This window comes from Haplochromis burtoni, unplaced genomic scaffold (assembly GCF_018398535.1).
Source record: "Haplochromis burtoni strain Fernald_Lab_line unplaced genomic scaffold, NCSU_Asbu1 Contig_100, whole genome shotgun sequence".
Taxonomy (NCBI): Eukaryota; Metazoa; Chordata; class Actinopteri; order Cichliformes; family Cichlidae; genus Haplochromis; species Haplochromis burtoni.
In genome coordinates, this window is record NW_024582461.1 from 869432 (window position 1) to 931568 (window position 62137).

The window sequence follows — 62137 nt, forward strand, 5'->3', positions numbered from 1 at the left end:
CTTACAACAACAGAATCAATCAAGAGGAAAATATGCTGCAAAACCAATTTCACATATACAAACTCAGCCATGAGTTCTGCACTGAGTGAAACAGGAACATAGTATGTTGGATTAAATACCCGTATGTAGATGTAGCTGCAGGTTTTAATCTGTTGATGAAACACAGTGATATACTTCTAGCATTGTATCTACTGAGAGGGAATATTAAATATCAGCATGATGTTACACACCTAGAAAAGCCATTTTTAGGCCACATGAAAAGATAGCAAATATGAAATGTTTGTGGATATAATAACTCGCATTACAGAGAATAATAATCTATTTTGTTTGTAGCTGGTCAGCAGTTTTATAGTGGTGATTTATGAGGAAATGGGCCACAAGATGTTTTTGTTGAGTGGCAAGTGAAACAAACTGATAGCAAAGCTGAGCAATAAAAAAAAGCCAGAAATAATGAAACTTTATTTTTCTGTTGTAGTTCTGCAACTCTAAACTGGCTAGAGTGAAAGATGCACATTGCATTTGACTATAACTTTACTGTAGGACCCGATTTACACACGTCCTTTAAAAGCACTTCAGAAATCAAAAGTTTAAAGCTATTCAAGTGACTCAAAAATTGCAGTTTTTGGTAGTGCCTCAGCAGCCACACGCCTTCCTGTTGTTGTTTTTGTCTCTCATTTGTTGCAGATTGTAAAGTCATTTTGAAACCTTGCTCTCTCTCTTTCTGTCTTAAGTTACCTGAATGACCTGGAGAGGATAGCTAAAACAGATTACATTCCGACCCAGCAAGATGTGCTACGAACTCGGGTTAAGACAACCGGCATTGTTGAGACTCACTTCACTTTCAAGGAACTCCACTTCAAGTAAGGTTCAATATCAATAACCTGTCAATTAAAAGTGACATATTTTTTAAATAAAATAAATATATAGATGAAAAAAATATATTATAATTTCACTTTGTCACAATTGTTGTTGTTTTTTTCACCTTTAAACTTCTTTAGCCATTTGCATTGTTTTGTGAGAGTTCTGGGACCCTCACTTGAAAGTTGAGCCCCCTCCCCATAGGCTAGAGGCAGGGTACCATAGGTCATAGGTCACCAATCTGACACACATATTTGACTTTTAGTGGGATGCCGAACATAATTTGGGAAAAGCAGTAAGGCAAAAATGTCACTTGAATATTAGATATGGGCATGTTGTCATTTAATTAGTGTAGACAGCGGCATATCAAGATACCTGTTCTAGAGTCGTATGACCTTCCTTGTGTGAAGACAGGCGAAAGATGTGAACTGCAGCCCTGAACCTTTCTCGACCACACCTTGCAAAGCTGTGGAAACTGTACTGCTCAGTCTGATCAAACATGAAAACTGTCTTTAACCTGCCAGCTCCACAGTAGTTCATGTCTGATATCTGCACATCTAAGAATAGAGCAGTATCAATCTGTAGAGTTCACTGTCAGTGCCTTCTGCACAGGATTATTTTCAACCATGAAAACATGCCTAAAGGAAACTATTTCTTGCTCTGTTTTACGTGTTTGGTGTCTCATCAGCAGTTCATGGGGATTTATGAGGGAAATGAACCATGTTGACTGTGAAAAGGGCAAGAGAGGACCTGATTTTCTCTACATTTTCCAGAGTTCATGGGTTAACGTGGTTCTAGTTTACCACAAAAAATCTACACTTGATTTTGATCTCAATCTTTATAGCGTTAAGAGGCAAGTGACCCTCCTGGCTTGAAATATGTTAAAACATCAGAAGACAAATTATACCAGCAATTAAAAGCTTAATTACTGTGATTGCGCTAAGAGCTGACTAATAAATTAGATCCTTCCCACAGTGCTCCTCCTTAATAAAACCGGAGCATTATTTAGTAATAAAACATGTTTGTCTGACATGGCACAGAACTAGTACTGTTGGTCTTACATAAAATGTGCTCTAACCCAGCCCAAGCACTTATGTGTGGGATAGTAATGCATGCATAGATATGTAAAGTGAATATGTAAAGTATGTTATATAAATGTGCAAAGGGTATAAATGGAGAAAGAGAGTGGCAGGTAGAGAAAAAAGATGAGCTATATTTTTGGTTTTTTTTGCAGATTTCTTTGTCTTTTTGGGTCTCAACACATTTTAATGCACTTTTCAATACATATTAAGAGGTTATGGGTAATAAAAAGGCAACTGTATCCACTTGGCTTTGGTGTGACCTGCTTTCTGATAATCTCTGATATTTGCTTTGTGTTACAGCCTCAGTATTTGAGCTAAATAATGCATGAAGGCGATCAATACAAAAAAAGCCACATTTGTGCTGTTTCTGCTCTATTCACCTTAATGAAGCCGATGCTGTCACCATTGACAGTGGCTGGCTTTAGATCACGTTGTGTCTGGTCGAAACTTCATTTTGGGTTCCAGTATTATATATGTATACAGTAGTTGTCCTGGTGAACTGTTTTCATCTTTCCGTAGGCTTTTCTCACACCTCTCTTCTGCGAGTTTTAATCAAGTCTCAGCATCTCCATTAACTGAAGCTTTACTCTGAATATGGACCCTGTCTGCCTCTTCTATCCTGCACTGACCCTGCAGTCTTTTATCAGATAAATTATGTGACAGACGTCTCTCCACCTCCTCACCATTTTTGGTCCCCAAACAACTACATGAAAGCCAATTTATTTCCTGACATTGAATGTCACTCTAAGTTTGCCCTTCCTTCATTCACAGCACTTTTCCTGAAATAGCAGTTTTTTCCCCTGTTAGGTTCACATTACTCCTTTTTTTTTATTATGACCTCCTTCCCCAAATATAGACACACAAACACACAATTTACCTCCTTTGTTTGATCTCTCTGGCAGAATGTTTGATGTGGGAGGCCAGCGCTCAGAGAGAAAGAAGTGGATTCATTGTTTTGAAGGAGTAACAGCCATTATCTTTTGTGTTGCACTGAGTGCTTATGACCTGGTGCTGGCAGAGGACGAGGAGATGGTAAGGAAAAGTCCACCCTCTTATGCTTGTGTGTATGTGTACTTGTATGTGAGCCTCTTTCTGTATGGATGATATCACTTTACTAGCTTCATAAATCTGCTTTCAGGCTCATTTTCAGTATGTGATACATTACATTATATTGCACTGCAAGGAATGTACCATTTCCCATCCCTCCTTATAATGGCTGAATGATAGTCAGCTCCATGTTGTAAAATTAGCTCATTGAGCTTCACTGTGAAGTGTAATTATGCAATAAAAGACGTAATAGCTATTTGTTCAAGTTATAGCACATGAACTATTTAACCCCAATTTCTTGAATTGCTTAAAGAAAGTGCTCAGGAGACATTTGGCCAAGAGATGCTGTGAAGTACCTGCAATATTTGTCCTCACTTTTATAATATAGAAGAACATTGTCCCCTGGTGGCAGCGCTGATGAACTGTTACACTGTAGTGAAAGTCATGAGCCATGACCAGTTTTGATTCTCTTTAGAACCGAATGCATGAGAGCATGAAGCTTTTTGACTCCATCTGCAACAACAAATGGTTCACCGAAACCTCCATCATCCTCTTCCTCAACAAGAAGGATCTTTTTGAGGAGAAGATTACCCGCAGCCCTCTTACCATCTGCTTCCCCGAGTACGGAGGTACACAGCGGAGCATCAGGAGTGATACTGCATCTGTGATCATTCTCTGCAGAAAGTTCAACTTGATAATAAACTGCTTCCTTGTCTCCTAAATCATATTTTACAGGCGCCAACAAGTTTGATGAGGCTGCCAGCTATATCCAGACCAAGTTTGAGGACCTGAACAAGAAAAAGGACACCAAGGAGATCTACACCCACTTCACCTGTGCCACTGACACCAAGAACGTGCAGTTTGTCTTCGATGCTGTCACTGACGTTATTATTAAGAACAACCTAAAAGACTGTGGTCTTTTCTAAAGGTATGCTTCAGAGTGGGTAGAAATGTTACCGTAAAGCCGAATGGGCTGTTATTCATTGTATTTTCATTTGGGTTGTCATTTAGGTGGCCTATTAATGATCTCATCAGCTATGTATTGTCTGTACTGGCACAACTTAATATTCAGTCTAGAGCTGTAATAATTTATCACTGTGAAGAAATAAATTGGCAACATTTTAATTTAATGCTTCATCGCTTAAGTAATGTGTAAGAAAAGCTGGCAAAAATCATTTAGCTTGAGCGCATCAAGTGGGTTGCCTTGTTGTTCGGCAATAGTAAACAGTGGATTATCCAGAGTAAGACAAATGTCATTGCTGTGATACAAAATTAATTTCATGTCTGCTGAAAAGAAAATTAAAGGGAAGACAGAACTTGGGAACTTTGAGTTTTTCAGCATGAATTTGTATAGTGACTTATTTGAATGTGATTTAAATTGAGTGAAATTACTTTTTACAATGCATTTTTTTAACTTCTCAAGATCTGTGCAATTTTTTCACTAAAAATTAAATTTGCAATCAACACTAGAAATCAGAAAGTCAAACGTGAAACAAGAGCTTCTTTTTCTTCATTTTATTTTATGTACATTTACTTGTCTAAAGAATGTATACTTGTTTGTCTTTTCATGCAGGACAAAACCCGACGCACACAGACTGCATGAGTGACTGCAATAGCCATGAATGATTACTGCTTTTCATAATGAAAACCATAAGAGAACTGATTCCTAGAGGGGGAACCTGAAAGAACTTTAACAATCACTGTTTTGCAACCATCACGTTATCTGTCTGATCTGTTGTTATTGTTTTTATATACTGTATAGCTTACTGCTCCTTATCAGGGGTTACTTGTACACATATATGACCGAGAACTTTCTAATTTGACAAAAGCAATCAAATAACAATTAAGGCACTTACATGAAAAGATCTGCTTTTTTAATTGCATTTGGAAACTGTGTAACTGTATGTTGGCCAACTGGCCTTCAATAAATGATTGTTGTAAGAGTAAAGTTTGACACAATTAAGACCTGCAATCTCATTATACCAAACGACTAAATCAAAACACTGGGGAAAAAAAACAAACAAAAAACATGTTTTCCATTTTCGTGGACCAGTTGGGGAACCTCTTGGTATTTATTTGACTTATTGAGCGTTCTTTTATATTTGGATCTCTTATTGTGTTTTCCTTTTAGGTTTACATTTTACTTTGCCTTTTACTTTTGCATTTTAATAAGAGGATAAAGTCAAATAAACCTTTTTTTATAAAAATTCTATTAACTTATGTTAACTGGCATTTTATGAACCTTTTGACTGTAAACAGAACTTATTTTTTAGAAGAAAACCAACAAGCATGGAGAATGAAAATGGATGAAGGGAAAATGTTTTTTGTACAATGTTTACACAGAATCAATATTCACTCTTGTACTATAGTGCATTGTTCTGCATGACTTGTCCATAGATTAGCTTGTATTCCCCACAAACTGATTAACATTCCTTAAGTAACTTCTTAAAAGAAACAAAACATAAATGGTTATGTGTCACTTTTAAGATATCTGCAAGATTTTTAAGTGGTTATGTCTGTTCCTAACATGGATCGTTCTGTACTTTTTATTTCAATCCAAGTCTTTTTACATATGTTTGTGCCTTGATATCTGTTTACACTTGTTCTTTAGAGACATGCTATCTTCATAGTGTGAACTAGGGCTATTTCTACTCCACTTCAGTTCACAAAATCTGTCATTTAGGATGCACCACAATACCGAGACAAATGGATGATAGTTGTTTGTTAACATTAAAAGTCATTCACTTGTTAAACGTAAATAAAGGTTTGGTCACATGATCTTTTATTCTGCTGTGTGATGTGTTAAGGGAAAATTCAGAATACTTTATTTTGTTTCTTCATTTTTTTAACCAGTTCACTAGCAGAAGGACACTAAAGACAATGAATTGAGCAACTTTAAAATATAGAATAAGCACTTTGCTGATTAAAAAGACACCAACAAAAAACTGAGAAGAAAAGGACAATCATACAACTAAACTAAAAAGTATTTTGGTAAAACAAGACTATGTAAATACCATTCGGACAAACTGCAGCTATAAGCCAAACTTGTTTTCTTTTATTTTAATACATCCTTTACACGTTAGTTCTTGCAACTGAGCATGTAATAGGTACTTAAAGCAAAGAAATGAGTGCGACTGCAACCTAAACTTTGCTGAATTACAATACAGAGTGCTGTCAGCATATAAAGAGGTGAGATAATGACGCGCGGTAGTCATGCCAGAAGGTATTTTGCGTTTCAAAAGGACCATTAGAATAGAATAGTGAATACGCATTGCTGAAGAAGCTTTGTGGAAAAGATCCACAAGGTGGCGACATGTAGATTTATTTCTATCAATACATACCTGGGACTTTAGGCACAGCGGTTTTCCTGAACGGCTCTGCAGCAGCTGCCTATAGTAGCCTGCACGATTCTGGAGAGAATTAAAAAATGTATTTTAAATGCTGGTTTATCAACTGAAATCACAATTTTTTCATTATTTTTTTATTATATATATTATAACTAAATTAATAACTAAAACTGCACGTGGAAAAAAAACATTTTATTTAACTAAAATAAAAAAATAGACTTTTAGTAAAGGTTTAAACTAACTGAAATTATTTGTAAAATTGGGGGGGGGGGGGATATAGAGGTAATGTCCTTAGTTTTAGTATTTGGTAATCTAATAAACTGTATCATAACTTAGCTCATGAGTATTTAACGGGCATGTTTATTCTAACTTGTCTGAAAACTCAGAGTTATTTTCTGTTGCTAATACTAATCTTCCTAAATCTTGTCTCTGGCATATTTCCTCCATACAATAAAAGACTAATATTAACACTGAAAATAGCAAAAACATTTCCAAACAATAACAACTAAACCGAAACGAGCAGCACTACTCTGGAAACTAAACGGATAAAAAAAAACCCAGTCAAAATCAGATTATAAAAACTATAATAACTCTGCTGGAAATGTATAGTGCTCAAAAAATTCAAAATAGCAATTGGACGACTTGAGTATTCTCAGGTGTCTAATTTAAAGGGCTCCAGATGTGGGGTCCCAACAGTGTGGTGTGAAACGCACAGCAGGAACTACTGAAATGACTCCAGGGGGCATCTTATTTCAGGCGACTCACTATTGGCTGGTTTTTTAATGGACTGTGCTGATTCGCTGCGACAAAAAGCTCAGCATCGACAAAGTCCGCTGACGGAGCTTCATTTGGTTCAGAGGAGAGAGGACCCACAAAGAGCGAACAAACCTCCGATCAGCTGTTCGTCTGAGGAGTTGTTGTTGATTGTGCTGCGATTCATTTGGAGCCACATACAGAGGTGAGTATTGGCAAACCGCTGTGTTTTTAGGAAGGGTGGTAGTTGCCACACGCTCAAAACTTAATCCACTACTCTCTTTTCTTTTGCAGAAAAAAAACACAGGCTTTGAACTTCACTTTCTCAGAAGCAATGGTAAGTTTATTTTTTCTTTAGTTTACTTGTGTTTTAGGTGCTGCATTAGTTTCATTAAGAGTACAAATGCCCCAAACCCCTTGGTAAACCCACTATGTGAAGCTTTCTTAAGACACTGGCTTATCCTAGTTTTTTGGCATTTATTTTCTGTTTTGTTTTTATTTTATTTCTTGACCAACTTCTCTTTATAGTGCTTTAATCCACCAAGTCACTGTTAATTCAAACCAGAATTGCCTTTGCCAAAAGCACACAGCTGGGTGAATCACTTCTAGCCCATTGTGTGAAAGCAGCCAAGAAGAACAGGGCATTTTAAAAGTGGCAGACTGACCACAGAATCTCACAGTGGATGTCTCTGCATGTCAGATGAAGTCTCCCCCAGAGGCCAAATGGTTCAGCACCCACAGCTGTGATAACATCATGGCATTGTGGCACCTTTAGTACTCCAAGACAAACAGTGACAGGAGTTAGAAGCTCAGCAAGCCAAATATTGTAAGAACCTGAAAACTAAACAATAGCATTACGGATTAGACTGGAGGCATTTTTGCAACTCCCTGACCCAGAAACTCTTAGTAAATTGTAGTTTTTTCTTCATTTTTGTAATGATCAAAGTGCAGATTAAAATTTAAAGGATTTTTTTCATCAATATAATTATACTGCCTACTCGAAGATGGTTTAATTAACACTGAGCACATGATCTTTGTGCAATTCCAAAATGTTGCTGTCACTTCCTGTTTTATAATACATGCCAGTCCACATCCTGTGAACTAGGGGAATCCAGAGAGGATATGTGAGCCTTCACACTCCACTCCAGACTAAGCTCTACTTTGTTCAACTTCCGCTCTAAATTTAGGAGGCAGGGAGAGTTTTCCCCAGTATGAAATGTGCATCCTGTGCTTTTAATTCATTTTCTGGACTTATATTGCATGGGATGGTCTCCATAAAGCTGAGGTTTTTCAGGAATGCTTGAGTTCTTATAAGGCCAGAGAGCACAGTGATCTCAGCTGGTAAAAATCTTACTGGCCGAGTCCTGGAAATAACACACTGAACTGTTCAAGATATAGCTAGAATGGCCAGGGGATGATGGGATATGTTGGAAGGCGGCCTAGGAGCTCTCTTGGCTGTTGCAACGAATGAACATAGCTTGTCTTTACTTAAGTAGTTTTGGTGGACATGTCAATTTTGAATAGACTTTATTTAAAATCTCCTTGCACCACTAACTGTTTGTCTGCCTCTCCTGTTGTGCAGCTGTGTTTAGGAGATTCTTCTGACTGCCTCCGGGACCACATGCAGTACATGAGGAGATCCCTGCAGGATTTGAAGCAGATAAGCAGGCCGAGGCCACTTAGCGAACCATGTGTTCAGTCTTTCGCTGTCACTCGGTTATACAAACAGAGGGCACAGCAAGAGCGACTCACTCGACTGCGTGCTTCTGATGCCAGTGAAGCCAGCACCTATGACTCTGCCTGCTGCCTGGCCAGCCCACTGGAAGAGGAGGAAGAGCAACAGGAGCATGAAAGGCTGAAACAGGGCTCTCCCAGCAGTGAGAAGAGTGTGGACTTTGACTCAGGTTACTCTGAAGCTTCTTGGCCTGATGAAGGCGTGGTGCTGAGGAGGACCAGAAACATACGAGTTTCTTCTTCTGCCTGTCTCCGCACAAACAGAGGACCTTCTGGTCGTATCCGACCCAAATCAACATCAGACGCCTGTCTGGAGCGCTGGACATCATTCGAGGCCAGTGAGCAACAGGACTGGACGACAATGCTGCTGAGCCGCAGCAGGAACAGACAGCCCTTGGTTCTGGGTGACAACAGTTTTGCTGACCTAATAAAGAATTGGATGGACCTACCGGAGCTTCCTGAGCCAGCAGAACAAAAACCAAATGCAGGCCGACGTCTTGCCAAAGACATTCTGGTTAACATGCGCCGAAAACTTGCAGGGGTGTCCAAAGGTGTGGAGATGAGGCAGAGGCCAGGAGACTCCACCAAGGGCTGCAGGAGTGCAGAGGCTTCTAAACGAATGTCCTGTCCCGTGGGACTCCAAGGACTCAAACCTTTCTTTCACCAGTCCCACACAGGTCTACATACACTGGACACCGATTTTTACCAGTTCACCGCTCTCATGAAGACAGGGAGCCGGCAGCCCATCATATGCAATGACATCATTGGCTACATCTGAAGACTGTACCTACAGACACCCGTTTCAAAAGAACTATTGTTTTTTCAGTGTTTATATTTTTGGAATAAAAGCTGATTATTATTATTTTTATTATTAGTATTATTATTTAATGCAAATTTGTCTGTCCCTGTTTGTCTGAGCAGTGCTAAATGCTACAAGAATATTAAAAATGTGCAAAAAACAATCAATGTTTTGCATTCAAATAATTTTAATCATCCTAAAGCTTCATCATCACAGCAGTATTTTGTGTCAACTTTTAGCAGACATAAAACGACTGAAATGCGTTGATATAATTATTGTATCACGCCAATTAGTTAAAAACAAACAGAAAACAAATACAAAACAAGGTTTAGGAGCTGTGTAAAGGGCACAGAGTTTGTACCAGATTAAGAAAAGGGAGTGGTGTGCATCAAAACTTGCATAGTGTAGTTCAAAAGTCTTGATCCTCTTCTCATTTCTTTATGTTTTCCTAGGAAAGCCTAAACTAGATCCAGTTTATTGAAACACGTGCATATGGAAATACATTATATAAGGCAACTGTGGAGAGGCAGGTTCGTGACTGCTGGATTATGTGTGTTTCTATCCAGGTATGCTTTTACTGGCAGTGTGTTTGGCATCACTCTCATGGTAAAAAATAAACAAAAAGAATCTATAGCCAATCGGATGCTTTTCAGATGGTATTGCATGGTGGATCAACTTCTGACGATCCATTTCTGGGTTCATAATTCCATCACTTTTGACCACTCTCTGAAATCCAGTCTCAAACCATGACAGTTCATTAAACCTGTTTCCAATAACTATAAGTCCAGTTCTTGTGTAATTTAGCATACCTTAGCATTTTCTGCCTGTTTCTCTTTCTTAAGAAGGCTTCTTCACAGCAAACAGAAGGTAGATCAACTGAAGAGCCAGACATGTCTCAGGTATTGTGTCAAGTTATTGCTGGACTTTCAGATGTTGTTCATCTGCTGTAGATAGTTTTCGTACGTCTGTCACTTCTTCTTTTGTCCTCCACTTGTCCAATTTCCTTTGAAGCCCACACTGCACATCCTGCAGAGATATGCCACATTTCAGCTAATTTCTCTTCAGGAATCTCCAAAAGGTGATTCTGTTCATCTGGACGTAGCGTTTTCAGTGGGAGAAACATTTCGTCACTCATCCAAGTGACTTAGATGAGTGACGAAATGTTTCTCCCACTGAAAACGCTACGTCCAGATGAACAGAATCAACTTTTGAGTTACTTACCTGGATGACTGAGAATGCATCAAGACGCTCTTCAGGAATCTTCTTGCTGGGGCAAAATTTCATTAATGTCAAATGAATGATTGTTGGCATTGTTTCACAGATTCAAAAAACACCAAAATGTTTTTTGTGTTTGCAACAATCTGCTAGTATCTAAAGTGTCTAAAGATACAATTGAAATTGTTTCTTTGCTAAGTTGTCAGTTATATGTAGGCACTACACTAGTTTATCCATTGAGTTAGGTGCCTTTTTATGCTGAAATAGGTCATATATTAGTGTAATGTGGATTAAAACAGTCAAGGACAAAATTAAAAATGAGTTAAAGGCATCCAATGTCCAATTAAAAACTCTTCAGAAAGCCTGAAGAACTATTACTCAAGGCAACTTTGAAAATTTGAAGAACATCTGGCTCCTCGGAAACAATATATATAAAGAAATGCGAGGTGGCTCAAGAGACTTGCACAGTACTGCATGCACAATACCAGCAGAGAAAGAACATTTTAAATGATGGGGAACTGAAGTCTGTTCATGAAATACACAGAAATAACTTGTTCCTCAAAGAGGCATTTTATTGTTCCAACTGAATGTAATCGCAAATTGCATCATCATGCAAATTACAAGGTAAAGTTGAAGACATATATTAAGTAGTTGCAGAGAAAATTACAGAGCTGATTCACTTTATATAAATCAAATTCAGACAAGAGCATCAAGAGCGTGCTAATAATGTCAGCCTGTTAATGTGAGGGTGTGGAGTGAAACTGCAGAAATCTGCAGAAAGGGGCGGGGAATGTACAGAAGCATGCTGAGGACAGATGAAATCCTGCTAAATGACTTTGGCTTCTCCACTCTGAACATATGGCAGTATATCTTCCGTATCCACAAACACTGTGCACAGCATGACCTTAACTTAAGCCAAATTACCAACACTGGCCCAGTAGTGCGAGATCTATCATGTATGTCTTTGCAACTTCACAACTTCTCAAAACTTTAGGTAAAAGAGTGCAGTTTGCCAAGATTCCTCATTTTCGGTAAAATGATTTATAAATCGATATATCAGTGTTTTTTAAACATAGATCATTAACACAACAAAGAATGCAGTCTAACAAAAATCATGCCATTTCAATAATTTAAAAACACGAGGAATAAAAACGCAGAAGAAAATCATTCAAATATCAAGCTCGGGTAATAAAATCTGTTCATTTTTAAATGTTAGATCCTGAGAATTCCCCTTGTTACACAGCAGCAGATCCATGAAACTCATATGTACTGAAACTGTGCCGATGGTATCACAAGTAAAGGTATCTGATCGTTGGGACTGACTCGCAGTCCTCGTCTTCAGAAAATGACGGGATTAATTCCAGCATCTTCTTATGTGGAGGGATGTCTTCCTTTGTTACCTCCTTCACTACATCAGACACCCTGCAAAAAAATAAAATAAATAAATCATAAGCTATTCTAAATAATAATGTGGAAATCAAAGTTTGTGTTGAACAACAGCATATTCTCACTATTAATCAGGTGCTCCTACTAATACCTCTTTTGTAGTATATATCTCCATATGGCTTTACATTGCATGAAAAATCTTAAACATAACTAATAACTAGCAGATAGAAGAAAATTAACCCCAATAACAAATGCATTGTCCAAGGTTTTATGTTCCCTTTTCACTGGTCCAAGCTCTGGACAGGGTGACTGCACAGGAAGTGAATACTCCAGAGGACATTTATCTTGTATGGTCTGCTGTCCACATGGCCCGCAGTCTGCACCTCTCTCTCCCTGTGGGTTAACCTAATCATAACAACAACACCAGCTCCCCAGAGACTTGAGCTTCCAGTACTCACAATATTATTTTGGCAGACGGGACTAATAATCGAATGTTTCAGTTTACCCAGTGAGCCATTGCCTATAAAGTTTGGAGGTGAAAAGTGATTTATTACATTTCCCTCCTACTCTCTTCAAGGAATCGAAAAATCCTGCAGGGTCTTTATTTAACTGATAAGGAGAGTTTGCAGCACGAGTCATCTGATTTATTTCAAACACCCTGGAGCTAATGAAACATGCCTTTAATTTGCTGCAGCATTGAATGGGTCAAATACCATAGCTTCTTCTAAAACGCAGAAAAAGAATGTCACGCTCATTTTATTCTTTAACGTCTTTCCTCAACAAACAGAAGGAAACCCGAGGAGGAGTTTCAGTCATCTGTGTTTAGTGATGCGTGTTAGTGTGTCAACATGCTCTCTCCTCACCGGCTAGGAGGAAACACCTCATTAGGCTCTAAACAAACAGGAGACTGTTGCTTATTGTGACTGTTTATATGTGCAGCAAAGGTCACGTAAAGGTAGTGATGGGCAGTTTGTACTGTATCTGTGTTTTAAGACATACCTCTTCTTCAGCCTCTCTTTGTGTCCATTGAATAAGACAGAATTCCCATAGAAAAGACTGCAGACATTCAAGTTGCACTTTTCCTGCACAAAGACAAATAGTCAAGATTAAATCTGCAGTACAGTATAATAAGCACATTAGCCATGACAGTAAACACAGATAGAGTGCACGCAGTAACAAAGACTGATGTCCTTCTGCAAGGACACCAGTCTGCAGAGCTGTAAGTCTGCAGCAGTTCAGAAAACTCCACAAGCAAACTAAGGAAACCCAGTGGTTAAAAGGTTAAAAGAAACAACTGGAGCACTGAGAAGACGTGCCAATTTATTTTCCCTTTGCTTCCTCAGAAAACATAAATTCAATACCATCAATAAACCAAATGTCTGTTCAGAGCAAGATTGCAAGCACCTAACAAATAGGCTGGGTGTGCTGTGCTCGGATGTTCTGGTTGAAACAAACATATCTCATACGTATGATGAAGACAGTGACTCAGAGATCAAATGTACAGTGTAGAAAAGTAATAAAGATCGCACTAAAAACAGGAAGAGTTACAATGGGATGTTAAGGATGGGTTTTCCATCACTGCATTCTAGGATACGACATTCAGGTCAACAGTCAGCTGTACCACTCTATCTGGGATGGAAGTGACATCCTGAAATTAAACGGCTTGCCATTCCTCACAGTAGAGGACTGAATTCAGTATCATGTGCTGCTCTTGTCTTTTGTTACTGGTGATAAGATGGACAACCCAGACCGTGGTTAAAGTACAACAGTGTCAAAGTTGCCTTCAACCAAAGCACAGCTCTAATCTGAACTGCTGAGAGGACTTAAAAGGTACAAAAACTGTGGCAAAAACAGTGCAGAAACAGGAAAATGCAACAGTTATGACAAGCTTTTCAGTTAAACTGTTCACTGCATGAATTTGTAGATCTTATTTTCAAAAGTATTGTTTTAGTAATAAAAGGAGCAATTACCTGTTTACTTATCAAAGCCAGTCTTTAACCCACTACAAATTTCAATAGCAAGAAGATTTTTATTCTCTAATGCTTATTCACTGTAATTTTTATTTCTCTGAGAGGGTAAGTGTAAAATAGCAAGTCAGGTTATACTGGATATATAATGGACGTTGTGTAGAGGGGTGGAAAGGTTAATAAAAAAAATCATGCAGCAGCACCCGCTGTGAAGAAAGTGTGTTTCCTTGCTGAAAGAAATAAGAAGGCCATACCCTGATACACTGGAACAGATCCTCCAAGGTCATTTCCTGCTGACCACTTCTTCTGCCCTCAACGAGGAAGTCATCCCACAGGCTGAATTTCTTTCCTGCAACCTGATGATAGACATATTACATACAGCAACACTCACACGGACAAAGATGACAGACAAAGTACTGCTTGCTGTGAGGGATGTGCAGAAAATGGTTAAGTCCATAACAAGAGTCCTGCATGCTCAAAGACAGAGAGACTGCATTTTTCATTGGTAGAGCAGCTGAGAACAATCAGCACTCTAGAACCGGCCACACTAAGGTCAAGAAGCTTCTTCCTCATATACGATGAAGGGCACTTTTCTCAAGTTACATCTTTGAAACTTCACAGTTTATGATCTGCACCAGTAGAATCTACATTCATCCATGTGATGTTGTGTGTTTGCATCTTTATAAAAGTAAAAAATAAATCTAAAAAATCTGTGTGAATATAAATGTGTTGCAAGAGAAACAACATGGGAATTTCTCCACAGACTGCTAGATTGTACTTCACTTTGTTGACATTTTAAATCTGAGGGACTATTTTCTTTCTCAATTTCCTGAAGTTTTTGAGTCTAAGTATAAAGACATCCATTGTTTGAACTCTTCTTATTTCCACTGTAAGGACCGTGCCTTAAGGATATTCAAGGTATATTTGCACAATTTGATCGGCAACCTTTCCAAATGTCCTTAAATGGCCACATTAAGGTTGAGTTAATTGGCACTTAAGACAATAAACTAAAACAAATTGGAATTTTAATAGTTTTGCTGGTATTATATCATTATATTGAGCAGTGGCCAAAGTGAAATGATTGATCTGATTTTAATTTTACAGCCTACAATACAACAGAGGCCAAAAACAAAAGGCACTGCCTTCAAACCCCTCGCTTTCTCATGGGATCAGATTGTAAATTAAGTTATTTATAAGGTCAATAGGATTAATCTTTGACTTTGCACATTGAGACAGATTAATTAAACCCTTGTAAGCATAAACAATGCATTTGCCACTGGACCTATTGTTCATCACTTGGCGCTATATGCGTACCCTAAACATGATAATCCACATATGCAAGATCTAAGGGAAAAAAACATCACTTGGTGGAAATGGATCAGAAATCCTCACGTGCAGAAATTAAGTCTAAACATGTCACGTAGTCAGTCGACTCTGCTCACATACAGACGCTGTCTGCTAGGAGAAGTTGTGAAGATCAAAAGTTGGCTCGAGCTGAGAATACCAAAACTCTGGCTGAACCTGGGTCCAATTATCTCTGCTTCAGCAGCCAAGGGGAACTTTTTGACTAGCCCTTACAACTCCCACCACTTATGAGGTTTGAGGCTATGGAGACACACTCGAGACATACTTTTACCCAAGTCTCACTGGACGTGATGTCGATGTCCTTTGTCCCAGTTTTCAGACAAAGCACACTTTTGTAAATGGACTAATAGTTAAATACTTTTCTACTCTATTTGAGCAGTTAAAATGCTTTCTTGCATTTCGTTTGCAAGATGTGCATCATAAGGGTGGACATGTCAGCTTATGTTAACGTGTGACTAGCATCAATTGTTAGTACAATCCTAAACTATCCACGGAAAGAACAAGAACTAGAACCTGAACACATCTAAGAAAAGAGGATTATTTTATGACCTTGCACATGCAACATCACTGTTGGACTGTAAAGTAGATCGTGTGTTTTCAGTGTACCTATGCTTTTGTGTGCAGTTGCTCTTTATACACAATGCAAAGCAGGCATGCAGTCTATTTTCATTCCCACTCCTCCTTTCCTCTCTCGCAAGTCTGTCACCCAACTCTGGGGGGGAACTAAAAGCCAATCAGCTACCATGGTGACGTCAACTATTCACAGTACAACAGGAGTGAAAAAATAAACGAGAATGCTGGAAACTAACAGGCCGCTGGAAACAATTACAAACGGTTTCCCACAAGCACAAATGCAGTATCTTTCTGTCATGGAACTTCCGCAATAAAAACAAAAATGCCCCCACAAAACAGTTCTTTCTAGGGAACCAAACGAAATGTGGATCAGAAAGTAATTGTTTTTGTCTTAAACTGCCAGACTGGGGACACTGTTAAGAGACTTTTACCTGCACTTCTGAAGTGGTTATAATTAAACTGCATGCACTTATAGTGGATAGTGTATATACTATAAAAGCTGGGAAAGGTCATCTTGAGGTTAGAGTTTAGAATTACTGTCTGACAGCCCTCCTGTTATGTTGAGAATAGTGCAAATGACAAATTCCTCCCAAGTGTTGCTTGGTGGTTTATCACAGCTGCACATATTCAGTTGAGACTTGTAGTTGAGTATCAGGTTGTCGAACCTCAAAAACCACTTTATTAAGGATTCAATACTGGCTATAAGTGTGCTTTTAGGTTTACTGCTGTGTGTCTATTGTTGTATGTGGTACAAATTAAGCTGTTGTGTACAGTCTAACTTCAGAAGATGAGAACGAAGCAAATAGCTATTTCATCAGCCTGAGGGACATAAATTCAAATTGATGAAAATATGGTGAAAATACAGTATATAATTTTTTTTCATCTGCTCTATAGTCTTTTTATTATAAAGAGCTTCAAACCTCCCCATAAAACTTGAAAGAAACATTTTTTCCAGAACAAAACCAGACTTGCTTCATGTGTAATATTTCTGGCTCTGATCTGTCCTCCCCCTGCTTTTCATTCTCACTCTACAGAGCCCTTCAAACAGTCTGTGAGGTTGTTTTTGGTTTAATGAAATGAAGCTTTTCTCAAATACTCCATCAGTGTTTGTGACTTCTCCATAATTAACTACAATGCATGATGTAAATTCTCTCTCCGTGCGCGTTCAGATATGAAGTTCCCCAACATCTGACATTAACAGCCAAACGTGCAGGCTGCTTCCTCTTGTTGACAGGAAGCCCAGTGATCCCCCCTTCTCTTCCTGACAGACAGTATTTTATCTATGTGAAAACAGGCCATATACAGTGCCAAAATCATACACACACTGAACGTGGGATTAAAAAACACACACACAATATATAAATCCTCACCCCCTTAATAATATTAAATGTAATCAGCTGATTCCATAAGATATAAATGTGTATTATCACATAAACATAGGTGAGTACTGACATCAATATGGCCTACAGACAAAAATGACCTTTTAGCAATACATGTAAGCAAGTGGGAAATTAAAAGCCATCTCAAAGTGAATGGGAGCTACTTTTCTGTGCGTACACTTTGCAGACTGACATGAAAAGGTCAGAAGGACCTGGCTCACAAAGTGTTATTTCAAGTGAGTCAGCACAGTATTTGACTCTTTAAAAAGGACAAAACCCCCCACAAAAGTAGACCAAGATTTCCAAAATCTGACCCAACAATCAAAGGCTTAATATCACTGGACACAAATGAGTGTTTTCTTTTTCTATTTTGTTTGCTTGTTTTCTAGATTACATGTTTTGGTTTTAGTCACTGTTAACAGGGCTGTTAACAACATATGACATGATACACAATACAGTCTTTTGTGATAACATATGCAATTGATTGATGGAGCCCAAAAATAGATGCCTCCATCTACAGATATGAGAGCAGGAGTGCAGTCTGAGGAAGTTTAGCTCATGAACCTGATAAGGAGGTAAAATGAATCCCAATCTAACTGAAGCCCATTTTTGCTGGTTATTGTGAACAGAACCAAGCATTTGAAGAAATATCATAATGTGTTGTTCATAATGTCTATTTCAATCTTGCCCTTTGAGACAATGAGCACTTTCGGAGACAGGAAGCGACCAGAGACCAGTATGAAAACTTTGATAAGCCCTCCTACTTTCAGCCTGCACAAGAACCACTTCTGCACAGGCACGCTCCTGTCTCAGCTTCACTTGCTGGCAAGAATCCCAACAGTGGAAATATTTTTACAACCCATTGAGGCTTGAGGCCTGTTTCTTCAAAGGCATCTATTTTCCTTTAGAAGCCCTCAAAGAGAGCTTTAGAGGAGGCAGATGGAGGATCTGTGTGGTCTCTTTAGATCACATTTTCATCTTGATCTCTTTAAGCTTCTTGTAGCTTTCCTTTTACAGACATTCTGGTAGCATTTCAATAAGATCCAATGTTCTAGATACATTCTTAAATGAACCTGAAGGTCAAATTGCTCTCCACTGCTGATGATTACTGAATGTGATATTGACTGCAGTTTAAGCATATATTTGTTTTTTTGTTTTTGTCAAGGATGATTTGTGACAAAAGGATAGCAAGAAGGGTGAAGGGTAAGGTTTACAAGATGGTATTGAGGTCTTCTATGATGTATGGTCTGGAGAGGTGGAGGTGAAGATGCTAAGACTTTTATTGGAATTGAATTAGAAATCATAGGATATAGGGATAGCTCAGGCTAAGCAGTTTGGAAAAAGCCTAAAGGGGCAAAACTGAGATGGTTTGGGCATGTGCAGAGGAGGTATAGTGGATATGTTGGACAAAAGATGTTGAAGATGGAGTTGCCAGGCAGGAAGGAAAGAGGAAGATTTCAGAGAAGGTTTATAGATGCAGTGAAGGAAGCAATATAGAGGTTTAGTGTAACATAGGAGGATGCTAGGGATAAAATCTGCTGTGTCCTTAGCTAAAGGGACCAGCTGAAATAAGAAGATTTCAGCTATATGAAATTCATAATAACCATTATTTAGATCATAGGTCATATAGGTCACCTAGGGATGGGTACCGGTATCCGGTGCCATAATGGCACCGGTTCTGACACAAACGGTAGTAACCAGACTGAAAAGCAGCACACATTTCGGTGCTTTATTTCGGTGATTTTTTCCCTGAGATGTCATACACTTTGGATTCTAGCCAATCATTTTACCTTTGCAAGCGTAGTAGGCGGGCCCAGGTACTTACGTTCTTTTAGAGCAGAGCTACAGATTAAAAATGTCCAAGGCGAAGTGGTCAAAAGTCTGGCTGTACTTCACAGCAAAAGATGCAAACTCAGCAGCCTGCAACAAGTGCTTTAAGGTGATACTGTCCAAAAGAGGTAACACCTCGAATCTGATGAAACACCTGGTGACGTATAGCATTTTGTTAAAAGCCGAGAAATGCGCCGTATTTGATAGCTTGCTGCGAGACCTCACACCGAGCACATCTACTGTGGGTGTGGTGCCTGTTATCGGACGTGGAATTAGCAACATCCCCCAAAAACCCGAAAAGGAGAGTCCTGGTCCCTATCCCTGCCAGCGTAGCAGAAATGATGACGGATGCTGATGGCAGCAGCAGCCGTTCTTCTCTGCATGAGTAGCTTCATGTTGTTCGTGTGTAATTTACGTTGAGTAGGCTATCCACGTTATTACATTAATGCACGTAAGGTGAACTAGCAAACGCCGTCGTAGTTACATGCGGCTGTCTTGTTGTTTGATGGCAGATACTCCCTTCACCCTGGCCAAAAAGGCTAAAATGACCAAAGAAAAAGTGGAAACAGTTAAACATGAGAGGTTTTTGGACAAAGTTTGTGTTTTTTCCATTGTTTAAGCACTGCTTCCAGCCAAGAGTGATGCCATAAATCCCCTATAGCTGCAGAAAAGGCTAACATTGTTACCTTTTTTTACAAAAAAACAGCTAAACATGAGAGGTTTTTGGACAAAGTATGTGTTCTCCATTCTTTAAGCACCGGTTCGAGCACCATTTAAGCACCAGCACCGTTTCAAAAGTACCGGTTTGGTACTGGTATCGGATAAAACCTAAACGATACCCATCCCTAGTCATATCATAGGTCTTTTCTGGTAGACTGGAAGTTAAATTTTAAGATTAGGTAAAATGCATTTTCTTGAAAATGTAAAAATCATTCAGTGATGCTAGCTAACACCCAGCTCTACATGCGGGGCTTTGGTGTTAGCTCAGATATATATACTGGTAAATTTACCAGAACAATCCTGACTGTAATAATATAGCAATTTTCTTAAATGTCATATATTGAACAATATAAATATTAATATCATATCAATATATAGTATTTTATTAAAGATCAACTAATATCCAATGTGTTGCTTCATAAACTGTCTCTTGACATGATGATGATCATTCAGACTTCCTTTTCTTATCTCTACATTGTTGTTGTTTGCTCTGCAGCACTTTTTTCTAGACTTTACGTTTTTATAGTGGCCTACTTTGATGATGCTTGAAAATTTTCGCTGACCGTTAAAATACATATCGTATCAAACTAAGAATGTGCACAAACTAAACAAACGGCACTAAATTACTAAATACAAATGCTCAATTGAACTGTCAAATGTACAAATACATGGGACTGTAGTATTTTTTATAAAATATCTGTATACGCCATATAGATGTTGATGCTCACTATAGAAAGTTTCAACGAGATTGGTCCATTCATCCAGGATGAGACACAAACATAAATACAAACATACAGTCATTATTGTATGACCAGTGAGCACGTGTGAGACTTAAAATAGTGAAAATAGGCAGCATCTTTCAGTAGATTATTCTTATAGCACAAAACCAAATGACAAAATGACTGAAATGACACATGACCAATCATATAATAACATTAAAAACTAAAAACTCAGTTGTAAAGTGGAAATTCTTCCACTAAGGCTTGTTTATACAATGTTTCTATGAAACCAGAAAACCAATCTCCTTCAGTCCATTTTAGCATTTAAGACTGAAAGATAAGCCTTTGGTGTGCTATCTAATCAAGGCCAAACAGTCCATGATCACTTTAATGCCACATGGTTCCAGATTTAGTGTAAACTGAAAGAGTAACTTTAAAAAAATGTTACATCAGAAACAGTTTTGTTTGTTTTCCTGTTTTCCTTAGTGGGACAACAGTACTGTTATGTAAAATATGCCCTTTGTTCGATTGGAAGTGTCATCTGCTACTTGACCACTATTGATCACCACTCTTCTTTAGGCTGCAGTGAAGAAGCAGATGGCTGGGACCTCCAACTGTTCTATCCAATCCTCTGCAATTATCATACCCCAGAGAGAAGACAAGGATGCCAGCCTGATGCAATTCCCATGCATATTTTTTAAAGCTCCATTAGTATTAAAGATCCTTTTTATTTTTTAAATTTAGGTCCCTTTTTGACAGCTAACTTGTGAGGTACAAATGGTGAAGGCGGTGAAGGCAGAGCGGGGGTAGGAGCAGCGATCAGACTCTTCTCAGGAGAGTGCAGAGTTTGACACACAGACTAAAAGCAGTGAGAAGCTTTGAAAAGGCTTCCATTGACGTGTAAAACAGCAAACAGAATCTCAATGTGACTGTCTTTCAATGAGAAGATAACAGCACTCCACCTGACTGAAAATGACCTGGGGCAGAAGCACTAAGTCAATAAAACCCTTACAAATGGGCCACTGACGTGCTGGAGCCTGTACACACACTCAAACACCAGATGTTTGATGGATTCCCACTTATAAAGCAATGGATTATAATTAAAATGCCTTACAGGGATGCATCTGATTGTGAGACATGCATATGCATTATAATTTTCTTCCATTTGGAATAAGTGCAAATTTCTTTCTGCACATTTCAGTTTTGCCATTTCTTGATGTCTTGCACTTAATACTGCATTACCTACTATGAACATACAGGCAAAGACACATGTATGAACGTACTCTGTGAATAATATGGTAACTAACACGATGTTTACTATTGGTATGAGGCATGTAATGGGACACAGCTCTCTGCAAATCACAGGGATCAGTTCAATAACAGCATACAGCCCTGGGCTCTGTGATCAACATGCCCTTTGTTGCTACGTATTTATTTGTAACATTGATCTGAGCTTTAGAAATCAAAGGTCATGCTCTTTGGTTACATGATGTGATGCTGTATGTAATGATGCAACGTTTTCATGTATTGGCTACTGGAACAAGGTATTGATATTTATAGATCAATATGACATTCAGCTCTTGATGACATTAAATAAGCGTCTCCCTCTTATCCGATGTTGGAATTGAACCCACGGCACCAGTAATTTCCTTTTAGAATATTGGTAATTTGCTCAATCCTGTAAGCCCCACTGGCTCCAATATCACATGCAATGTCCTTTGAGTCTTAATCCTAATTCTTCTCAAACTGTCAGGTGTTTGTCATGTATGTTTTTAAGTCAAATGCTGGATGGATTTCCTAATTTTTGGTATAGACATTTACTCCTTTGTAGTATGAATTATAACCATTTTGGTAATCCCCGACCAACTGGAAGACTAGGCCATTACAAAGCCTCTTTCATCTATTTTAGTTAGCTTTCAACTGAGTAATCACGATCTGAATCAGTCAGACACTTCTTATTTTCATTAGTAGGTAGTACGTGATATCATTAGTAGGTGAAAATTTGGAAAACCACTTATGTGCCACCTGTGACCTTACTATAACATTTTGTTTATGACGTAATAAGAGGGAATGGCTTAGTAATAAGTACTCAAGACATGCTGTCTGACCATGTTAGGATTCAGATGTGTTTATAGTCGTTCTGAATGGCTACACTGGAAGATGCATGAAAAAGTGGGTTTAAATGTCAAATCACTGGTTTCAAAATGTTACAGATAATGGGCCATGCAGACGCCCACTAATTACGTGGGAAACGTGGGATATGGTCTCATTCAGTGTTATCTAAGTTAAACTTAGCTTTTTCTTGAGGTTTCTTGTGTTCAATTAAGGTAAAGAAAGAAAAAGAAGGATGTGAATTGATGGGTAAATTTTAAAAACTCACAACCTCATGAAAAGTGTAGAAACCTGCACTCATCTTGAGTCATTTCCAACCAGTATTGGTACTTTAAAGAGTTTCCAACAGAAGTTGGAACATGGGAAAAATGGATTACCAAGAAGTATGGGAGAAAGGGATAAAGACAAATACTGTAATATTTTTCTGTTTTCATGATGGATTTTTGTATAAAATAATTTGTGAGAATATATATTAATATTGCTCAAACGTATAAATGAAAACAGTGGGGCGCCTCAGGGATCGATTTTCAGGCTGCTACTTTTTAACATTTACAGTCACGTGAAGTTTTCCAGTTTTCAGAGGACTCAATAGGTGTAGAATCACTTTTAGCAGCACAAGCAACTGTTTTCTATATGACTTTATCGGTCTCACACATTTCGTTGAAGGAATATTAACCCACTCATCTTTACAACATTACTTCAGTTCTTTGAGGTTTGCAGTCATTCATTTATAGATGGCTTTCATGACCCAGTTTCAGCCAAGCTTTAGCTGTCAGACAGATGGTCTCAGATTTGACTCTAGAGCACTTTGTTATATAGAGGAGTTCATGGTTGACTCAATGACAGCAAGGTGCCCACATCCTGTGGCTGCAACACAACCCCAAATCATCACACCTCCACCACCGTGCTTGACATTTGGTTTGAGGTGTTTGTGCTGATATACTTGACAGTTGGTTTGAGGTGTTTGTGCTGATATGCTGTGTTTGGTTCTTGCCAAACATGGGACTGTGCATTATGACCAAGCATATCCACTTTGGTCTTGTCTATCAAAAGTACATTGTTCCAGATGTCTTGGAGTTTGTTCAGATGCAACTTTGCAAACCTTAGTCGTAATGCCATGTTCTTTTAAGAGAGAAGATGCTTTCTTCTGGCAACCCTTCCAAACAAACCATACTGTTTTCATCTTCTTCTAGTTGCACTGTTGTGAAATATAAAAATGACCAAGTGAGGCCTGTAAAGTCTGATATTTAGGTCTTGGTTTTTTTCTTGATGTTTTTTTTGCAGTTTTTCTGAGCATTGCTGCTAAATTACGTCCTTTTCTCTCTCTGAGTGATGCAGAGAAACTGATACACGTTCATACGCTTTCATATCTGGTATGCTTTTATATCTAGTATGCCTGATTACTCTAGTGGTATTTGATCTCTCTATATCAAACAATGTATTGTATACAATACAATGTATTCTAGTATCTGTTATTCAGAACTTGGCAGCCAAACTGCTTACTAGGACCCGAAAGAGAAAGCACATTACACCGTAGTAGTCTTTAAACTGGCTGCCTGTCAGTTTCCATATTTAAAATAATCTTACTTGTTTTAAAAGAACTTCGTGATCTTACCCCAGTATATAAGTCTCACTGTGCATTACCCAATGTAGCCCCTCAGGTCCTCCAGCATGAATCTGCTGATAGTTCTGACATGCAGGACACAAAATGCTTGTAGAGGCAGCTTGACAGATCATCAAATTGTTGAAGGGCTAACACAGAGAGACAGACAAGCACCCATTCTCAAAATCACGCCCAATTTAGAATCTCTAGTTAACCTAACTCATGCATGTTTTGGAACAAGAGCACCTGGACAGAACCCACTAAAGCACAGGGAGAACATGTAAAATCCACACAGAGAGCCCCAAGCCTGGATTTGAACCCAGAAACTTGTTTTATTAAACTGTGTTATGTCTAATTAACAGCTTATCACTCATATGTGAAGGACTTTAAAAATCGTAAGAAGACAATTCTATGCTGCATTTCACGTAGAAAGTCATGCATTCTGTCCTCTACATTTGCAATTTAAAATCCAAAACAATTTAATATTTGCACAGAAGAGTTTGAGTGGACAATGAGCAATTCACAACCTTTTCAAAGATTCTGAGTTTTTGAAATCCTACAGGAAAGGTGGAGATCAAGGCCAGTGACGCAGCAGTTTCGACACACACTTGAACACAATTAGTTGAATTGCAGCTGCCATATTGCCCCTGTATTAAAAATGTATGGAAGAGAAAAATACTACTGAGGATAATTTAGCTAGATCGAGCACTGGTGGCTTATCAGTTTGAATAAATGGAGTTTTGTGAGTTTTGAGCTGTACCGCACACTGTGCTAAATAAAAGATCTGGGTAGCGACTTTTATTACCTCCTACAGTCTGTGTTTAACAATGTTCTGGATCTGCTATATCCAGTCTGATCTGATCTGCGTCTGTTGCTACATAAATAAACAACCAGTGCAAAGACACAATATCGTTGTTGATGACACAAAAGGGAAAGAGAAGATAGACGGGGAACTAACGCACAACAATAACAGTACAATGCAGTAGAGAAAACATCTGACTTAACAGCATTCTACCAAAACAATACTGCCTCCAAATAAACCGTGGAAAACAACAGAAGGCACAAGCCGCATATGTTGATCACAGATTACTCATTATCCCACAAGCACTATTCATGTCTGGGTCTTGAGTTACAAACTGCACAATGGCCTCTGCACTCCTCTGGGAATCCAGAAGGCCTTGGATCATATTCACCCCATTTCTTTACTGGCACAGTCCAAGGAGACCAACACATATTTAACCACATGTGAGGCAAATCTCCTCCTTTGTTGTTCTTGTTCTGTCTTTAAGCCATTCCCTGTTATTTGTGTGACAGATGTGTGACTTTCAATTACGCTCAAATCACAAATCAGTTGGCCGTGGGTTTTCTTTTCTACATTTAAAAAAATAAAAAAATAAACAGACACAATGTCTACTCAGCAAATTTAAACAGTCTTCCTTTTTTCAGATTTTTAAATCCAAACAAAGAAGTAAGTTGTGACTAAAAGGTTTATTAGAAACAGAGACTGGAGCAGATGGACATAAAATCCTTGCCTCCTCCTGATTCTCTGCCGACAGCAAGATTACATAGAGTTCTTTGGGAAATCTGGTTTCAATGCACTGCTTCCTGTGAAGGCAGGAAATAACCATCATTTCTGCAGATAATTAACAAAGAAGCGGTGTGACCATTGACCGACGAGCGCCTCCAGAGTCTTGCCTCCAACTCTGCTAATTCAATTAGAGACTGAAAGGGCAAAGTGGGGAAGTGGGGCACCGAGGAAGCGTGAAAGGGCACAAAGTTAGGAGTAGAGTGTGGAGGATGTGTGCACAGGCATGTAAGACGGAGTATTTCCATGGAACACAACTACCAGGCATCCTAGCAGACAAGTAAAGACAGCGTACTCTGATAGAGCGTTGGCAAGGTGCTACAGGGGTTGAAGATTGAGATATTTAACACACAGCTGAAACATGTCCTCCTCTGCCTGCCTCAGGTGATGTTTCTCTGCATTTTAGTGAGGCTGCAGCTCAGTTACAGCTGCACTCATCAATCTTTGCTGCTCTTGAAATGTCCTTTAATGACTTAGTACCAGAAAATCTCATTTAATGAGTCCAACTAGAAACAAAGAGTACATAGTTTTAATTAGATTTTTTTTTTGTCCCTAGGAAGCAGAATTATTATTACTACTGATTATTCAAATATACTTACTATGTTTGATATGTTTACAAACAATGCATTGGACAACATGATTTTTTTTTAAGTTTTGTTCAAGTAAATCTGTTTTGGCCTCACCAACTATTGAGGGAAGTACTGATCTCTTAATGCTCCACTTGCGAGGCACTGAGTTGGTAGAGTACAGCTAGTTAATCACTGTTGGTTTTTTTGGCCCCTAAAACTCTCCCCACTGTAACCTTGAAGGTGAAATGTAAAGGTGGCTTTGGTTTGTAAAATTAAAAAGAAAAACAGGAACCCCCCCATATAAAGCAGTGGGTTATTCCTTCAAAACGAAAATAACCATGTGCTTTGTACAGCTTGGGAAAGGCGATGAAGATAAAGTCATTGCAAAGGCCAGTCCACTCTAGAGTTATTTCCGTAACGTGGATAGTTACGAGCACTGTGATAATTAGATGAATACGGTGCCAGCAGTTACTATGTATTACTGTCTGACTGACTATAGCGGTGGTAACAACAAGCAACAACAAGCTTTTCATGTCTTTATCGTTTCGTAAATTTTTTGCAAACATTTCCAGGCATTTTAGGCCCTGCATGTTTGAAAATAGTCTGCAGCTGCAGCTGACTGTTCTGTGTGAAGGGCACAGAGAGGACATTGTTGCTGCGGCCTTAAACTTGCAGCTGAGGTAGTCACAGAGCTGATTCAACATTTGACTGAATGAGAGAGCTGGCATGGATTATACTATATGGGACAACTGTCGCTCAGTTGGTGGAAAGGGTTGTGTGAGTATTTGCCCTTCAATCCCTGGCTCCTCTGTGTGCCAAGTGTCCTTGGGTGGAGGACTGAACCTAAAGTGGGACCTTTTTAGTGAGCAACTCTGCCATTTTTGTGGAACTGCAAACATTTTGTGTTTACCAGGCATGTTCACTGCCAGCTTTAGGACCAGAACACAGATGGAAAAACTCATATTTTTTACAGTATAAAAAACATGTTTCTGCTTCTCTAAAAAGAGACTACTTTGGTTGCAAAAATGTCTCCTTGTATGGAAGTCTTTGTGAAAACTACCTTGCTGCTGCTCGTCATGTCTGGTTTAAAAAAAATGTCAATACATTTTGTCGATGCACAAAATGCTTGGCTCGAGGTTTCACAGTGGGACTTATGGGACTAATGGTTGGCTATGTGCACCTTTTAATTACAGTCAGCAGTCTATGGCTGTATTATATTATGATCCTTTAGTAAAAGAGGTTTTAGGAACTTGTTACTCTAGGTCTGCCTTTGATGTCTGGGCCTTGTCTCCCCAACTGAAAAACATAACATAGGGAGGAATGCTACGCAAAAGAGTGTTGAGCAGACAAGGACAAACCTCTTGTTTACATATCTCTACCTCTATACAGAGCACAGCAGCAGGGAAATACCAGGAAATTTTCATATTTCGCCAAACAGCTGCAAGAAATCCTGGAAAATTATTAAGACAATGGGGGCATTGGGAGGCATTTATTTTAGTTTAAGAGCTAAGTTAAAGGGTTATTTAGTGACAGCTGTGTATGACCACATTAAAAACACATTTTCCATAAGGACTTAGGCGATCAGAACTGTGGCACTACAGGTAAAGTTATGATGACTGCCCAGAATCTAGCAATGGAGTAATGTCATTAACCTCACTTTGGAACAACACTGGGTGGCCCACCTGCACAACCAGCAAGATGTGACTGTTGTTACTTGATATTAATGAACTGAGACTGATCTCATAAGGGGAGAGGTCTTAGCCATTGCAAAAGTAAACTGAGACCTTAATACTGCATGTCTGATCAGTGATTTTTAACAGCTGCATGCCTGCAGTTGCTTCAAAGGCTGTCTCCCAAAAACTCTAATCTTAGATTAGAGAGATAAGAGAATATAAAAGAAATGGCTTTGCCTTCTGTGTCGTTGTCTAATTTATAATATCTAAAATCATTTATATGTACACCATTTATGTATATTTCCACACTCATTTATTTCAGCACATCAATGCGTTAATCAAGGATTGCAGGACTCAGAAATCTTATGTTATGTGATCTCTTTAACTAGTCACATGATATCTACACCACATTCATGCATAGGGGATGTTTACAGGGAATCAATTTGTTAAAAAATATCTATATATCAACAAAGGAATAGACACCCTGGACCTTTGACCCCGGGTGATTAAGTTAGTCTCATACTGGATATCTGAGGCCAAAATCTGTTTCAATATTTAGGTTAAATTATTATTGGCTTTTCATGAATCCATAACATAAACAGTTGTGATAAGGATCCCTTAAAAAGGTTAATAAAAACTTTGCCAATTACAATCTCATAAATAAAATTATCCAATTTATTTCCACTAGTCAAAATATATGTTGTTGCTGATATACTCATGATAATGACATGTGCACATTCAAACTATTTTTGCAATAAATAGAGGGATGAGAAACTAGAATTGATGCCATATTGAAAGAGTAAATACAAACAAATAAAGAGAGACTATCAATTACAAAGCTTGGTATAAATTATGAATTTAAAGTAATCACAAAAACCAAAATGTTTTCTTTGGCACTATGTCCCACATTATATGGCTGAAGGTTTGGCAGCTAACCCTCATTCTCTGTTTCTCATATAATTGCATGTGTGTTCCTGATATATGAATGTCTTCCGGTATTACTATAGGATTTATCTTTAACTCTAAAAATGCTGTTCTGGCTGTGGGTGTCCTGTCTCCTTTGGGTCCTCTGTTGAATAAACAAAAGCTTAAAACCCAGAGCCTCAACCCATGAAGAAAGAGCCTGCGTCTGAAAAATTTAATGTCTGCCCATCTGTCCAATTCAGTACTTGAATACTTGAATAAACCTTCTGGCTGGGATAATGTCAGCTACTCTGTCACTGTGACTGATTATTTTAATGACTGACTCTATCCAGTGTCCCGTGCTGCTTTGGAAATGTTAATACATCTAAGAAAATTTCAGAAGGCATGAAAAAATAGAAAAGTATATGCAAACATCAACAAATTTACAGGCAACAACTGTAAGAACGGAGAGAGGAAGAAGGCACGTCTGGAACCTCCAAACCTCCAAAAGTCACAGCTGCTTCTGTCATCATGACAGCGTTTTATGCAGAGGCTGAATTTCCCCCTGTAACCACAGCTGAAACCAGACCCACAATGTCTCAGAGTACCCTCAAGCCCCACAGGACACAGTTACCCCAACTACTGACCCTGTCAGAGGTTTAGTGCCCTGAGTGGGAAAGCTGGAGCATTCCAGTCTAGTATTTGATTACCTCCAGAGATGACCTACAGTGAGATGTAAGAGTGCTGTAAAATTAATTGGCATGATATTCTCTCAAACCTGACCTTAAATGTGTCTAGCATGTGGTACTGAGCCCAGAAGGACACTGGCTTCAGGGAATAGGGTTGCTTTGAATTCACTTAATTTGTCCAAACATGCATGGATCTGTTTTATGTCTTGCCTGCACTGAAATATGCTAAGGATTATACTGAGCTAGTTAAAGAATGGGCTTACAGTATATTCAAGATACTGAGGGTCAAAAGTGGGTTTTTACTCTGAGAGCACTCATTCATGGCTTAATGCTTTCCACTAAAAAAGGAAGGACATGAATCTACAAAGAACCCACCAGATTTATCCTCAAAATAGACAGGTTTAAATTATGAAAGTACGTTACACAGTAAGGGTCTGTCAGACTTTATGAAGTGCCTTACTCAGGTCCTATATGTGACTGAAAGCTTTATTGATCTCTTCCCTAAAACCACTATAACTAAAATAAAGCTGTGGTCATATGGAGCTGTTACTCACTTCAAACTGCTGAGGCCGGCTCGGCTGGGACATGACAAAGTACTGGACGGCCAGGTTGATGTAAGCCGTGCGGTAAGAGCTGATCTTTTGGTGACCCTGAACCAGCTTATACAGCTCCAGGCACATGAGGCCTGCCACCGCGGCTGTCGTGGTGGCTATGGCAGGGATGATCCTTCCGGCAATGCGCTTACTCTGCAAAGGTGACAGTGGAACGTTCACTTTCACATCGCAGTGTCATGTAGTGGCAAGAAAATATTTCAGTTATCTTCAGTCACTTTCAGTACAATCCTAACGTGATCCAACAAATATAAACTCGTGTTTTACAACATTTCACTGGTAGAAAGAAACTTAATTTGTTTACTCTGTTAGTTCTGAAGTACTAGAAGTTGTCTTTTATTTTAGTTACAGGTATGTTTACAAGTAATTTCATGGCTTATCAGTCAATTAAGACCTGTCCCCTTGTTACGTATGGACATATAAATCAGATATAACATCTGAAGTTGATTCAAAGTTCTGAATTCGTATTTTATAGCTTTTCACTTCAACTTTAACCCTGGAGAAACCATGGGGTCAAATTTGACCCCATGGTTTCCCTAGAAAACCAGTGGGGTCGGCTCTGACCCCATGGGTTCTCCAGGGTTAATATGAGGCACTTTATTGCATTATTGTTGGGTCTTTGCCTTACAATATAAAGCGTCTTGAGGCTACTGTTGTTGTGATTTGGTGCTGTATAAATAAAATTGAATTGAATTGAAAATATGAAGAAAGCAAAATACACCAATCACAAATTTTAAAGAAAAACTTTATAATGTACAAGGTTGTACAAGAAACCAGATTAAACTTTGCCAGAAAAATATCTAAAAGAACCTGCACAGTTCTGAAAAAAAAAACATGGACATAAAGATGAACTTGTTCCAGAGTGATGGGAGGGCAAAAGTATAGAGAAGGAGAGAAACAGCTCATGATTCAGAGCATGCCACCTTGTCACACATGATGGAGGCTAGGTTATTTCATGGGTAGGGATGGATGCCAGTGGATCCGGGCCACTATTGATGATTAATGATGTGACTGCTGACAGAAGCAGCAGGATGATTTCTGAAATGTACTGGTCTTTACTCTCTGCTCAGATTTAGTCACATTTTTCCAGAACTGAGTGGACAAAGCAACTAAATCTTAGTCCATCAAAACATGGACCTAGCTGTATATACATACATATACACAATATACTGATGATGTTGCATGATGAGTATTTTTACCTTTGACAGTTACAAATATATTAGAGTCTAGCCCTCATGTGGTCTTGCATTACTGATATACTGTATGTTTATTATGTATTGGTTAAATTGTGACTAAAGGAGAAGTTATTTGCAAACAAGACGCAAAATGTGGAAATGTCTGATTACACAAGGCAAACTCTGTTTTGTCCCCCATCTCCTAGGGGTAACTCCCCCCCCCATCCATGTTCATGTCTTGGCTGTGTATGTCACTGTGGCAGCTGGTACAAGGCCTGGCTCAGGTGTCACCTCCCAGGCGACAGGTAAAGTGCCGTGATTAGTTCTGCTCTGTGAACAATAGGTGAGGGGTCTGTTTTTGTGGCTTTAGGGCAGGTGTGTGCAGCACCTAGGAAAAACATGACCTACAGGGAGGGGGAGCAGTCGGCAGGTCTGTTTTGTCTCATTCGCCCCTCGGCTCAGCTTCATCTCTTAGATCTTTGTCCATATTTTTCTTTTATTTTTACTATGTATACATACAATTACTGACCTTGTGACGATCAGCTGCAGGGATGTCATAGTTTTCTGCTCTCAGGTTAGATGCAGCAACAATGTAGTCCATGTGGAAATTGCTGTCATCATCCTGTATGAGTAGGAACATTAAATATTTTTTAATTAAGATATAACACTATGAAGCTTAATACCCATGAACAGCAATTACATATAATGACAAAAAACAGAAGGGCAGCTTAACAGTATTAACAACATTATAAATTGCTAGTGGGACAGTTCAAAGCCACGTCCACGTCCAGTGACATACTCAGTGATGTCATTCTCTGTGCCCTCTTTGAGCTTTGCCTGCTTTGTTGTTATGTCGCTTCAGTCACTCTGATATATGACTTAGTACCCTGTCAGAAAGCAGTGGAAATCAGATTCCTGTTGTGATCGACGTGGCCAGTGAGGTCATGCCTCTGCTAGTGCGGCTCTACAAAAGCTAGGAGGTGACTGTCACTCCAGGTTTGCTTTAGGGGTTGTGAGGAAGCTCCAAGCTGGCAACCTGATGCCTTTGAAACCCTCCTACACACATTCCATCTATCCACAGCCTGACCAGGGCACAGAGGGATAAAGATGAAGAGAAGTGGGTTTGGGAGTCTTGTTCTTATTCAAGACAACATTTGATATTTAGCTGACTTACCTCATGCACCTTCATTAGAGCCTCTCTTGGTTGATTGCATGTGTTATCAGAATCTCATTTAAAGTCATTTACCTTCTCTAAATTCTTTTAATAACAATCTCTATCACTCAGCAGCGGCATCTTGACCTGCTTTTACCTTTTGTTGAGCAACAGTATCTTATTCATGGGGTAATATGGTACAGCTACTTTGTGGGCAGAGTTTATTGTAAACTCGTTTAGAAAAGACTTTGTTATGCCCAGTGTCCAGATGTTGGCTATTACATTTATTACAGGATCCAGTCCTGTCCAACAGGACATGTCAGATGCTGAGGAAAAAAGTTCCAGTAGGGAGGAATAATTGAACAAATATAATGGCGCTATAAGGAAATGGCTCATTTACTGCAAAACTTTTTTATGCTTACAACTGTTAATTTTTATTTAAACAGATTTTGAGTTAATAGTTACACTAAGTCTTGGAGGATATAGATTTATATTTGATTTAGAGCCTGTTCTTTTTTTTCCATTTATTTTATCATTTATTAATTAAGCTACTAACTGGAGTCAAAACTTGAAACTGGACCCAAGATGTTTTACTTTGTTTTTCAAGTTGGCCAATGCGCAGCAACACCAATGTTTGCTTAATTTTTAAACTTCTCATGCATTTGTAGTTAAAGCTAAACTATTGAAATTATTTTTACCTGGCATTCAAAAGTTTACAAGTACAGAAAGACGAGAGGAAATGGAGAAAACAAATGGAACAAAGTGTATGGCTGGCATCTTAAACCATGAGGTTGCCTCATTTGAATGTGTTTTGTGGCCATGTTTCCCAGAGGATATCAAGGAAAAATATAGAGTGTTAGGGATACTGTCACTGGGAAAGTGCTGTCCTATTAAGAAAATCGCTTTACTCCAAGGTGTGACTGACTTTTAGGAAATACATTGGAAGGAAACGATTGCTTAGGGAACTGGGGATTATATCTAGTCTACACTCCTAAATAACTTTCTAGATTAGATGAACTTTTATGAATATTTACAATGCCAGCCAAGTGCAAAACGTAACTTAATGTCTAGAGTGACAATGTTTTATTAAGGGAAGTCTGCCTTCAGGAGTCTGTGTATGCTGTTTGACAGTCCGCAAACCAGTTCTCACATAAAAGTACACATTTTATATCTGAGTTGTCTGACTCAATAATCATTATATTGCTACAATTTTTGAAAGCAGGAGGGACAGTTTAAAAATATATAACTCTACCCTGCTAAAACCACTGTTGAATCAGCTCAGATCAAGATGTCACTATCTGCAGCTTCTCTGAAGTCTGAGGCAGAGGTGTCATTGTCCTATTGCCCTACCTTCTCAAAGTCGATAGGGTACATCTGAGCTGAGCTCTTCAGAGAGGGCGAGGTCAACTTTCCTTTCAACTCCTCAAGTCTGACCTTTTCTGTGGCAGAGAAAGAGAAAAATATGTAAAGATAAGACATGCTGGAAGAAAGCGAGTTGGTAACAATAAAAAAAATTGAACTAACTGACCCGCATCATCGCATTCACGTTTTTTCTCCTCCTCCATCTCCTTGTCAGTAACATGGATCTTCACAGAGGACTTGGGAGTGAAAGCTGGCACATGGATATTTTCTAAGATTCCTCTGATGGAGGTCAAGTCCCTTGTCCCTTTGATCCCATAGATTTGCCCATACAGATTAGCTCCAGCCATCACGTACTCAATATGAGTAGTCTACAACACAACAATCACATAGTCTTGATGAAGAAGAAAATATAATGTTTTGGAAAATACATTTAACATTCTAGTTAAACACGGTCTATTACAGAAGCACTGCCATCATGGTGAAACTGTGGAAAGGAACGTATTAAAAAAGGAGAATAGAGTCAGAACAATGTTAAAGTAATACCAATTACTTCCCTTAATGGAATATATAGCTGCAATAATTTCTCCAGTGTTCCCAAAAATGCGCATCTATATTGTGCATAGAGTGGCAGTAACTTCTACTTAGCAAACACGCACAGTACAGTTCCATTATTTCACTTCTCTGCAATGCTGCTTTCAATTCACTGATAAGGAGAATAACATGAATTGAATGTGTCTAGAAAGCAGATTATTATCTCTCTTTTATTGCCCGTGTGTACCTGAGATAAGACTCAATTATATGGTCAGAGTGAGGAAGAGCCATTATCAGACAAGATAAAGAAGGAATGTGAGTGGTTATCAGTATACTGTGGTATGTTTTCTCATTACCATCTACTATGTATATGATTGCTACTGGATGAAGAACTGGACCAGACACTACTCACAATGCTAGGATCAAACGTCAGGGGGTGAGGGCATCTCTTGGATCCAGACCAGAACGGCAAGCCATGAGTGGTCTTCTAAACAGAGGCAGAAGAAAATCCCTTTATCGCAGCGAGTAACAGATGTAAACTCATTTCACTTTTATTCTTTAAAAACATTTATATAAATATAAGTGTAACTTGGTGAGTAAACCTATGACTGTCATGGTGAGATCTTTGCCTTAAATATAATGAAGGTGACGCTATATTCCAAACAAAAACGCACAAGAAAAGAGATTAGGTTTTACATTTTCAGCTTATATGATATTTAATGCATGATGACTCCAGTGCATTAGTGATTTACTGGATAAAGCCTGACAACTACTTTACTATTCTAACAAAGCAAGTCAACTACCTTCCTTTGGTGCAGTCACACTAATATTGTTATCAGCTGTGTGTTTACTACACAATTTGTATGTCTGATAAAGGAACAAAGGGACTTGAGAGCTTTGATGTTTCCAAATGGTCCATATGCCGAGAAAGAGAGAGTCTCCTACTGGTGGTGCCAGTTTTCACTGCAGGGGGGGCATTGTATAGCAGCCAAAAGGCACCAACAACATTGTCCTTTTCAGAAACAGGCATGTTGTTAGCCTTCTCTTCAGGGTCAGAGGGGGCCAAAACAGTGATTTGTCCTTAAAAAGAAGGATGACACTTTCATTTAAGACTTTTTGGGGCCTCCTAAGGTTCTTTGACCAAGTGTTCTTTTTTCTTGTAGAGACTTAAGAATAAAGGTGACTTTAATAATGGAAATTTCTACTTGAAATCAACTTTGTTCTGGTTGTTAAGAAAAAGAGAGTTGAACCAAAAAGCTACATGGCCAAATTTATCAACAATTCAATTAATTGCTGTTAATTAAGCAGTTTAAGAGCTGAATATAATTTCTCTCACAAATACAGCAAATTCTGTGACAGGATACCTTTAAATCTCTTGTCATTTCATCTACACTCATTCAATAGTCATACATGTTTACTGTCAGGTTCTGTACCGATGAAGAGTGAGTTGTAAATTATTAAATAGTATTAAGCAGGGTTAGATCAGATGAGTGTAGAAACCCTTTTAAACATATAAATTGTGTGGTATAGAGAGATATGGTAGAAACTCAATTTATTTTTCGCTATTTTTGCTGTATTTAGATGGTAAATGGTAAATGGCCTGCATTTGTATAGCGCTTTTCTAGTCCATAGGACCCCAAAGCGCTTTACACTACATTCAGTCATTCACCCATTCACACACTGGCGATAGCAAGCTACATTGTAGCCACAGCTGCCCTGGGGCGCACTGACAGAGGCAAGGCTGCCGGACACAGGCGCCACCGGGCCCTCTGACCACCACCAGTAGGCAAACACGGGGTTAGTATCTTGCCCAAGGATATTTGGCATGCAGCCAGGAGGCAGCCTGGGATCGAACCACCAACCTTCTGATTAGTGGCTGACCTGCTCTGCCACCTCAGCTACAGTCAGTGGATTGACTGACTGCTTTGTTTAAAATAAAGCAGTCAGTCAATCCACTTCTCTCACCCGTCACTTCTTGTATTTTCTGCTTTTCCAACTTGAGATGCTGTGGCAACACAGAGCACAGTAGCCGTGCAGTCATCAGTGTTGTCAGTGTACCAGCTTTGGTCAGTTTAGCTTTTGACTTTTAACTGACATTAGCTTCCTTATCATAGTTCCCCAAGAAGGTCTGTGGTAAAAACTGACTGTCAACGAGAACAATAAAACTATAACTCTTTTTACGTAACTAGGACAAAGAGAAGTATGGAGGGGAAAAAAGAGAGAGAACCAAAGCCAAAACCACAAATGACGCAGAGTTTCTGTATCATGTGCTGTGATGATTAGATAAGAGAATATTTATATTTAATAATAAAAAAAATGCCATACCAAAAGCTGCATTAATAAATATTAAAACATTGCAAAACACTGCTGGAGCTCTGTTAGAAAACAGCTTGTTAGTGTTCTAAGTCTTGGAGGGTTTGTTTAGGTTGATACTGATCTGTGCACCCTCCTACACCAAAGGTATGACAGCAACATGTGACACCACTCTGTCTGCACGTTTCAACAGACTAAAAACCCCTCAGAGACCCTCAAGAGACCCTGTTTATCAGTAGTGCTTTTCAGGTTTTCAGCAGGGCTAATGTTGCCATCTACTCTTGGGGAAATATGCTGCAGTACTCCATGAAGTGAAATGTGAAAAATGCAATTCCTATTGTTCAAATATCTCACTTTAGTGTTTCATTGTTTGGAATGCAAATATCTTACCTGCACAACAGTGCCCCTGTGTGTTCATGGAGACTAATTACACATGTTACATTTTTGGCACCAGGATAGTTGCTTTTTTACCTCATCGGGAGGGAAACAGTGCAGAAGCTGACGGATTTCGTTGTTAAACAGGGTCTCCCACTTGCAACGTGCCCAGCGCACACAGTCTTCCCAGGACTTTGGACGCTGTCCTCCAGCTTCCATGTCATGCAGGCTGCTCCACACTCCTCCGAGAATCTCCAAGGCCTCAGTGTCACCAAGATCTAGAGTTCGCTTAATAAATGCCGTATCCCTGTGGAAAATAGAGCAGCAATAGTTGTATTCAGTGACAGAGCAAATAATAATAATAATAATGATCATTGGCTGAGCAGAAAGACAAAGCGCAGGCTATCGAAAGGTAATAATAATATGTTTGATGCGTTCTGTGGGTTGAACCTTCACAATAAAAGATTCGATTTTTATTTGCAACATGACTTGGCTGAAAGTAAACTTTAAAAACAACACACGTGGCATACATGACCTGCAACGTCAACCTGACTAAAGCCTTACTGGAAACCCCCCAAAACTGTTTATACCTGTGTCACAGAAGAGAATGACTAAAAAATCTTTTGAGTGTTGTCTCGAAAGTGACTCAAAGGGGGGATTTCTCTGAGTGTTTCGACTCATAGGCAGGAGAAGACAGTTTTGAGTAAGTTTATCAGGTGCTGGTCAGTACAACTCTAAACCCACACATGGGTAGTTCTTGCGCCATTAATATGCGCTCGCTCAGGAAACAAAAAACCTGCCTGAACAGGAACATGCATACTCATAGCTGTACACAGAACTGTATGGGTGTGGCATTAAAACAGCAGCAACAAAAAAAACCTCCTTTCCATAACCTCATGAACCATGACTTAATATTTGCTGGACTATGACATGTAGCTGATCTGTCTCATAAAAATGCCCAGAAAACATTTTCCAGGATTGCGCTAGAAGGAGGGCCGGGAAAAACTGGTTATCTTAGTAGACAAGCGCCCTTATCTCTAAAAAACTGTGCAATATGAAAAATTTGAATGGTTGTTTAAACTCACAAGCACCATTTTTGCTCTAGGCCCAGTTTTTGCTTCCATATAGAAACAAGAAAGACAGTAAATGCTTTTACTGCCGTGGCAGATTAAGTTAATCTCACTAAAACAAACAGAGACAAATCTCAAAACATGGCTGGATTAGGATGGCTCCGAGCCTCAGTACTCAGACATAGTTTCGACCTGGAAGCTTAAATCTGCCTTTGATGACACTTCTGTGTGTTATAATTAGGTCAATGCATTATGTAAAGCTTGATACAGTGGTTATTAATTTTTAAAGATTAGCCATGTACTTAAATCTCACAAATAAAATCCAGCAGATTCACTGATTCATCCATTTCACATCATATAGCACTCTTTCCTGTCATCTAATCTCTTTTTTAAAATTTGATGGATGGTTCCTAAACCACAAAGCCTCTAATTATCAAAGAATGCATCTATTATTAGTAGAAAACTGTGTTAGAGCTGCTGTGGATTATACATTACAGAGAGGAGACTTGGCAAGACAGACTGTTTATGTAATTTCTTACAAGGGCTTTACTGCTGAAAGCCAACCAAATGTTTTCCTGTTAATAAAACTAAATAACGAGCTTGGACCACTTCATTAGCTGTTTTGTAGGTGCGCTGGAATGCTTTGTAAGAAAGTGGAAAAGCATCGTAAAATGACCACGCTAAGTAACACCAGACTGGTGAAGACACTGTCTCCCTTTTGGCGCCAACACAGGAAAATCGCATGAGGATGGTATCATCGTATCTTACCTCAAGAAGAAATTTACATTTTCAGGTGTCTGTTTGAACAGTCCTTCAAACTGGTCCCTCGCCCACTGAAACAATTACAAGACCAGATTAGTGAAAAAAGAATTAATAACACAATAAAAAAGACTTTCTTTTGCAGGGCACTGTGCAAAAGAAAGTCTGCAGTCATTTCAAATGTTTTGGTCATTGTTATGTTTAAGAGCTAATATGAATTTTAACAGCATTACCTCAGCAGGTCTTGGATGGAGTCTGCATTGCACTAATTTTGGTGATACCCTGATTTTATCTAGCACTAGTGACACTTTTTAATATCACACAGAACAATCCCAGTTCTTTGTGCTAATTACTAAACTATATACCAATAATACATACCGTAGTGACTATTGTATTCACTGGTCATCTGGTATTAGATGCAATAAATTCCCGTTACAACAAAAGTGAACACAAAGTTGAACAACTTGATTTTATACCTGCAATGTGTGCTCAATGCGGTGGGGGAAGTTCTTGAGAGTACACAGCGGGATAGCATTGCTAGAACTTGATTTATTCGGTCCATAAGACTCCGTCAGGTGAGGAACCACCACCAGGGTGTGACCTTTGGTCCCTAGAGTGCCCCCCTCCAGCATTGGCTTCTGGTGTTGCACACAGCGTCCATCAAGATAGACCCCTGACCATCAGAAACAGTGGGTTAAAGCTTAGAAATGTACATGTACAGTCCTTATACTTACTGTAAATATAAACTGTGAATGTTTTTATATCATTTCTATAGACTGCAAAATAATTTTTATACTTGACATCTTATATGTAGACTGAAATACTGTATATAGGCTATAATAACATTTGTATAATTCGTTATTTTTACACCAATACGTCATTTTTTAAATACCCATGCCCCATATTTTTACATCTCTTTTCTTATTCATAATTAGTCTTCTTTTGCACACCATGGGTATGTGGGTATGTCCCGAACCTATGGCGATATTAACAATAAAGATGACTTTGACTTGTAATTTCATTTTATAATATAGTGACAGTAAGTGTCCTCACTGGCTTCCACGTTGTCAAGGGCTGCAGCCACTCCATCGAGGCCCATGAAGAAGCAGTAGTCGTATACTCCTTCACTGTCAGCATCCAGGCGATTCTGGTGCGCTGTGATTCTCATCTGTGGGTTTATGTCACACGCAGCTCTGGCTGCAACTTTTGATTTAGGTTTCTGCCAATTGACAAACGCACAAAAATGGAAAAGTTAGTCTGTGACATAACGTATGTGAACAAGAAAATGTATTAAAAACAAAATGATAATAAAGAGTTAATCAATTCAAGATGAATATCTAGCTTTGTTTTGATAGAGCCGCTTAGGAAACTAACTAAAACAAGCCATCTCAGGCTGTAATAATACCTTCATCACAAGCCTCTCCTATAAGTAAAGCCCTGTTAACTTGCAGAGATGTGCTATGATACTTTTTTACATTTTTCACTACAGAATTGTGATACAATATACTGTGTGGCTTCTCACCCCGACATCATGAGTCCTGAACAGGAATTGGCGGTTCAAGTTGGATCTTTCTATTGAGTCCATGTCTGTTATGGTGATGTGTCCATCATCTCCTGCACCAAGCCCCATAAGGGCAAAGTTTTTAAGAAGCTCACAGCCGATAGCACCAGCTCCAACCTTGAAAGTAACAGGAAAAAAATGAAATTGTCAGATGTGTTTTACAATGTTGCAGAAAGTCATTCATCTGTTGTTGCTCATCACTACATAGAGATTAGGCATTCAGTAGCTCCTGTACTTCCTGATGTCTTGCAGAGTTTGCGACAAAGATAAAAGAAATGCATACACTGTCTCCCTTAAAAATGTTAACCCAGCACAAAATCACACTTTTAAAGGAAACAGGGAAAGTGCCAAGTACTGTTAAAGAGCCCCTTTACAAAGATGCCAGGAAATGCCACCTGAATCACAGCTTTTTCCTGAATGTGCCATCATTTACACCAGACAAGATCAAAGAAAAACACACATGGAGTTTCTGCATTACAGTGCAGAGTGTGCCCTCTGTTGGACAAATGTCAAATCAGTCCTCACCAGGAAATACTTCTGCCGTTGAAGCTTCTCCTGGAACGCGGAGCCAAACACAGCAATCTGTCCATCATACCTTGTGCCGTTCTATGAAAAGGAAAAGATACAGATTAAATGCGCCTTAATGCTGTTCATATCAGTCAAATGGAGAGCTTGTTTGATAGCCCGGGAATCTATATTTTAAAGGTATACCATCGCAAATGAGCATTCTGTCGGCTGATCCTCAGGCAGGCACTCCAGTGCATCAAAATATAGCCACTGCTGAAGAGGTGTGAATTTCCCACTGCATGCCTGCAGGAATATTACAAGAGACACACAATACTTGGTCAACTTAGCTAAATACAAATGTTATTTATTATACAGTGTAAACAGTAATAGTTTATGATGAGTGAACCCCCCCCCCCCTCCCAAAAGATGAACATTTTCAGGCATTTTCTTCAGACCTCACCTTAATGACTTCCTGAGCAGCCAAGCCTCCTATGAAAGCATTGATGGGAGCCAAATCCCCCTGGGCTGTGTACGACAGGCTTTGTACTGTGACCTCATCTAGCTCTTCCAGTTGTGCGACTTCATTTAGCTCTCTCACTATGGTTAGCAGGTAATCTGCATCAGACTGTAGCAGCACCAACAAGTGAGTGGAAACAGTCCTGTAAATTGCTTTAATAGTTAAACTACAACACCGTAGCTGGATTTACAGACCTGGGACCAGAGACCAGGGAGTCGCTTTTCTTTCTTCACAAAGCTATGGAGTGCTTGGAAAGCCAAGTGCAGGGTCTGATGCCGAGATATTTTTCCATAGTCGTTCATTACCAGCAGATCATGGTCCTGTAAAGCCTCACTCAGTGGTTTCTGCAATTAAAATGAGATTGTTTCATTAACAATGGATTTATTGTTTAAAAGCTAAAGTAGAAACAAAACGCTTGCACCTACAAAATTTAGCAGGACTGGCTGTTTAGCCTCATTCACCACTCCACCCCGTTCATACTCAGAAAAGGCTGAAGTGTCACCAATGCTGAAGGAATACGGGCCTAATGATTGAGATGACAAATGACAAAGGTTTTTATGGTAAATTGAAATTAAAAAAGTTAAAAGTAGATTTACTGAAAAATAATACAAACCCAATGCTGACAATATAAAACTATAATGACTGCAGATGATAAAGAAGAAAAAGAAAAAATCTCTAATTGCATCAGATTTTTAGAGTAGTGATCGTCATAGAGGTTGAAAATGTCATGAAAAGAAAACTTGAGGAAAGAAATTGCCAACACTGACCCCGGACTTTAATTCCCACGGGGCCCATATTGTTTAGTTCTGTCATGCCTTGCACTTCAGAAAAAATAACTTTATCGCCATCTGAGAGTCCGTGCTTCTGGTCATCTGTGCAGATCACCACTCCAGGATTATCCTAAAATAAAGACATGCTAACTGTCAATTCTTAAGCCTGTTAAGTAAACCTATTTGCAACACTTCTTGGACAATCTGGTTCAAGGATTGTTAGTCATTAAAATGGTCAGAGTTTGAAAGCATATCTTGGATTCACTTAGGGTTCCTCTCATACGATCTGTTATACACATTACACAGAAATAAATGAAGTACCAGGATTTCAAAATGTATGGCTGGATCTGCAATTTAGCTTTAGCACAAAATAAAATTGAAAGTTTTACCTTAGAAATAGATTGTATCATCACTGATGCAGGCATCTCTCCATCCCGGTCCAAGACCTCAAATTTCTCCCCAAAGTCACAGAACAGCTGACTGCAATTGAGAGTTTTCTCTTGATTGTTCCATAATGTTGATTTAGTACATGTTCCAGAGTTTATCTTACCCACAGAGCCCCTTGGTGTCTGCTACAATGAACTTAATCCCATGTGAATGACACAGCTCCCCAAAACGCTTCTGATCCTCCAATGAGGAGTCAGTGAGGACCACTACCTGTAAAAACATAGCACCCCTACTCAGAAAGGTGTTTTTTGCTTGATGTGCACTGTGATTTGGCCTTGATGAATTGAATATTAATTTAACGAAGGGCAGAAAGTTTCTTGGTTCCAGAAATTTAAAAAAAATATTATTTTAACCTTAGTGGACATCAGCACAGTATTGTTGAGAAAAAGATTAAAATACCTGATATTGCAGAAGAAGGTTTTCATCTAGTGGTCCAGTATATTGTTCCACAACCACATGCGGGTTTAAAACTGCCAACTGTTGTACCGAGCATGCAGCCCGGTTCTGACCAAGATGAGACTCCTTCAGGAAAAACTGTTGGGAACAATTAAAATTGAAGACAAAACAATCTCAACCCAAGGCCCACCTGCTGTATTACGTTTGACCATCCATCCATCCATCTATCCATCCATTCTCTTCCACTCATCCCCCCATGACTCTGAATTGTATCAATGAAAGAAAATAAATGAATTTGTTTGAATTTGTTGTTTTGCCTGTGTCAAGGCTCAAGAGTGAAAGAGAAATCTCAAAATGTATCAGGTGTTTCCTAGCGCATGATAAAGAAGGCGGGTGTCCTCAGTCGTGAAAGGAAAAGCAAAACTAAATGTGCACAATTTGATCACTTAATATTGAAATATTGAGGATTTATTTAATCATGGAATAATATCAGTGCCACAGTTTCATCCTAAAGTCTGATAACATTTGAAAAGAAAAACAGGTTTGAAAAAACAAAACTCCCATTACCAGGATCACAATCAGCTCGGTTTAGTAACCCTTCATCACACAGGCTTCCTAAAGTTTGTTGTATATTTATGTGTTTATGCAATCAGCTCAAACGCATCCCTCTTGGATACCTGAGATGACAGGTCGCTCCATGTTGTCATTCCTTCGTCCTGGACAGTGACATGTTTAACTCCGGACAGGACCACATTCTTGGCAATTTCTACTCCCAGACCTTTCATTCCTGCTATGAGGACCTTGGCTGAGCCCATTCGGTGCATCGCCTCGTGGCCCAGAACATAACTGTGCAGATTAAAAAACACAAAGTGTCATAAGTCATTTAAAACAATTTAAATACCAGCAATCATTCATTTTTTTAGACGATACCGCCGGTCACTTTTTGACAGGTGTGCACTTTTTGGCACAACATCGCTGGTACTTACAGTTGTCGGGAGTAGAATCCTTCATCGATTTCAGAGATTTCTGACATTTTGTAAAAGCAGTTGAAGGCAAATCTGAGAGAGCTTAGAGAAAGAACTGTCCAGTCAAAACCCGGAACTTAATGTAAACCGGTTGTGACAAAAAGAAAAAAACAGGAATGTATTTCAGTTTCGATTCAGTCTCTGCAAGGTCCCACTAACAAACGCTTTCTGTAACCACTAGAGGGCGACTCGAAACTTTGTAACCGCTTAGTGTTGGGTAACAATAAACGTTTCTCACTTTTTCATGTTTTCTCCTGCGAGTAGGAAAGTGCAGGTGAATTATTTATGATTCTCTGGCTGAATTTCTCTTTAGCTCTAGTTTCTCTGTGCTCACCTTAAATCTGAATATCAAATGTTTGTCTAAAAGCAGGATTTAATACATAAACGTTCAAGTCCTTAATGAAACTCACAGAATCCCCTCATGCATCAATAAAATAATCTATAATCTCAGTCTAGCAGTCAAAGAAAAAAAAACAACTGAATGTAGTACTGTATGTGTAGGATGGACCAAAAGTGACTCATTATTATCATCAGACAGAGAAATAAACAGGCTACCAGGGTAACTATGGTGTGACTGGGGAACACACAAGATTAGCAAATAATAATTTTTTTAAAAAGTTGTTAGGATGTCCAAATTTTTGAAGTTATAGATGAAATTCATAGACAACACAACATTTCAGATGGTACAGTTTCACTTCCAAAATGGTATAATAATAATAATAATAATAATAATAATAATAATAATAATAATAATAATAATAATAATAATAATAATAATAATAAAAAGTTTGAATACCCTTACTTTAAACAGTCTTCTGGGGATTTAATATCGGGCCAAATCAAAATCTAAACTGCAGTGAGCTCTAAGTCTGTTTGCTTGGCCCATGTCTTATGAGTCAGGTTGTCAGATACACAGATGTAAGCTGAGGAGCAAACATGATGGCCTTCCAGCTATTGTTTTTGGCAGATTGTTTGATTAGTTTCTCACTCTGACTCAGTCCAGCAAGTCCTTGTGGAGTTAAAAAAAAAAAAAAAGAAAGAAAGGAAAAAAATTATTTTCTTTTTTTTGCTCTTGCACTACCTCAGACTTTTTCGATAACATTAGGAGTAATGGTTGCTTGTGGATTTTTATGGTTTTAGGTCTGGAAGTGAAAGCCTGCTGAGTGACACTGCAGCATATGTTTACTTTGAACTTTGGATTCAGTAGTAGATATTTAACTTCGGAGTATAAATCCACATTATAGCATTTCTGTTGGCACACTGATGACAGTGATGGTCATTTTGGCCTCAACTTTTACAGCCTCCATGTACCATCATCCAACAGAGCAAAGTTGAGGTTTTTCCATGTGTGTTTTATATCACTAATACATTTTTAGGTGATCTGTCAGGAGAATGGAATACATTCTTCCCATAACTTTCTGGCTGCTGAGGAGAAACTGTTCCTCATCCAAAAGCAATGTATTTTTGGCAAATGTCCCTCAGGCGCTGATATAAGCTACAGACTGCTTTCATAAGCCAAGATTTTTTCCACAAAAATTTAAGTCTGACTGGAAATATGTTTCAGGATGAAATATGACAAAGCTCTCTTGGAGAGGAAATTATGCGGATGGTCAAATTTAGCAACTATTTCATACTTCCTCGTTGCAGGCGCGGCTTGGTAGGGCAGAACCCGCTTAGGGAATATCACAGTCCACAGTCAAGCGAGTCAGAATGATGATGGCATTTCCGGTCTTTAACAGTTTAAAAAAATTAAACATTGAATCATGTTAGAAAACTTGTTTGAACGGGCAGTGTCATTCTCATTTTTACAGCAGAAAAACGCCACGAATGATCGTTTGTTTTGTAATAATAACCAAATGAATATTGTTCCAGACATTTAGATGTACCTTGGCACGATAATGGCAGGATTTAAGGATATTAATTTCCACAGTATTTATTTTTTCAATGAAATTTGGCTTATAATTTATCCAGATCTCCCGTCGATACAGTGCCATACAACTGTAAAAATGCAAATCTCTCTGTAGGTCTGATGACCTGATTTTTTTTTTTTTAAATCACCCTTTAGACACAAGACCGCTGGCCTGGAATGCTTTTATTGTGAAGGGTTAGTAACTTCCTGGGTTGGTTTTTTTTTTTGGGTTTTTTTTTTTTTTTGACGTGAGATCTTAAAGGAATGGGGGAATTCAGTGCCAGTGTAAACTCATTGATAGAGGTATTCAGTCGCTGTCAGGTGAGTGGAACTTCACTAGCATACGTATCTCTGAGGGATTCAAATTTGTTAAAGAAGTTGTTAAAGAGTTCTTAAATTTTATTGGTTCCGGAGAACTTTCAGCTATTGGTCCATGTTAATGATTCCTATCCAAACAGTTCGAGTTAATACAAATGATTCTAACTGTAGTAGTATCATGGTTTTCATTAGGAGTTATGTCATATAGTAATATGAAATTTACAGTAACGTAGTCCTTTATAAGCCTCCATGACCGTTTTGCACTGATAATAACTATTAGTTTTGTGTATTTGACACATGTAATGTAGTTGTTACTCTGTATGTATTTTGTGTAGTTTTGGTGGGCTGAACGCTCCCATGGTTTCTCCACATGTTACAACGCGTTGTTTCTTGTCCGCTTTAGATTGTATCGTTATCCTCGCAAATTCTTGTTGAGTTTTACATGCCGTGACTGCGTATATTAGGTAATACTACCTTTTAAAATGAGGCATTTGCAGCTGAAGATAAGGAAATGCTTAATCAAGAGCCTCAAAAAGAAAAAAAATGAAGCAGCTGATACTTTTCTCCTTCCTCAGTTCTCCAGCTGTGTCTCAGATTAAGTAAGCTAAAATGTTTACAGTATGAAGTGGAGAATCTCGGCTGAATGTGAGAATCCAGTGGTACAGCTCCCTGTCTGGTAAATCTCAACATTCCTTCTCTGCTTTTTCTTGCAGAGCTCCCGCTGGTTCTCCAGAATGTTTTCTTTGAGAAAACTGTCTTATAGGTAGCATTTATTCACAGCAGACCATAAAGTGGAAATGGTCAGTTTGACTGCCTTGTTGACAGTATGGATATGGATGCTATCACAAACTGCCTTGGGGCAGCACACGTGTCCTTCTACACCTCAGAGTTCCATAGATTTCACTGTAACATATTCCCTCCCCCACTTCCAAACCCAGAAACCAATACAGAACATTGCAGTGAACCCGGATAATGAACAAGTTTACATTGGATATCAGAATGCGGTAGTGGGAGTCAACAGTTCTATGAATAAAATATGGGAGGTGAAAACTGGACCTATAGGCAGTCCTGATTGTGAAACCTGTCTGGCATGCGATGTAGAAGTTCAACCTGAGGACCCAGTGGATACAGACAACGAGATTCTGCTTTTGGATCCTGCTCTAAATCTAGTTCCATACTTGTACATTTGTGGAAGTACTCGGTATGGGATCTGTTACTTTACTGACATTACCCTTGAAGCTCCTGCACCTCAATGTTTATACACAAAAGAAAGGAACTCTCCAACCTACTGTCGTGACTGTGTGGCCAGCCCATTTGGTACCAAGGCCATCATCGCTGAAGATGGGCAGACATCATACTTCTTTGTTGCAGCCTCTGTCAATGACAGAATAACACAGACGTACCCAAGGAGGTCATTATCAGTGCTGAGGCCACTTTCAACTGAAGATGGATTTGACATGGTCACAAATGTGACAGTGCTTCCTGGACTACGTGACTCTTACAGCATTAACTACATCTACAGTTTCTCTACCAAGTATTATGTCTACTTTCTTTTCTTGCAGAGGGAAAATCCCTACAAAAACGATTCAGCTTTTCAGACTCGTCTGGGACGACTGTCTATTTCTAATCCAGAGATGTGGATGTACAGAGAGCTTATTTTGGAGTGTCGGTACGAGCCAAAGCGCAGGAGAAGAAGGAGAGGGACTTTCAAGGGTACTGTTTATAATGGATTACAGGCAGCACATTTCGGGCAAGTTGGGAAGGACTTGGCTGATGAGCTGAGGGTAGCTAAGGGAGAAAATGTTTTGTATGGGGTGTTCGCGGAGGTAAACAAGCATGGCCAGCCTCAGAAGAACTCAGCCCTCTGTGCGTTTCCTTTAACTAAAATAAACCAAGAAATCGAGGCTGGTGAGGAGGCCTGCTGTAAGTCAAGTACAGAGCAGCTATCCAGAGGTCTCTGCCACTTCCAGCCATGTGAGAACTGCCCACATGAAGTAAGTAACTCTTTTTTTTATGCTCGAGTGTCATCAGAATGTCACTATATGCCCATACAGGAAATGGTTTGTCCAGACAAGCATTGTGTTATTAAGTCATTTGTGATGAGAGCAAAGTGGTTTACAGTACAGTATTATTATTTTCTTGAGCAATAAAGGATTGTATATTCAAAGTAAAACTAAAGTTAGTCCATAAATCTTGAAAATTAAAATGATGTTTGCCTGCGGTAAATCTGATGAAGGTGAGTGTGTGTGAGAGAGAGAGAACAGGGAGGGGTGGATGAGTCACTGGTGTGACCTGCATGTTGCGACACCATTACTCTGTTCTGTTTCAGTCACTGCTCAGTAAGTTTCAGTCTTTCTCAATGAAAAGGTGTGAACTGTCTGTAGTAAAAGGCTTTGGTATAAAAACAGTTGCGGTTTCTTTTCATTTTAAAACAAATAACTGAGAGGACACAAACTGCCTCAGGGCAGCACACGTGTCCTTCCAGTCCTAGCAGGTTAGTGGATTTCACTGTGGAATATTTCCTCCCCAACTTCCAAATACACAAACCAATACAGAAGAGAAAGGTACTGGACGGTAAAGGCAGGTTCAGCCTTATAAGAACATGCACACCTCTCTCTTGAAACACCTTGAATGTAGCTATGGTTCCTCACGTCAAAATAAAATAAAGGTGTGGTCTTTCCTTTTATGGCGCTCAGTCTGTGTCCTTTGAGCTCCCACAGGCATGTACACCTACGGGAATGTGTGCCAGGAAACACAAGCTATAAATCCTGCTGATAAAAATGTGGAACTTCAAGGGGAGGGTCAGTGTTGGACTGTACTCATCTCTATTTGAGTAGGAAATAGGATGAATATGAAAGAAGTGAGGGGCAAGGAGGAAGAAAATCAGTCAGAAAATATTAGTTAAAAGAGTCATGAAGCTGTCTTTAGAATCCCAGATTTTTACTTATTGAATCTGGTGCGTTCAATACAGTGAACTGCATTTCTATTTAAGCATTAAAGTCTGAGAAGCTCAAATGGTGTAAAAATTGGACATTGAAGTGAGAACTCAAATATGGGCATGCTGGGGCAGGTCAGCTTAATTACCTCACCAGTCTTGCAAATCCTGCTTTTTTTCCTGGATGCTGACCTTTTTTTTAAACCAGTCTAACTCATGTTTTGCACGCCCACCATGCAAATGTTTAGTTTCAGCAGAAGACAGAAACTACTCTGAGAAACAGTCACCAAGTCAACAACGCTGAGGTCACTGCTGTTTTATGACTTTCCACTCACGGCTTGTTACCATGACTGGAGGAAACTACAGCACTTCCTCTATAAATGAATACAATTAAGAATTTTTTTCTATCCCTTTTTCTTGTCACACAAACACGTCTTCATGTACTTATTCTAGAATGAGCCCAGTGCTGATAGAGACAGATATGCTGAAGATGAAACTCATTGAGCTGTCCATGTGTAAACATGTTTTTTCTGCTTGTACAGAACTCTGATAGCAGATGCACTGATAAGCCCACTCTGGTGTCAAAGCCATACTACAGAGTCGATCTCTTCAACAGTGAGATGAGAAATGTACTGTTTACTTCAGTTCTGGTGAACACGATTGAGACTCATACGGTGGGCCATTTTGGCACGTCAGACGGGAGGATACTCCAGGTAACAACATGGTGTTGGGCTGGAGAGTACGCTGTAGTTTGAATGCATTATAAAGTACTGAATGTAGATGTTTTTGCTATGATTTCCATGAATCCTCGCGACATTACCTCTCTGTTTCACATGTTTAGGTGATTCTAAGTTCCTATAACCATATTATTTTTGCCAACTATTCACTGGGAGAGACTGCAGTTTCGAGGAACGCAGCTGTGTACTCTGAGGATTCACTTCTCTTTGTGGTTGGAAATAAGGTAACACTCGTAATACCTGCCACAGGTACTGCTTATCTCTTGATGAATTTTCTCTTGTATGTCTTTTATAACACCCTCATCTTACTCTCTCCACGATCAAGATGTTCAGGGTGCCTTCTACAGGACCAGGGTGTGCACATTTTAAGACGTGCCCCATGTGTTTGAACGCTCCGTTTTTCATGAACTGTGGCTGGTGTTCGGGAATCTGCTCAAGGCAGGAAGAGTGTAGCTCACAGTGGAACAAAAAGTCTTGCGGACCCATCATAACAGAGGTAGATCTGTCACTCTGTGTGACTCTGTGATAAGCCATTGCATGGTTAAACAAAATGAGTCATAAAGTTCCTCCAGTCACACTGATTATACATACACATAATTAGCTACTGATTTATGTTGGTAATTTTATTTTTCCAGTTTTTTCCTAAAATGGTCCCTGCTGGTGGTGTGACTGAAGTGACGCTGTGCGGATCAGAATTTCAGTCTGTTCTGCGGCCGCCCATCATCAGCGGCAAAACCCACATCGTTACTGTGGGCTCGGGGACCGTGTGTGATGTCCTGCCTGAAAAGAGCAATAGTAACAGGTGAGTAGTTCAATCCCACGTGTAGTCCATTTCCTCGTGTTGGAAGTGCTGCTCAATGTGCTGCTCAGACTTAATTAAAAAATGATGGTATTGACCTTTTTATTGGTTATATAACTGATGTATTATTTCAGACATATAAACTTCTGTTCTTAACATCTCAGTGACATCTTTGGTCAAATTTTTGTGCAAAACAATAATTTGGGGCTGATTGGCTCAGAGGAGGCAGGGAAAAAGATTATTGGACAAGAATGACAATAACAGCGTTGAGACTGACAGCGTAGTGATGTCAAGAACAGAAAAGCAACACTAAGGAAAACAGGCAGATGAGTGATTACAGTTCGTCCTTATTGAATTTAGTTGTCCTCTTGGGTCTCAGAGTACAGGCTTATTTTTTTTCCTAGAGTTTCCAAAAGTAGAGTAGAAGGTAGAGCCTTGAGCTATTAGGCCTGCTCCTGTGGACTCAGTTCTAGTTTGGTTTCAGGAGGCAGATTAGATATACAAGTTTTCCTGAATGAAACTTTTCATAGCTTTAATTAGGGCTGATCATCGACCATAGTCTTGTATGCTGCTATACGCAAAACAGCTCAGGGAGTTCTCATAATGCTCTGAGCACTTAACCTTGACGACCCTCTTTTCAGTCGCCACTCGTAAATATGACGCTCTTGCATGTCATTAACTTTTATCTTCTCTCTCACATGATTTGTCTTTTATTTTGTTAGTTGTTTGTCATCCCTTTATGGGAAACATCAGATGGCTCCTATTCTCTCATAGAACTAACAGACATGCCATTCCCTGTGTCTCTAATAGACTGGTGTGCAAAATCAGGGAAGAGACACCAAACCAGGGACTCAACATCACTCTGGAAGTGAATGAGGGAGAGGTGAAGGGCATTTTCTCAGTTGAAGGCACAGCTCAGATTTCTGGATTGTCATTTGTGGTGAGATCAATTTTTAAAGGGTACCACCCTGTTATAAACTCTCTGTTTTCTAATTATCAGAAATAATTTCTGTAATGCATTTTGGAATCACGATGTGATTTACTTTGGTTGTTTCTTATTAGACACCCAGCATAACAGAAATCAAGCCTGATTACGGGCCCTTGTTTGGAGGAACAGTGGTTACATTAACAGGCAGATATCTTAACACGGGAGTAACAAGAAATGTCAAAATTGGAGATAAAAACTGCACCATTCAAAAGTGAGTAACATAGACGCTACAACACATTGGTTTTGCTGTGCATTTAAGCAGGTAGCCTTAATTATGTATAGTTGGTTATTTGAATTTCTATTGCTTTCAGTGTTTCTGAAGGAAAGGGGACTTTGTCTTCAATCGTCTGCCACACAGAAGCTGCTGAGGCTGTTGGGGAACTACCTGTGAAAGTCATTATTGACAGCCTTCAAGTGAATGACACTAAGATGTTTTCCTACAAGAATAATCCTGTTATAAACTCTGTGTTTCCGAATTGCAGTTTCCAAAGGTATGACACTAAACTGGTCTAACTAATAGGCTTACCACCAAGTTCCTCATCAAAACTAGCAGGTATGCTAATTTATATTGCCTTACAGAGGCTCCAAGCTGGTGATAGAAGGTCAGAATCTTGATGTTGCTAACAAAATTGTGGTTGAGTACACTCTGAAATCTCACTTCAGTGAGCGTCTTCAACGGGTAAGTAAGGTTTTGTAAAACTATACTGGGATTTTTTTCTAATGCAGTTACATTTTTCAGTTAATTAATTTTAACTTGATTGCAAACAGCATATTATTTTTTTGTTTTACCTCAGGTTTGCAGTGGCACAAGAAATGCCACACACATGGAGTGCTGGGTTCCTGCTTTTCCAGAACAAATTCCAGATACCATTTTTAAAACTGGAGTGCTTTCTATTCACATAGATGGGGAAAATGACGTCTGGAAAAGTAACTTTTCCTACTACCCTAATGCCCAAGTCATTCCCTTTGAAAATGATGACAGTATATTACTTCTAAAACCAGGAGAGGACGAGGTTTCACTGCATGTATGTTCACACACTCATGTGCAGTTTTTCCTGCTCTGTCATTTGTTTGGCTGTTTGTACAAAAACCTCAGGAACAGTAGTTGCATTCTTCACGAGACAACAATTACTACTTGTGTTTTAATATTTAAACCCTTTTTCAATTTGTAACAGCATAAAAAATTGGATGCAGTACAAACATGTATGAAGATCACAATGACCATTGGTGATGCGGTCTGCAAAGCGCAGGTTTTGCAAAATGAGCTGACCTGCAGGATTCCTAAAGGCCTGGTTGTTCCCAGCAACGGGCTGCCTGTTAGGGTAAGAATCATCTGTTTAAGCCATCCTAAATCACTTATGGAGACTCATATTTAAGTAAATGTATTTAACAAGAGGGATCATATTTTCCACTGCTGCAGGTGTTTGTGAACCATGACGTTTATGATATGGGTACAGTGCTCTTTGATGACAGCTTCAACAACAATGCGATTGCAGGCATTGTCCTGGGCATCATTGCCGCACTGGTAGTAGGAGCTGCCCTTGCATTAATTGTTATGATTAATTTAAGGAAAAAAAAGAGAGGTGAGAAAGACTTTGCTATTTTGTGATGCATTTCAATAAACTGACATACTTTACTAAGCAATCTTGCAACAAATTTTAATTACATGCATCTGTCAGTCGTTCTTAGCCGACCTTCGGCTCACCGGTGCTTCACACATTATCCTCAGTGGATTCTTCCCTTGTGTCATTCACAATTTAGTAAAAAAAAGTTATATATAAAAAGCTCTACATGGCCAAGCTCATGACATAAGGTTTCAGCTAATCCACTGAGATCATATTCTAGCAGGTGGCATGAAGCACCTTGTAACTGTGTATTCTAAAAACTGTTATAAAAATGACCATGCTATTATTTTAAATTTATATGCACACCTTCAGAATGTATTTTGTCCCGTCTCTCTCTATGATTTTTCTTTGTTAACTGATTTTGATTGATTGAATTCACCCCTCCAGCCACCATAGAGAATCGCTTATCAGCGATGATGTCACATAATCTACGCCTGAGCAACAATAATTCTTCTTCTCCAACAGATGACTACAGACAGGGTGAGAGATTCAAGCCATGAACTGATTCAGTTTAATGTGTCAAAGAACAACCTGACTAATAAAGTTATTTAGGAACATTATTATTATTGAGGAACATTATATAAACTTGAGCATAGATAATCTTTTTTTTTTATCCCAGTCCATTAAATACTTTCATGCTTTTCATTCTTCGCATGTACTCAGATTTTATCAGTTATTTATTTGCCTGTTTATGTTTTTTCTCTAATGCATTACAATAGATCTTTACTATCAAACTTCAGGTTCAGCAGGACTGGCTTTCCAGGGTTTATTGTACAGTGCCAGCTCTGATCATCTATCTGTTCCTTTGATGCCACGAGACAATATCTCAATGGTTAGCCTGAATTCCAATATTCTTGAAGAGGTCAAAGATGTGCTAATCCCACCTGAGATGCTCTCAATTGAGGATAGTCAGATTATTGGCAAAGGTGAACCTCAGTATTGTACAATTGTTATTACTAATTTGCCAATTTAGCACAGAATTCCTATAAGGCAATTTTCTTCTAATATAGGTCACTTTGGGACAGTTTATCATGGATACCTGTTAGACAGCAACAAGAAAGAAATCCACTGTGCTATTAAATCACTGAACAGTAAGTGAATATCAGTTTATTTCATAAAAGAAATTGGTGTTTTGTGAGCTGCTGGCTGGTAGATTAAAGTATTTTATTATATGTGTTTTATTAACAGGGATAACAGATTTCCAGGAAGTAGACCAGTTCCTCAGAGAGGGGATCATTATGAAAGGCTTTAACCACCCTAACATACTGTCACTGTTGGGTATCATGCTGCCCAAAGAAGGGCTCCCCCTGGTGGTTCTGCCATATATGAAGCATGGAGATCTGCGCCATTTCATCCGTTCTAAGAACAGGGTAAATTAAACTGTGGGGACTGTGAAGATGCTCTATTCACGCCATTACAAGTTTTGTCCTTAGAGCTCTCTTTTTTTGTTTTTACAAACTCTTTGTCCTTTACAGAATCCAACAGTGAAAGACCTGATTGGGTTTGGTCTTCAGGTTGCCAGGGGAATGGAGTACTTAGCCCAAAAGAAATTTGTTCACAGAGACCTGGCTGCGCGTAACTGCATGTGAGTGTGACTCATGCACTGATTACTGGCCTTGATATTAAAGACTTTGACTCACTACAAGAAAACGTATTTGTTGTTGGCCATAAGGGGAAATAATTCTGCAGTTTTAGCCGTTTTAAATTTGTGAACACATTGTTGTAGTCAGTTGTATATAGCAAAATGAAATTATTTCATGAAAATAATTTGATGTTCATTGCAAAGCTGGTTAATAAATTCATCAGCTTTCAGGCATCTTTTAAGATTATTAGTTATTTTCTGCAATGTTAAAAAAAGTATTAGATAAAAGTGACAAATGTACATTAACATGATTTTGAAAAAAAAAATCATTTTTATTTTAGATTCTTTTTTCTACATGAAAGATAGTTTAGATCAGAGGTCCCCAGCCGTTTTTGCATCACAGGCCAGTTTATGTCTGACAATATTTTCATGTACCGGCCTTTAAGGTGTTGCAGATGAATACAACAAAATAAAACAAGTACCGATACCAAAAAAAGGAAAATTTATTCATAACACACGGGAAAAATAAAATAAATAATAAAAAACGCTAAAAAGCCCGAAAACCATAAATTTCACACCGAACCTTAACTCTCACGGCCCGGTACCAAACGACTCAACGTGTATAAGCTTACACCATTAGATCTCATCATAGAGAACATGGTTGATATTCACTGACACTCGTTGTACACGTGCTAGTCTACATGTTAGAAATGTAAAGTAGAAATATGTTATTTGAACTAGATAGTCCATTCTTAAGATGTTTTGTCTTGACAGGCTGGATGAAAACTTCACAGTAAAGGTTGCTGACTTTGGTATGGCAAGAGACGTCTATGCCAAGGAGTACTACAGCATTCAAGATCACAAAAGGGTGAAGCTCCCTGTAAAGTGGATGGCCATCGAAAGCCTGCAAACACAGAAGTTCACAACCAAGTCTGATGTTGTAAGTGTGCCTAATTAATCAAGCCAATGAAGATCATTTTAAATCAATCACTCAACCAATCAATCAATCAATCAATATACATACAATATATTATTCTTTATGTGTTTCACAGTGGTCATATGGCATCTTACTGTGGGAGCTGTTAACCAGAGGTGCTAGCCCGTATCCAGAGGTGGACCCCTATGACATCACGCAATACTTGTTGAAGGGACGTCGGCTTCTGCAGCCACAGTATTGCCCAGACACCCTGTAAGAATTAGCACCCTTTCACTATCCCGTAGCATATGGGCATTATTAGATAAGATAACTCTTTATTGTCATTGCACAGTCATACATAGTACAATAGTGCAATGAAATTGGAAAACTGTCCTACGTCGGCATTATGTAACGTTGATGTCTTTAGTGGCCTCAATTCCAGCCTGCATACCTCTAAATCGCAGGGATTTAATCCTATGTTACTTTGTATTTGAGAAAAAACAATGCCCGTTATTCAGTAGTGTCTTCACCTGCTTACTCTTTTACTTACTCAGCTTTTCATTCAATAATTTACGCAATTATTCATTCCACAGCTATGTAATCATGCTGGCGTGTTGGGACCCGGAGCCTGAGTGTAGACCTACCTTCCATAGCTTGGCTACCGAAGTGCAGCGCATCCTGTCCAATCTGAAAGGAGAGCACTACATCAGTTTGAAGGTTACCTATGTCAACTTAGACCAGCCAAGGCCTTACCCCTCCCTAGTTGGAAGTGAAGCCACAACCTCAGACTTGGACACAGACTCTAATGGTAGCAGCTGAAGGTGCAATGACACAAAGCTCTTTGGCAGGATCACGGCATCCAGAGTTGGAAAACATACAAGAGAAAAAGACCGCTTATAAAATTTTTTATGTGTATAAACCCGAGCACGCTGAACATTTCACTACTGATTTATTTGACACTGTAGGCATTATAAACTCTAACTGGAGGGAAAAAACCCCACTGGAAGATTCATACTGGTTACTAAATTTTGTTTGTGACAAAATAGAAGCAGCATGCTGACTTATTTTCTATAACACGAGCGTGAATGAGACAAAATGAATGTAAAATAGACCCTTGTTCTTAGACTTGCAGAACAGGGTTGAGTGGTACATATATGGTGTTATTCACACATATAGTACGTGTCTCTAAATGTCTCTAAATCAGTACCTTAAACTTTGGGGACATATGAACAGTGACTTGTGCTCAGGGGTTAACAGTTTTCATATTTGCACCACAATTGTCTTGCCATATGGGCTAACTTAAATTGTTTTATTTAGGTCTGTAGTATGTAGATTTAAAAAGAATACATGTGTGCATCTTACATCACACATGTAAAATAACTCAGTCGACACAAATTTGGTGCCGCTCATACAAAAAAAGCTCTGGGCCCAGAGTTATGAAAGTGAGCTTTTTGTCCTGTGTGGAAACACGTCCATGCTTGTAATTATCACTAGAGGGCAACAAATGCCTTATTCTGAAGAAAACTTGAGTTACTGGTGCAGTGATGTTCTGCACTACAGCAGTCGTCTCCACACAAAGGTGCCGCACAATCGGTACAACTATATTTAACTAAACCTCAGAGAACCAGATTCACAGTTTCACTGAGTGAATGTAACACATTACGGTCTTTTCATTTCAATCAGCAAAATGTAACCTGCAAAGCATTTTGATGAATTTCTGTGTCTTTTGCTTTTAATTAAAATAATCTCCATAGTACATAGGACATTCGAAGGTCATTTATTATATGGGCACTGATTTTAATCTTCTATACTGATGCTGTAATGTGGTTTCAAACTGATAGTTTATTTTCACGGACTAGCTTTCCACCAAGAGCAATGAATTCAGTTCAAAGATAGTTGAGTTTTGTTATTGCTCCATTTATTTTTGTTGAATCAAAGACCGATCTGATCTTTTCAGTAGCTTCCACAGTCAAGCGGGGTTTTATACAAAATGCTTGATTCCATATAATCTTCTCCAAAAAGACTTATTGTGAATAAACAGCATGAAAAAACCTACAGCAGATGGGCAAACAGGAACATTCCAGCTTTTTAAAAAATCAATTTAAAATTTTATTCAGAGCACCGCAGCAAGTACAAAAGTTCTTCATGAAAGTGGATCGTCAAAGTCAAAGATGAAAATGATGCTGAGTGCATTGACACAGGTCTGAGGCAGTGCAGCGCTTGTTCTCTGCCAGGTAGATGAGAGGAAAAACACAAACTGTTTGAGTCTGAATAATGTTAGCTCAACCAGAGTGAAAACTGCATGCCTCTACCTAATCTGTGTATCTAGCATTTGTAATACTCTATGAATAATTTATGGATCTAAATAAAGATTTTCTTTTTCCATCCCTTGCCTTTAGGTACTGTAAAGGTGGTAGCAATAATGACAAGCTCTGGTTACACTCAGGTCCAGATTTTGGGGGGAAAAAAATCTAATGAGCTGGCCTAAAGACTAAAGAGAATCTGTTTTTTTCCCCCCTATGAACATTGTGTAAGATGCCTTTATTTAAGTCATGCTAAAGCATGCATAGGATCTATTTTGTTTGTATGCTACTAATGACCTACAGGAATTTAAAAAATGGTTTTGTTATCAACCTTTTTTATTCAGATCATTTTAAAAATGTATTTTTAGATAGGATATGATGAGCACGAGCTCATGCAGTAAGCACTCAAAGCTTCAACTCAATGAACCTAAAGCAGTAGAAAGACACAGCACGTAGCTTAACTGTTCCTCAGACTCAGGGTTAAGCTTTTTTAGACAAGCGCTATAAACCATCAGTCTTTACAAAAAATATAGATTTGTGACATAGCATGGATTTTAAATAAAAAGTGAAATCAATTTTGGGAACGAAAAAGTTTTTTTTTTACATTGTTTTTCTTATGATATGGAAATCAGAGTGATTTTTTTCTTCTCCTGTGACAAAATTTCTCTTTGCGTTTTGATTTCGGCAGATGTGCTGAGCAACTGTCAGGTGTGGCACTACAAAAAGACACTACAAATGTGAAGTATGTTGGAAAAAGTGAAAGTAAATGTGCTCGGCCGACTGTGTGAATAAACAGATCTCTTAATGGACTTCAGTTGAAGCCACAGTTGACTCATTTGTTGCTTACTGAAACTAAAGAAACTGATGACCGGCACTACCACTAGGACATCTACATAGCTTAAAATGGGTTGCCCTGTGATCTGTTACTGAATTGTGTGTAATTGGTGGCCTTGCAGAAGGATTTTAAATAAAATGCTCCTAATATTTCCGAGATTGATGTTGATGTTCCTCAAACACATAATCCCATAATCCAAATTATGCAACGTGAATGTATTTTCTTTAGAACGTACCCATGTTTGTTTGTTTTTCACACACATACACGCACACACACGAACAAAGCAATCTAATAAATTTCTGACTTACTTTTCAAATCAGATATACTAAACATCAGGGAAACCTCTGTTTCCTGATGTCATAATGACTTTAAAGTTGAAATGAATGCTGTTTGCAACCAGCAACTCCAAATGTAAATGTAAACGTGGCATTAGTCCATACCAGTTTAAGCCTGAGGACAGAACAATAGCAGACATTGGTGTTTTTTCCAACAGGAGCTTCTTGATGCATGCTCAGCCATCCAGGTAAGTAAATGTCAAAAAGTTGTGGATATTATGTTTTGAGTTTCCCCAACCTTATAAACAGTAAATATAGTACATGTAGTACGTATAATACACATTAATAATTAGGAGGAAAAGAAGTTAAATGATGGAGGGGCAATCATTAACGAATATTATTGTATAACTAACAATACAATTTCAAAGCAACCCTCAGCATAAGCACATCATTTCAGCTGGTCTGTTTATTCAGAACCACTAAATACTGAATGTTCCTCCTTCTCTTTGCACACACAGCCATCAAACACCTTCCTATCCAAACCCACAGTGATGGGGAATAGCTCAACTGAACAGAGAGCAGACCCCTAAAGTGTCTGGTCTAAAATTCCTTTTGTTGTCTACAACAGTATATATTTATAAATAATTTAAACTTTTATTTCACACTGCCCTGGTTTTGGAGCAGAGTTGGTTGAAATCTGCAAGTATCATACAGCAGCTGTTGTGTGATCTGTGGCAAACTGGACCAGAGAAGTAACAAACTTTAAGATTTCAGTGGATCTAAACACATAACAAACATAATTTGCACGCTTACTTTGTGTATTCAGTTTCATAGCTAAAATAAAATAATGATAATTTAGTATAAATTAAATAGTTTCATAGATATGCAATGCAAGTTCACTGTAGAATCTTCCAGAATAACTGCACATGAATAGAGACATTTTTGTTTAAAATTAGAAGCTGAAGGAACGGATAAGGTGCCAAATTCTAAATGTTCCACTGTTTGTAATGTCACGGATGCAGTTGCCAGTTTATTTTGGCTGATGATGATGAGCTGAGTGACATGTTCAGCATTTGGTTTTTATGTTGGAGGTATCTGATCAGACACACTCCTCTGAGTTTTTTAATATACAGATAAACAAGAGTGAATTAAAAAGAACTGCATTTGGAGACTGATCTTCAAACTCCAGAGAGGCAACAAACTTCTGCAGAACAAGCTTCCTGCGGTTTGTCTGTGACTGATATAATGGTAATGATACTGTATGGTGATTTAGTGAAGTTGCAAGTGATCTGCATTACATCACTTGGTATAAAAAAGGCCGGGGAAGTGAGAGAAAATAAAAGAAACTTACCTGATTCACAGTTGTTGAGCTACTCCCTGCAGCTGTTTGGGCTGTGCATGCAATTCGCAGTCTGAGGTTTTCATCATTGATCAAGGTCTCCCTGTTTTTCAAGATGTTGCTCAGAAAATAGAAAAAAAACTGGGCTGAGAGAGACAGAGAAAGGAAATATGACTCTATAACAAGATTGTGCAAGCTTAATTACTTACTAATAAGTTTGCATAAGGGTCATCAGCTTTCTTCTTGTTTACCTTTGTATACATTCATGTAACATTTAATAAATCAAATTTAAAGTCTTCTGTATGACATAATATTTACTCAATATTTCAAATTACAGCATATTATGCAGTCAAAAGGAATGAATTTCACAGTGCTCTAAAGTGCTTCATTTTTATTTAATTGCAAAATCATACATCATAGGTGATCTGGTATTTTCATGATACTATTGAAATTGTTCCTAAGTAATGGACTAATGTAACTGAGTCCTTTGCATGTTAAAAAATCCCTCTTTTATTTTCAGAATATCTTGCATACATGTTGCACGCTTTCGCACGTCTGTTCTCTGAACTCAGTCCTCTATCCTTGAGCTTGTGTACCATCAGTAGCTACCTGAATAGCAAGGCAGTCTTCCTCCCTCTCCCTTGCGCTTCTCCATTGTTGCAATGCATTCAGAGGGAGGATGAGGAGTTGGGAGGTCACAGATGGAGAGAAGTGTTCTGTTTGTTCCTGTCTCTGCTCTCTGAGTGAATGTCTCCACAGATGGGATTATATTGAAAAGCAAACACAAATTTGCAGAGCAATGAAAGTGCTTTAGAACCACAAGGCCATGTACACAGTTAACTGTTCTTGTTTTTTTTCCCCATTTGGAGTTTTTCATTAGCCGTCATCAGTGCGCTAATGCATTTTCTGGCTTACAAAACGCACATGTGGATTACAGTATTCATCCACATGCTGAATGTGTTATTATGATAACAAAACAAATCTAATTAAATGTGATTAAATATTGAATGCATTCTAATACCATATCCAGTCATTGTCATCAAAACTCATGCACTCTGATGACTCAGTGGCACGGGTAACCATGAAAATGTATATG

At 38.7% G+C, this 62137-nt stretch overlaps 4 protein-coding genes across 7 annotated transcripts in view; 3 read left to right on the forward strand and 1 right to left on the reverse strand.

Annotated features, from left to right (window-relative positions):
- The window catches only part of LOC102290812 (guanine nucleotide-binding protein G(i) subunit alpha-2), a 46477-nt gene extending 40712 nt beyond the window's left edge, over positions 1-5765 (forward strand). For both annotated transcript variants that reach the window (XM_005927470.3, XM_005927469.3), the window contains 5 exons: positions 732-860; positions 2843-2972; positions 3463-3616; positions 3723-3915; positions 4561-5765. In XM_005927470.3, the coding sequence (XP_005927532.1) occupies positions 732-860; positions 2843-2972; positions 3463-3616; positions 3723-3913 (604 nt within the window). In that variant the 3' untranslated portion in view covers positions 3914-3915; positions 4561-5765. The remainder of the gene's footprint in view (positions 1-731; positions 861-2842; positions 2973-3462; positions 3617-3722; positions 3916-4560) is intronic.
- A 1336-nt stretch (positions 5766-7101) lies between these two features.
- Positions 7102-9783, forward strand: inka1b (inka box actin regulator 1b). The gene is made up of 3 exons (XM_005927468.3): positions 7102-7292; positions 7382-7424; positions 8670-9783. Exons 1-3 carry the CDS (start codon positions 7117-7119, stop codon positions 9597-9599), a joined length of 1149 nt encoding a protein of 382 aa, XP_005927530.2. The 5' UTR covers positions 7102-7116; the 3' UTR covers positions 9600-9783.
- A 1599-nt stretch (positions 9784-11382) lies between these two features.
- On the reverse strand, positions 11383-44575 carry uba7 (ubiquitin-like modifier activating enzyme 7). Its single transcript, XM_042223053.1, has 24 exons — positions 44442-44575; positions 44133-44301; positions 43459-43593; positions 43163-43269; positions 43002-43092; positions 42610-42742; positions 42268-42365; positions 42037-42186; positions 41786-41950; positions 41530-41628; positions 41344-41424; positions 40780-40935; positions 40311-40476; positions 39734-39930; positions 39267-39331; positions 37525-37735; positions 35153-35227; positions 34376-34577; positions 34198-34286; positions 32224-32316; positions 30463-30654; positions 14443-14544; positions 13221-13303; positions 11383-12257 (listed from the first exon to the last, which is right to left on the reverse strand). The coding sequence occupies exons 1-24, from the start codon at positions 44486-44488 to the stop codon at positions 12125-12127; spliced, it is 3039 nt and encodes a 1012-aa protein (XP_042078987.1). The 5' UTR covers positions 44489-44575; the 3' UTR covers positions 11383-12124.
- A 2064-nt stretch (positions 44576-46639) lies between these two features.
- On the forward strand, positions 46640-59583 carry LOC102289696 (macrophage-stimulating protein receptor). 3 transcript variants are annotated; one of them, XM_005927466.3, is made up of 21 exons: positions 46640-46710; positions 47421-48701; positions 50185-50355; positions 50484-50603; positions 50705-50875; positions 51015-51181; positions 51989-52118; positions 52241-52377; positions 52478-52657; positions 52746-52845; positions 52961-53191; positions 53342-53488; positions 53587-53749; positions 54179-54271; positions 54511-54717; positions 54802-54882; positions 54980-55161; positions 55267-55376; positions 56148-56313; positions 56426-56562; positions 56883-59583. In XM_005927466.3, the coding sequence occupies exons 2-21, from the start codon at positions 47505-47507 to the stop codon at positions 57106-57108; spliced, it is 4116 nt and encodes a 1371-aa protein (XP_005927528.1). In that variant the 5' UTR covers positions 46640-46710; positions 47421-47504; the 3' UTR covers positions 57109-59583. The 3 variants fall into 3 exon arrangements, with proteins under 3 accessions (XP_005927528.1, XP_042078988.1, XP_005927529.1); XM_042223054.1 differs by lacking the exon at positions 46640-46710 and having other exon boundaries at positions 46720-48701; XM_005927467.3 differs by lacking the exon at positions 46640-46710 and having other exon boundaries at positions 46721-48701; positions 54532-54717; positions 56883-59406.
- The last annotated feature ends 2554 nt before the right edge of the window (positions 59584-62137 follow it).

What these genes read in the sequence shown, in the direction of transcription:
- inka1b (XM_005927468.3), top strand. Translation starts at nt 7,117, where the DNA reads ATGGACTGTGCTGATTCGCTGCGACAAAAAGCTCAGCATCGACAAAGT. An exon ending in ATTTGGAGCCACATACAGAG is followed by an intron (nt 7,293 to 7,381) that starts GTGAGTATTGGC and finishes TTTCTTTTGCAG; the next exon opens with AAAAAAAACACAGGCTTTGA. An exon ending in TCACTTTCTCAGAAGCAATG is followed by an intron (nt 7,425 to 8,669) that starts GTAAGTTTATTT and finishes CCTGTTGTGCAG; the next exon opens with CTGTGTTTAGGAGATTCTTC.
- uba7 (XM_042223053.1), bottom strand. Translation starts at nt 44,488, where the DNA reads ATGTCAGAAATCTCTGAAATCGATGAAGGATTCTACTCCCGACAACT. An exon ending in GACACCAAGGGGCTCTGTGG is followed by an intron (nt 43,093 to 43,162) that starts GTAAGATAAACT and finishes TCTCAATTGCAG; the next exon opens with TCAGCTGTTCTGTGACTTTG. An exon ending in ACGTGAATGCGATGATGCGG is followed by an intron (nt 34,287 to 34,375) that starts GTCAGTTAGTTC and finishes TCTCTGCCACAG; the next exon opens with AAAAGGTCAGACTTGAGGAG.
- LOC102289696 (XM_005927466.3), top strand. Translation starts at nt 47,505, where the DNA reads ATGGTCAGTTTGACTGCCTTGTTGACAGTATGGATATGGATGCTATCA. An exon ending in TCTTTGTGGTTGGAAATAAG is followed by an intron (nt 50,604 to 50,704) that starts GTAACACTCGTA and finishes TCCACGATCAAG; the next exon opens with ATGTTCAGGGTGCCTTCTAC. An exon ending in AAAAACTGCACCATTCAAAA is followed by an intron (nt 52,378 to 52,477) that starts GTGAGTAACATA and finishes TATTGCTTTCAG; the next exon opens with TGTTTCTGAAGGAAAGGGGA.